Genomic DNA, 72089 nt, shown 5'->3' on the forward strand with positions numbered 1-72089 from the left:
TGCAAAGCTGGTAGAGACATCCCCAAAAAGACTTGCAGCTGTAATTGCAGTGAAAGGCGGTTCTACAAAGTATTGACTCAGGGGGGCTGAATACAAAAGTACACCACACTTTTCACATATTTATTTGTAAAAAAAATTGAAAACCATTTATAATTTTCCTTCCACTTCACAATTATGTGTCACTTTGTGTTGGTCTATCACATAAAATACATTTACGTTTTGGATGTAACATGACAAAATGTGGAAAATGTCAAGGGGTAGGAAAACTTTTTCAAGGTACTGTATACAATATATAAAAATATTGTATCTATATATATCTGTCTATTAGACTTGTGCACAATGGAAAATTTTGTTTAGTTTCGGTTCGTTGCCGTTCGTAAAATACATCATTTCGTTCTGTTATATTCGTTATGTTACGTTAATACGTTTTCGGATAATTCGTTATTATTCGTAGAGTGTAGAATTCATTCGTTCGTATTCGTTGAAATTCGCTATTTATGTATGTATAGACATTCATGATAATGATTCGTAGTTTGGAAAGTCGTTTGTTTATTGAATCTTTTAACACACACAATGACAACGTCTCTTCTCCTCGGCTCAAATACAATACAACACCCTTTTAACTCAGTTCTCAGGAATGCACTTTGCCAGTAATCCATCCTCCGGCACAAAATTAATTAGCTGATTGGACTATAAGATTTACTTTGAGCTGACCTTTTGTTTCATTAGATCTTTAAGGAATTACTGAATCATGTCAAATTAATTCAAATTAATTTGTTATATTTCTTTCGTATTCGTTGTTATTCGTTATTTTTTATTCGGACATTCGGATGCATCCGAATGTCCAAAAGATGCAAAATTCGGCCAAATTTCGATTTGTTACGAAACAAATTGCACAAGCCTACTGTCTATCTATCTATCTATCTGTTTATCTATCTATGGCATTGCTGCAATCCCAGTTGGGAGATGACAGTATGACATGGCTACACATATAATTTTACTATGACTAGAGGAAAGCCATTGTTATGGAATGAATCATTATCCATTACCTATTTTCCCCTTTTGCACCAATTATTGCTCTTCTTATACAGGGCCGTCTTTAGCGCAGGGCAAACGGGGCACCTGCCCTGGGCCCAATGTTTGTAAGGGGGCCCGCACTGCTACCTGTGAATTGGGGCCCCCCGATGATGGTTTTGCAGAGTGCACAGAGGACATGGGAGGCTGTATTGCCCTGCTAGCCATCTGAGAGGGGGCGGGGCCCGGGGGCTCCACTAACGCTCGGTACCCACCCCGTGCAGCCTGTATGTGTATTAATGTGCCCCTTTACTTGCTCAATTATTTAGGATTGCTCCACTGCTCAGTGAGAGGTAATGATGTGCATTAACCTGTAGCAACCAATCAGCGAACAGTAGTGATCTGCTTTAATCTCTAGCAGCCAATCAGTAAGTGGTAATGATGTGCATTAACCTCTAGCAACCAATTGGCAAGCAGAAATTGTATGTTGTAACCTCTAGCAATCAGCCAGTGAGCAGTAAGGATAGGCTGTAACCTCTGGCAAACAATTGCAATCACTGCGTGATCTGCGGCAGTAAACAGATTTTGAGTCTACCTGCTATTTTTTGTATGTCTCAGAATGGAGGGGGGGGGGGGGGCAAGCAAATGTTTGCCCAGGGCCCAATCAAAATAAAAGATGGCCCTGTTCTTATAACATTCCCTAATTGAATCAATTGATAGCCTGATTTTGGGAGCATCAGAAAAGCAGGTGCGTTCCTTTGAAGAGACCTACATATGTTTATGTATCCAATAGTTAGAGGATCATGCATTCCATAATCATTTTTCTCTAGGTTACACACATGCTTGTCTGTTTTCTTCTGAGAAAAACCCAACTGAGATTTCTCTTATGGGAAGATCTCCACCCAAAGGTCTCTTTTTACTTCTAGACATAATTAGCCTTCGGCTAGAGAATTTAGAACGTCAGCGTAGTATTTGCAGTCACAAGAGTCGGATGTCAAAAAGTGTGCTAGTGACCTTTTCACTGAAGCTTTCTACTGATCACTGGTCACTGGTGAGCATCTCAAGAGGCTCCATCCGCCGTGCTAATTAGCGCTCCCTACGTTAGGGTAATCTCGCCTCTTTTCAGTTTTGTGACTTTAATAGATGTTATCATCCAAGGCAGGTCTTTTGGGCATACCTGTTTTCTGGAGCAAGGTTAAAGGTCACCCTTGTCCATACACCTGGGGTTAGGGAAGGACAGGTCTCGCAGACCCACCATCCTTGAGGATGTCTCGGTCTTTTCATGATTTATTGCCGAAGCATGGAGACACATTGTATTATGCTCTGTCATTTATCATTTGTTTCTATAGATCGCCGTGAAGGAAATATCTTTGGACCAGAGAAGGACACGTCCCTTTCTGGGCATCTAATGGAACGTGATATTTTTGCCTGTAATTCCTAAACGACCTTGCTTCCTAGCGACATACTTCCAGTAATTTTACAGGTTAGAGATCTCATTTTCTTTTCAGGCTGTATTAATCTTCTGAAGGCTGAAGCTACATGGAACATGTACATCACTGCATTAGATGTTCTTTTAAGAAAGCGACAGAGAACCAATAAATACTCAGCAGAAGGCAAAAAGGCAAACACGTCATTAGCTTGGAAAACCATTAAAAGAAATGTATAGTGTTTTTGTATATATGTTTTTTTTTCTATTTATTAAAGCTGAGCTCTATGCAGATACAAATACACAAAATAATACATTCATAAATGTATTTTTTTAGTCTGACTGGTGTATATACCTGAATTTTGTTTGGTATCAGCTTCTTTCTCCTAAGTGATAGAAGCAGTCAAGACTACAGTCTAGTAATTTGAATGATTAGAGGGATGACCTCATCAGACTTCTGCTGCTGTTTCACTGTACAGTCATAAAGTTAGGGATGCAGAAAGAACAACACTGTATTCCTTAACCCCATTACGCCAACGTAACACATATATGCGGCCTTGCTGTACTGGGCTTTTTTACGTGGGACCCCATTGTAGCAGTACCCCCCGGTAGGGGCTGCTGAGTGTTGTGGCCCACCTGTCACCCTGTTCAGCCCGGCAAGACAATGAACAGTCCGTCAGCTTTGTTTTTTTGTTTAATTAATGGATTAGAACTTGGATGGGGTTAAGGAATTCATGGGATGCCCAGTAAGATTTGCAAAGTGTGGGACAAATTAGACTCTCTCTCTCTTCCTACAGCACAACTCTTGCTGCAGACTATTCCTTCCTCTTCCTCCAGCACAACTCTTTAGGCAGAGTTAGCACTTGTTTAGGTCTGACTCAGACTTCAGCCAGGCCCCAGCAACAGCCCTTTGCGGGAAGGGACTGCGGGCCTCTCTAGTGTAGCAAAAAAAAATAGGAAGTTCAGGTGCTAGCTGCACTTGGTGGACTACTGATCCCAGTCAGTCCTCTCCCGATCCTGCCACCCATCCCGGCTGCAGCTGCCTGTCTTCACTGCCCATGGCATCACAGCCTCTTCCACTGGCTCCGCATCCATTTCAGACTGCACACTCCCAGTCCACTCGGCATGATTCTCAGCTCTCACGACTGTGCCTGCCACTCACCGACACCTGGTGGATCCCTCCTGGAGACTTTGCCTGGCAGTAGCTTCCATTGTCCTCTCCTGCTCCTGGTTCGGGACACCCCTGTGGTTTATACAAGGGTCCCTTCCACTCCCAAGCTCTAGGCTCAAGGTCACTCCCCCCCCCCCCCAACTGGGGAGCTTCCCCAAGGCTATGACAGCTAGTGCTCTATCTCCCAGTTCTTTCACTTGACAACTCCTCTCCAGCTGGGCTGACTCTAAGTATTTAAGGAGGCCTGTGATCTGCCAATCCAGGTTGGGGATTGGTCAGGGCTCCTCAGAACACCACAGACAGCTCCACCTTCCTTCACCACCTTCCTTCTAGAAGACTCTATAAGCAGAAGGGAGGTAACTAAAAGATGAGGCTAGCTGTGAGTCACCCGCCTACTCTAGGCCACCCCCGCTGTGATACTGTGGACATTCAGACATTAACTGACACCGTTGACACTTTTTGGGGACCAGTGGTACTAATACAGTGATCAGTGCTAAACATGTGCACTGTCACTGTACTAATGACACTGGCTGGTTAGGGTTAACTTCAGGGGTGTTCAAAGGGTTAACTGTGTGCATAACCATACCTAACTATCTATGGGAGGTGCTTTTATTAGGGGAAGACATGGATCCATGTTTCTGCTTTGCAGAGACACAGGATCCATTCATTCCCTCCTATCAGAATGGTGATTTGCCTAGTTTACAGTCCACCATACCCGCCGATCGCCTCTCACTGTGTGTCATTCAGTGCATAGTAAAACTACTATAGGATGGCCCTTAAATGGTTAAAGCTGAACTACACTGCATCTGACTACTACAGACCAAAAACACAATGTCATTCATTTTTATTATTGAAAGCAAACTCCCCCATCCATCCATGTGTCTATGCTTTATTTTGCTGAGAAAGCACTTTGAAAAACATGCCCCTAGGCTATCTGGCCACGGCCATCTTGAGTAAGGGCAGATGATTCATGTAACATTTGCTTCCTAGAATCCATCTACCCTAAGATCAGGTATGCAGGCAGGAGGGTGTTCTTAGCCAAGAAAACTCCCCCTCCTCTCCTGAAAACTCCTGGGATGCATGACATCATTTGCTTAGGCCTGAAAGCCAGGAAGTAACTGAAGAAATGTAAAAAAAAAAAAAAAAAAGTTTAAAACAAGTAAATAGGATATAATTTTCTACTTATTTACTAATGCTAGCAGCACAAGGATTAAAAATAGTCAATGTTGCTTGAGAGAGTGAAATTCCGCATTAATCTTTCATCCACCTGGCTGTGCTGTGTGATTTGCTGTGTACATTTCAGGACTAGATGGACAGAAATACAAATCCTTTTGCAGGTAAAACAGCTTGTTCTTTTTTTATTTCATGTGGGTATTTAGCTGTTTTTCTATAAGGTAAGTGTTGCTTTGGAGTGATAAAATAGCTCCTCCTCTCTTTTTCTTTAAATCTGTATACTTGAGTGAGCTGAGAGAACTGCCAATGGGAAGCTGACACGTCAATGGGCAGCAAAATGGGCAACTGGAAATGGACCCTCCCTCTTTGCAGATTAGAAGATTAAGGACTCCAGATCTGGTATATCACTTGGCCATTAAGGCTGAGCAGACCGCAAATTTAGTACCAAACCCCATTGAAATCCATAAAAAGTGAAGCTAGCTATATTTTCTGTCTTTTTTTCAAGGCTAATACCCTATGATATGGTTAAAAAGAGCATGGGAACTGGGCAGTGCCAATTCCAACTAGGCCCTCCAAGCATGTGGTCTGGGTGGCCAGGAAAAGACAGTGAGTGTGGCTTCCCATCCTAAACCAGACAAGTCCACAAGGCTTTCAGCATTGAGGGGATAACTTGCAAGGTTACCACCAAACCTTCAACTCATTGTCCTAATGTTGAGGGACAAGCTTCTTTTCCCCACATACTGTTCCCCAAAAAGAATGTGGGGGTTTGTAGGAGGGTCTTATAGTAATATGGAACCTCTTTGTAATAATGCAATGCACTATTCCGAACAAACACGTTCCTGTAGAAATGGCTGTGTATGTAAGTGGGTGCTGCAGTAACCACGGACTGGAACTGTAGATAGTCAGAATGAGAGAATGTCACCAGCACACCATGGAACTCCAGAATGGATCCCAGGACTCCTTCATCAGGCACACACATTTCTGCTGTAACAATGTGATCGCTGAAGAAAGTTTTGGACCTGTTCTGGGGATCTGTGGTGTGCTGGTGACATTATCTCACTCTTTGCAATAGTGGACCCCAGATATCCACGTCCTTCTAGAGGAATGGTTATAGCGGTAGTCCTGCCACTAAATGACAGAACTCTGGGGTGTTGCTGTAATGTAAACAACAGAGCCAGGTATCCTGAGTGACATCATTGACCAAATTTTTCCTAAATGACATCTCTCAGGATCTCCAGAAGGCATACTGAAGATTTGGGCCCAATACTTTTCCTGGTTCACAAACAGTGGACAGTCTGGGTTTGACCTAGACTCAGCCCATTTTTGTGGGTGGACCGGCATCCCAATACTAGTATCCACAAATTTAGGTGAGTAATTGAGATTACTAGTAATTTTGGGTGTTTTTTTCAGCTATGTATGTATTAGCTATGGGGTGAAATATATTTGAAAGAAAGCCAGAAGATCAGTTTTAATGCAAACCTGTAAGTTCAGAAATATGGAAGCTGCTATTGCCAGCTTTGATGACTTTGGTCACCTTTTTGAGTTCCCAGGCATTTTAGCATGCATTCTACAATTAAGATATGCTCATGTATAGTCAGCACATGCATTGCTTCTCATAGGCACATGGCTAACTTATGGCAGCAGTCTAACGCACTAGGTTCCTAAAAACCACAAAGAGATTTCTTCAGGAAATTTGATCCAACTCACACCATGTAAATGTAATCACACTTTGATGGATCTTGACAGCAATGCTGATGATACTGCCTCTTCATAACCCAAACAGAAACATAAGCTGGTTGGCTATCTCTCCTTACACCTCAGCTACCTCATAGTTTGAACTTTTATTTCAGATGGGCAGATGAACACGGTGTCTATTCCATTTTTGAATGTGCTGCTCTCCAATAAAGAAGACCATATCGTTTCTGGTCTATATAGGAAACCCCCTCTTTGGTAACATACTGCTTCATGCTAGTTCTTGACACCCCAAACATGTCATACAGGGCATACTTTTGGGGCAGTTCATTCGATCGCGGAGAATATGCAGCGAGTACCCCAACTATGAGGAGGAGAAAATATTAAGGAGAAAATATTAATGGATAAGAGATTCTCTTCACGAGGATATAGGTCAGGCACTATTCAGAGAACAGTTGGTATCGTTGATACCATGGAAAAACGTAGGAGACAAAAGTTTGGAACACCAGTTTTTTCAATCCCTTATAGCTTGGAATTTGATAGAATTAGGAGAATCATTGAGAGACTCATCCCCATTTTATATGAGCATGATGTATATGCTAAAATTCTATCAAAGAGAGTAAAAACGGCGACTCGACGGGCCGCATCTTTGAGCAATACATTATCACTAAGTGATATTTGCTCTTGTACCTCAAGAAGGACAGGACTTGACGGTGTTGGAAACTACAGATGTGGAGCCAACATGTGTCCGTTTTGTCCACGCACCATTAAGGGAGATTTTCTTCCACCATTAGTGACAGATCCTATAGTGCAAAAGAGTGTAACATCCAATATGTAAGTCGCGCTGCAAGAAGGTTGAGACCAATTAAATGATCATGACACTGAAAAGGAGCGGGCCACTAATATAGCTAGACTTTTTAATGATGCCCAATATGGAAACACCTCATTGATACAGATAGAGGGCATAGAGAAAATCATAACACCTAGAAGAAGGGGTGATAGTTTTGGAATTCTATGTAAACGTGTCGTTTTTTGGATATTCAGTTTGCAGACTAGAATATCAAAAGGTCCAAACTTTGAGTGGGACCTCACCCATTTTTAAAATTAATATGGAGGATTATATACAATATATTCTATTTTGTCTGTTCTGTGTTTATATAGGTGTTTTTCTTGGGTCTGTAATGCCCTTTTGAGAGACACAGACACAGTGGGGGGTATGGTTATTTACTGTGTCCACATGTGCTATGTATTCATGTGTACTGTGTGTGGTCATGCCCATATATTTATGTGGGGGTGGACCCATGCAGATATATTTATACAATTCTTACAGTGATTACGATGAGAGCCATGTGTTGTGGCCCCAGTGCTGTCTGTATATCTCTCTTCTTTATGGATGTGCATCTCTGTGTCCCCATTGTGTTATCTAACCCATTTTTTATTAAACATATATATGTATATATGTATATATATATATATATATATATATATATATATATATACAATTTTTTTATTTTTTTTTGTTAAGTTATTTGATAAATTGTGGAGCTATGGATAATAACACTTGGATATGGATACATATTTACAGATCCATCCTTTACAGTTTTAACTTGGATTTATGTATGATCTATTTATACGTTTATTGGTGGAAACCTTATATAAGAAAGGGATATGCATCTTCAGACGCACATATATATTTATGTATGTGGTGTCTGTATGATGAAGATCTCCGAATCTATCTGTTGCTGTGCTACTTTTGTTTTTAAAGTTTTTTCAAGTCTATTTAGAATTTTGGGATGATGATTGGTATTATGTTATATGTTTTTTTTTTCTTCTATTTTTGTATATATACTTTTGTATCACTTGAACTAATCTATTGAGGATTTGATAGACTTTGAACATTCATTATGAGACGAAAAACAGGAAATGTAATTAAGAAAGTGGACACATCTGTGTTCCTTGAAAGTCATCCCCATATATATTGGGAGATTAATTACATTTCCATGTGGTTTTGGCAAAGCACGATCTTCGTGTGAAACGCGTTAACCTTTTTGTCTCCTCTGCCCATGTTTGTATGATTTTACTACTTTTGATTCAATAAAGCCGACATTGCATTGTGTAGGAGTGCAGCAGTTTGTCCTCTTTTGTTCTATAAGCACATGGCTACATTTTTGGCAGCAGTCACTCTAGGTTCCTTAAAAACCACAAAGAGATTTCTTCAGGAACTTTGATCCAACTCACACTATGTAAATGTGATCACACTTTGATGGATCTTGACAGCAGTGCTGATGATACCTCATCTTCATAACCCAAACAGAACATAAGCTGGTTGTCTATTTCTCCTTACACCTCAGCTACAGTATCTTTCTGTTCATAATTACCCGAGAAAGAAAAACAATGCAAGGGGGATTTATCTGCATAATGAAGACTCATTGATATTCATCTCAGATATCTAAATATTGGAATTATGTTAATCCCCTTACATGAAAATAACTCTGTTAATCAGTTTTTAATATGCTGTCAGCATTAAAGGGTACCTGTCATGAATACCCAGTAGTCTCAATCTTGTAGAGTAAATATTTCTTTTCACTTACTTTTTCTATACTTGCCCACAACTGCAAATCATCAATAGTACCATGCTTGGAACACCTGCCAATCAACTGTTTAAGACTTGAGAAGGTCAAATGAGCAGTTCATTTTGGCATACTTGATTTTACAAGTTAAGTGACCACAATTGCATTAAGCATAGTTTCACCAGAATGGTTCTCTAATTTCTAACAAAGCAATATCAGACCCTTAAGCCTCGTACACACGAATGGACTTTCCGACAACAAAACCATGGAATTTTGTCCGAAGGGTGTTGGCTCAAACTTGTCTTGCATACACACGGTCACATAAATGTTGGCCAACAATTACGAACTTAGTGACATACTAGACGTACTACGTGGTTTTTCAGCTCTTCAGTGCCACCCTTTGGGCTCCTTCTGCTAATTTCGTGTTAGTAGAAGTTTTCTGAGTGTTGATTTGCGCTTTTCTTTTCGCATTTTTCATATCGTGCTTTTCAGTTACTGTAGTTTCTGAATGGCTGTTCGTCAACCAGATATGTTGCGGAATCGGAGGAGATAACGTGTTATTTATTATTGGCCTTGAAGTTATTGCTTTGACATTATTTTTTTAGTTGAATAATGATTTGATTTGGTATATTTTCTATATTTTTGGATGCATAGAATGCACTTTTTCGATAAGTTCTATTGGCAGATAGCATTTCTAATTTTTATTTTTATTTTTTTAATGCACAAATAAAAAATAAATAAAAAAAAACATAATAATATTATTCTTGATTTCAGTAGAAAAAAAAAGCCTTTGAAAATTTGTTTGCAATAACTCCATCAGTATCACCAGCAACGCAGCTTCATTACTATCCCACTAAAGAAGAAGAGAATTGTGCGCTGCATTTTGAGATTTCATAATTTGTCACATCACGAATGTTAATTCTCCATTACAAATGCTAGTTTACAAAACCAACCGCTTCTGCTTCCTAGCATGCGTGTTTGTACTTTGGACTTTTGTCCGACAGACTTGTGTGCACGCGATCTGAAAGTCCGACAAGACACATTTGTTGGCAGAAAATTTGAGAACATGCTAGCCAACATTTGTTGGTGGAAAATTTGAGAACATGCTAGCCAACTTTTGTTGGCGGAAAGTCTGACAACAAATGTCCGATGGAGTACAGCAAGTACCATCGATATTGTGTTTCCAGCACAATGGGATTGCACTGGAAATCCCCACTGCGAGCTGAGCTTCTCACACTCACCGTCCCCATGAGATGGCGCGCATCCATAGGAATGTATTGGGGCGGCTCGCGGGAGGAACGGCATAGCTCGGCGCTGGCTCCCACGACAAGGCTAGCGGGTGTCAATCTCGCGCGCTAACAGCCACGAGATTGACACAATATCGGCAGCACCCATTGTATACACACGGTCGGACTTTCTGCCAACAAGCTCACATCCAACATTTCCCATTGTAAAATCCAAATGTGCGTACGTGGCATAACGCTTTGCAATGTGCAATATAGTGTGAGGAAAAGGAAGGAAGGAATGAGCTTACAGGTTTTACTGTCAAAGCTTAAATGAACAAGTTGAAGATAGAAGCTGATTGGCTACCATACAAAGCTGAGCCAGATTCTGAGGGCTTCAGTTTAAGAAAATGCCCCCCTATTTATATATCATGTTATCAACCCATATTATACAATTGTTTCATTTTTTTTTTGAGAAGTATACAGTATAGTATATAATTTTTTCAGCTGCAGCATTTGGGTGCTTCCATTAACCCTACTTACCATAAGAAGCACTTATTAGATCTATCAAGCTTGTTAAAATCTATTGTAAGTCAAAGGGAATATTGGAAGATAATTGTCTGTGCCTTGGAAATCATTCTATCTGATACATATCCCACTGTTTATTTGTACAAGAGATTCTCTAGAAGAAACATTTTGGTAAGTCACGGAAAGGACCTTCCTTGCTGTCAGCCATGATGGATGAGAGCATTTCCAGTGAGCAAACGGCCACGCTTCACAGCACTATTAAGGTTTTTTGGGAAGTAAACACAAAAGATCAAATCATTTAAAAAAAAGAAAATGGTGATAGGACTGTCCGAAAACATCACATGATATTGATATAGTGGCTTTGTGTGCCCTTCCTGAAGTAAAGCTTTTATCATCAGAAAATCTGAAGCATGCTATTAAATATGCAGTTTTATGATATTCTCTAGTTTTAAAGGGCCTCCTTACAATGTTGCCATTCTGGCTTTGATCACTAGAGATGAGAAAAAAAAAGAAAAGAAAAGTCCTAGCCTGTGACCGAACCTTGACCAAGCTGTATTGCTTTATGTGCAATAAGGAAAAATTAGGGTCAAATGATGGACATACTGGCAGAAGCATCTGCATCAAATTTAGCATTTTGCACTCACTTCCAGTTTTATTTTGTCAAAGCTTAATTTAACAAGCTGAAGTTAGAAGCTGATTGGCTACCATGCACAGCTGCACCATATTTTTCACTCTCAAGTAAAGTAAATCAACCCCCATATTTCCACTCTGTCAGCTAAACATTAAAGCAGTTTTAATTTAAAAAAAACTCACCTAAATTTCCATGGTCCATAGTTATACGACTCGCAAGGTCTTTAATGTACTTTCAGTCCTAAATGTTCTTTCAGTGATGATATGGAAACTTCCTATCGCAGCCTTTCTTAACTTTTTTAACATGAAAGAACCCTTGAAATAACTTTCTGATCCCAGGGAACCTCTGCTAATAAAATTATATTATATTAATAAAACCAATGGACAGCTCACTGTCCATTGGTGTAATGGTCAGATGCACCTTATGCCGCGTACACACGACCAGACTTAGGTCTGACAGAGTTCTGACAGAGTTCTGACGGACTTTCCGAATGAACGGACTTGGCTACACACAATCACACCAAAGTCCGACGGATTCGAACGTGATGACATACGACTGGACTAGAATAAGGAAGTTCATAGCCAGTAGCCAATAGCTGCCCTAGCGTCGGTTTTAGTCCGTCAGACTAGCACACACACGAGCGGATTTCTCAGTAGGAACTGGGTCCGGCAGAGTTCTGTCGGAAAAATTTGAAACATGTTCCATTTCTAAAGTCTGTCAGACTTTTGCAAATCAAAAGTCCGCTGCAGCCCACACACGATCGAATAGTCTGCCGGAATCATTCCGTCAGACTTTTGATGTTGAAAAGTCTGGTCGTGTGTACGGGGCATAACTTGTTACCATTGGGAATAATCCCTCCCCTATAGATGCCTACAATGATCATTGTTGTCAGTGATTACTAAACTGAGGGGCATACATTACTCACAGACCATGGAGCCCCACAGAACCCTGGTTGATAAAGGTTGTCTTATTGGGTCAATCACAGGTCTTCACAAGTCCCTGAAGACTCAATCAATGTTGATGTCATGATGAATGAGGTTGACAAGACCGGCAAAGGTCCTCATTTGCAACAATGGATCACTTGTCTTCCATAATAGAGAGAGCTCCTAGGAGGGTCATGTGAATAAATAACCTTATTAGAGGGGTAAAAAATACATTGTGAATGGGTGGGAGGAATCGGTGGGACACATTCGAGGGTAATGTAAAGGAGCTAAAGCAACCCAATGCCCACATTCTTCTTCTTTTAAAAATGAATGGAAGAAATGGCTAAACTGTAGATCTTTATACAGCATACAGTATGTTTGGATATAAGTGTGAATATCACATTATTCTCTGTACGTAAATGATCCACCCATCTCCGTTACAGTCTAGTTTGCTCATCACTAGACGACATGCATGTGTCAATCAATGCCTTGTTTCACATTGAGTGACAGCTCCCCTTTCCCAGGCCATTCTTCAACAAACACTGTCTCAGTATTGTTTTCTCTTGCACAATGTTTAACCTGAGCGATTTTCTCGAATTACTAGACTATTGTCCCAAGCTGGGAAGAAGAATAAACACACTCTTTCATAAAAGGAGATCTCTTCAAACCGGCAATATTATCTCAGTCCCAGGGGCAGACTTTACCTTGCCGACCATGACAGCTTCATCACAGTTCTCAAATTGCATTTTTTTTTCTTGTGCCGCAGTTACTGCCTGCCTCTAATTGGAATGCGGATACCTTCGGCTCAGCACTGGAGAACTATCGCTGAAAAAGTTTACGCACCTGACCCCTCTAGAGAAAGTTTTTATTTTGGAAAGCCTTTGTTTTCATAGGGAGAATATGATGGTAAGCCAGGGAAGTACATGGCAGCTTGTGCAGAACAACTGTGTCTACCCTCTGCCCTTATTAGTTTCAAGAAAAGAGACAAACAAAAACTACCATCTATAGCTAAAACTCTTTTTTTTTTTTATTATTATATCAGCTAACAATAGATAAAAAGTGACTGTGTCTGCTTCTGATAAAGTGGTTAGCTGGAATACATAGACAAATTCTTTCTACACCCCCATTTTCCCTCCATAATGTGAACCTAAACTCAAAAAGTAAAGATTTGCTGTCATACAGAGAACATCTACAAATGTTAATTATGTCTAAGTAGCACTCTGATAATTTACTTTTTGTCTTTATTTACTTCAAAAAAATAACAGTGCTCTTCGTGTGTCTAGACACTGCGCTGCCTTGAGCCCTAAGGCAGTATGGGATTATGAAAGTCAGTGCCATGACTTACAGTCAGGCCATGGTCTCCCTTCTTCTGGGCCAGCTGTAGATCCCTTCTGCCCCCAGTGCCTCCTGGATCCTATAGTGCTCCCCAGTCTCCTATAGTGGCCCACAATGCCCCCAGGCCACCTGAGAGCCTTCAGCCTCAACAGTGCTCCCAAACATCTTACAGTGCTGCCAGCCGCCCAAAGTGCTCCCCAGCCTGCTACAGAGCCTCTATCTCTCCATAGTGTTCCCAACCTCCAACAGGGTCCAACAGTGCCGCCCCCCAACAATCTCCTAAAGTGGTCCCCAGGCTTCTCCAGAAAAGTACAGATAGTAAGACCAAGTCTTTGTAAACCCCACCCCCTATTTTTCCTCCATAATATCAATCTGAACACAAAATGTGAAGATTTTCTGCCATATAGAGAACATGTTATTTATGACTAAGTGGTACCCTTATAATTTACCTTTTGTCTTTAATTCCTCCTAAAAAATAACAGAGTTCCACCAGTGCCTAGACACTCCTGTGCCTTGGGACTCATGGATGGATATCTGCAGCTTCAGATCATCTAAGGCATTGTTAAGCCAGCTTCAGAAGGTTAGAATCTTGGCCGCTTTAGCAGGGACCTGCTGAGATTCGAAACATCTATGGGCAGGATGATCGATCGACTTGGGTGCAACCAGAGTGTCAGATTTGTACATGATTATTGCCAGTGGCTATAACCACTATCAATAATCACTGTGTTCTCCCAGCAGGGATGGCTCCCTGCACCCCCCACCCCTCCCCGACTGGGAGAACACAGTAGCTCAGAGGGAGGGATTCTCCCATCAATTCTGACTCTGTTGATCGAAAAATCACATCATCTATGGCCTGTCTTACTTCTGCTACCTGACTGGCTCCCCAGATTTGGCCTGAGACTTGGTGATGTCACTACTGTGCTGCTTACTCTTCTCCTTGCTGGAGAGGAGGCTATATCTGAGGACCTGCAATGCAAGGATTTCTCTGCTTCTGCTTCATCAATTCTGTGGATTTACAGGGTGCCCCCCCATCTATACGCCCGGCACCTAATTTACATGCAGGGCGTCGGACGCATGGATTCCAATGGGAAGTTGTTGTTTTTTTTTTTTTTATTGTTTTTTTAAAAGCACATGATTAGAGTATGAGCCTCTAATTGGCTTAAAAAAAGGGTTGGCTTGGGGCGCAGAGCACTGTGCCCCAAGCCGACCCACTTGTGTGACAATAGCGAATGAATATTCACTATTGTCTTCCTGTTTCTCCTCCCGGCCAATCCCAGCTCAGGAAGCAGGTCCTGAGACCTGATTGGCTGAGAGGAGAAGCGATCCTATTAGCTGCCAAGGAGGAGGAGGGAGGAGATGCAGGGGAAGCCATGCCGTGGTGAAGCCAGGGAAGGAGGAGACACAGAGACCTGCTGCCCAAAGGAAGCCCGCTACCTAGATGGGGTAATTTCGGGGACCGATCAACCATCCAGGGGCGTTTGGCAGCATTTTTGGGGGGCATTTGGCAGCACATGGATTGTGGCCCCCCCCAAAAAAATATACCACGAGTCAATACTGCTTTCTACAGATTGGGGCAGATTGTTAGAAATCTTGTTTCCTCATTCAGCAATGGGTGTGGAGTCTGGGCTTACACTGTATGAAAGCTGATTGGAGGGAAGGGACTTACCTCCTCCTCTACATAGCCAGAGGAATGAAGGAACATGCAGAGCTGTACTGTGAATAGACAAGCTCTGTGCTTATCTACCTCTAAGCTCCCTCCACCAACACAAATTTTCAGCTTCTGTTATCTCGTGTGTTGGAGAGCTTGTCAGAATGCTGATAACAGAGGAATGGAGCACCAGAAAGACATGGCATCTAGAGCTTTGGAGAGAGATAAGTAAACAGTATATATGTGCCTAAGCCAGATTTCCAACCCCTTTAAGGTATTTAGTTCTTATTTCAACTATTGTTCTTAAAATTCAAAACTGTGTGGATACTGCAAGAAAAAGAACCTCAAACACCATAATAGCAAAACGGCAGGATGGAGCATTCTCTATTTATCGATGCATGCTATAAAAGCCCCTGTACACACGGTCGGAGATTTCGACAACCAAATCCATCGGATTTTGTTTGTCGGATTTTGTCCGAAACTGTTGCATACACACGGTCGGACTAAGTTGTCGAAAAATCAGATCATTCAGAACGTGATGATGTAATTTCGTTACAATGGGACTACGTTCAGGCTAGTAGCCAATAGCTTTGATGTAGGAATTTGATCTGAGCATGCGTGGCACTTGGTCCGATCAAAATTTTCTACACATGATCGGAGTATGTCCGATTGAACCAGTTGGTCGGAAAATATTTCCAACAAGTTGGAAAATTAAGTCCGACGGATATTCTGACGGAATCAGTCCGATGCATACCACACACAGTCGGATTATCCGACAACACGGTCCGATAGGACACATTCCGACGGATTCTCCGACCGCGTGTACAAGGGCTTAGACAGAACTGACCCAGTCAAGATATCCTGACTTGTTTTTAGGGTTCTCATCTCTAATCTATTGAATTACTGAAGCTATAATTTGTGTTTCCCTACTGAACTGACCAATTTTGTCCAGAAAAGAGAGTTACTAATTACGGTATTACTGCCAATGTGTGACAGGTACTCCGTCCAGCATTCACTAAATGGATCGAATACTGATCTGCAGAAATACGTTTTAGCTTCTATGTGTTCTTTGCACCTTGTTTTTAAACAAGCCTAAACCTCTCAGACCGTAGGGCATGAAGTGTGGACAGAGGTTAATAATTTTCTCTTCTTGTTCCAATCTGAACTCTGTCACTTCCATAACATCTCTGTCATTGAACAGTGAAATGGAGTGACCTATCAAGCCAATGGGTCCTTATTGAAAAATCTAGCAGTTCAGGTGGTTCTCAAAGCTGATTCAGTCCCACGTTCCTTCTTTAGTTCATTACTAAGAAACTGAAATGTGTGGCCAGGAAATTATTGGAGAAGGTGATTATAAGATGCTGGGGTAATTTTATACTTACACCATTCAGTCCGGTGGTATCACTCTCATTGATATACGTTTTGTTACAGATTTTTATACCCTTTAATATTGTCACACTAGCCTGCCCAGACATTGACAGATGGTTTGGTGGCCTGGGAAAAAAAAAATTGTAAAGTATATTAGGGGAAAGGTTGTATTAACTTTTTCTCATTTGTTGCTCTTTTTTATTTATTTTTTGGATGCTATACTATTTGCTGATAGCACAAATTATGTAGAATTATTATAACTCAACTTTCTTTGTGACATAAAGCATAAGGATCTCAGCAAAATGACAACATGAGTAAATGGTGGAAGAAATTTAAAGGAGGTCTCCAGACAAAACAGCTAAGCACACAAAATAAATACATATATCTGTTTTAACTACAAAATGTTTAGTATTTCTGTTCATCCAGTATTGCAATTTACACAATTCCACCACAAAATACAGTCCTGTCTGCCAGTATAACGGGTCAAATTCAGATACTTACACTCAGCGACGGCCCTTCCAAATGGGAAGCAGGGGCACCGCCCCCTTAATCCAATGCGCCTGGCACCTAATTTACATGCAGGGCGCCGGACGCATGGATTCCAATAAGAAGATTTTTTTTTTTTTTTAGAAGCACATGTTTAGAGCCTGAGGCTCTAATTGGCTTCAAAAAAGGGTGGGCAAAGCACTAAGCCCATCCACTTGTATGACATTAACAAATTAATATTCGCTACTGTCTTTCTGGTTCTCATATTATATATGGTTATATATTAATTAATAAAGAACTGCATTTTGTGTCTTGTATATGTCTGCCTGGGGCTCATCCTAAATGGGTATTCATGTAGGGTTGTCAGCCATGATGATTTACTTTCTGTTCTTGACAGTTATTTCCCCCCCCCCCCCCCCATCTGTTACAGTGTCTCTGTACCCTTTGTATCTCCCAAAAATACATTTACATTTTATATTACATTTATGATGCTTTTACTCTCTTTTTACTCCGTACCGTTATTATGGAGATTTTCACACATTCGAATCCATTTATCACACCCTTACCAACAATTTGATTCTCCCCCATGGGACTTCAACAGCAAATAAGAATAATTATATAAAGCAGTATATATTTTATTTATACAAACAATATTTAAAGGATAAGTTCAATTTTTTGGGCAGAATTTCACTTTTCATAATAAATAGAAGTGTTTTCCATTGCCATTCCTAACCCAGCCCTCCCAATGTGCTTTTCTCTCACTTGCCTCATTCACATGATATTTAGAATCTTGTCAGTCTTGTTGAATCTTTGAATGGATTTTCAGATTTTAGCACATCCTGTAGCTTGTATCAGCATTTACTTCCTGTTAGGTCATCTCCCAGAAGTGCTAAAATGTGCACAAACCTAGATGTGCAAAAAAGTGCTTGCTAGTAACACATAAGGTAAAGAGAAACAATATAAACTACATTGATACTAGTGCAAACAAATTGATGTGCATTAGGGGGGGGGGCGTGGCTACCATGCTGCTGCATGGATGCTTGAATCCTCTGCTCTGCTCCAGCGACGGAAATCCACACAATCTGGGGTAGCTACAACTGACTACACACCCACCATCACCTGCTTGAGAGATCTACCTCCCAGGGTGACCCACAAGAGGAACTAAACATGCCAGCTGTAGAAACTCTCGGATTTATTCCCTACGGCGGCCCGCGATACAAACCAAAATGGATCTCCACCATCATTTGGCGGCTCTCTCTCAGTGATGCCGAGCCCGAGCTCACAAGGAGGATCCATCCAGCATTCCCCTGGTACCTCCACTCTCTCATAGCCCAGCAACGTCCAAACCACACATGGCTGGAGAAAACCAGCAATTGAGCACTTGTCAGGACTCCATGGAGGACACGAAGGAGCTTGTAGATCCCATTAATGAGTTCCCTGCTACCAATCAGCCTGTATCAAACACCACTTTAAAAGACATGCTTGTCTCCCTCAGCAGTTCCCTGCATGCGGACATGATGCAATGTATGAGCAATTTCAAAACCGAAGTAGGAGAGCTGGGAGAGCGGATAGATCATATAGAAAAGAAAATGGGCGACTTTGCAGCTTCCCATAATCAGCTGGTGGATGCCCACAATGGCTTAAAGCTAAGGTGGCTGATCTCGAGGACAGGTCAAGAAGGAACAACGTAAAGATCCGTGGGGTCCCATTGGCTATACAACCTGCACAACTACAGCAGTATGCCTGAAACCTCATGAAAGCGTTCCTACCTTCAACACCTGAGCCAGATCTGGTTATTGATCGAATCCATCGACTACCTAAGTCATCCCACCTTCCAGACAACATCCCCAGGGATGTTCTAATGCAGGTAAATTTTCATCATGCAAAGGAATGGCTCATGATGGTCTTTCGTAAAAATTTGCAACATCCAGAAAGATTCTCAAACATTCAGCTATATGCAGACCTTTCACAATACACAATGCAAAAACGCAAATCGATACTGCCTGTGACAAAAACATTACGCAACCATAGTATTCATTACCGCTGGGGATATCCAAAAAAACGAACAATCACCCATGATGGAAACACCACAGTGATTACAAGTTTGGCAGAAGTTTCAAGGTCTAGCTTTACTCCGCTCTTTAGACATCATACCTGACCAAGCCGCTGAAAGCTCATCTCTTCCTGCCAGGTTGAACACCCAAGGTGATTGGCAAATAATGTCACGTAAGAAGAAAAACAAAAAGCATAACACTTAAATACCCTACTTACAAAATAACCAACAGCATATCAGATTCCTGAAGCAATATGTAGCACATAGTGTGCACAATTTCACCTCCTGAGCAATTTGTAGTTACTCTGCCTACAGATTTACGTTCAATTCTACCTTTTTACTGAACTGTTTATTTTCACGTTGCTTGACTTTATTTTCCCTTTTTATCATATTTTGTCTGCTTTCTCACGGATCTGACCTTCATGAGATGAACTTCCCCGCCACCAGAATTAATCTATACAATTTTTCCTCCACTCTCAACCTCCTGGGTTTGACCCCACAAGGACCCATTGAAGCCTCCATAAGGTACTATCAGCATCTTTACCTATCCTCTATCTATGGTACTGCTATCCTTCAATGTATATGGCCTACACCACCTGGCTAAGAGGGCCTCAGTTTGGAGAGAAGCACTCAAGCTCCAGGCTGATGTTCTCTGTATACAGGAGACCCATTTCTCAGCCTTTAACACTCCCTACTTTCATCACAAAAAGTCCCCCCACATCTTTTTGGCCTCTGCACCTACGAAACAAAAAGGCGTTCTCATTCCTATTAAGGACTCCATGGCCTTTACTCTACAAGAGACCGAGGTTGATCTGGAAGGACGATATCTAGTCCTACTAGGAGAACTTAACAACAAACCCTACACTAATGTGAACCTTTAAGCGCATAATTCCATTAAAATCTGCTTCCTGTAGAAAGTGTTTTGCAATCCAAAAAGGTTCCCTGGTAATGTGTGGAGACTACAACCTTACAACAGATTACACAATAGAATAGACACTACCTCTAAATCCAAATGTCCCCTATCCATGCTACAACCTCTGCTCCTCACCGAGGATGTGTATAATGTCTGGAGATGCCAACATTCAAACGAATGAGATTACACCTACCACTCATCCAGACATAACTCATATTCAAGGATCGATTAAATTTAGTTGATAAAATGCTGTTGCAAGCAATGTCCTCCTCCACCATACATGACATTTTGTGGTCCAACCATGCACCTGTCTCTATAACAGTGATGGAAGGGCACACTCCAAGCCCTGCATATGTATGGCGTGCTTACTCCCGTATACTTCAAAAGCCTTCTCATGCTGCCACCATTACCAAAAACCGAACTGAATTTTTTTCATTGAACACTCACTCTGTATCTGACGCTACTACATTGTGGTGTGCACACAAAGCTTTTATTAGAGGGATTATTTTACAACTCTGTTCACGGTGGAAAGAGGCAGAGGACACAGAAATTAGACTGACTCCTTGGTGATATTAAGACTTTAGAGTCCCAGAACAAAAATATTGCTGACAAACACATAGCAGATAAACTCCCCCAACATTGCTCTGATCTCAGGCTCCTGCTCATTGAGCAGTATGACAAGGATATTAACTCCCTCAAACTATCCCACTACTCATTTGGTAACCGAGCAGGTAAATTTCTTGCTCAAAGACTCAAAGAATGTAAAACTCAAACAAAAATCCCATAGTTAATTAATTCCTCAGACAATAAAAAATATATTCAATCTAAAAGATATAGTAAATTCATTTGCTGAATACTACTCTTCATTGTACAATCTTGAGAAAGACCCTAATACCCCACAATCTACAGATGAAACTATACAAGCTTTCTTGACAGGTATCAACCTCCCTTCTCTCTCACAGGCACAAATAGTGTCTCCCAATACTCCCATTATGGAATTATAAAAGAGATAAAAACTCTAACCTCTGGCAAATCGTCAGGGCCTGACGAATTAACAAATGACTATTATAACATTTTCCAAAACACTCTATGCCCAACACTACAGTCGGTCTGCGCTGATGCAATGTCCTCTGCCTCATTTTCCTCTGAAATTTTGTTATCATTCCTAAACCATGTAATGAACCCACTACCCCCCACCCTTCTCTGCTCCTCTTTCTGGACGCGGAGAAAGCATGCGACAGGATACACTGGGGCTACATGACACACACCCTCCAAAAGTTTGGCTTCACAGAACCCATCCTCTCTGCCATCCTGGCCCTTTACTTATCCCCCTGTGCACAGGTCTACACATCAAATATACTCTCAATCTTCTTTGCCATATCTAATGGTACAAGACAGGGATGTCCCCTATCCCCCTTGATTTTCAATCTTCTTATAGAACCAATGGCTGAGAGGATTAGATCCCATCCCAATATAACAGGTTTCGCCCTCCGTGACAGACCCCATGACATAAATTTCTTTGCAGGTGACATCATTTTGTTTCTAACCTCCCTGGCTACATCACTACCTCAAGAGCATACTATCCTCAATGAGTTTAGTCAGATCTCCTTCTATAAAGTCAACTTTACAAAATCACTCATTTTGGAATTAGGTATCTCAATGTCCCTCCGTTCTCATCTACAATCAGCCTTCCCTTACACATGGAGTAAGTTAAACATATCATATTTGGGACTACATTTAACGGCAGACCCCCAGAAATTAGCGGATGCCAACTACTTACCCTTGATAGATAGAATAACTAAAGAAACAAAAAAGTTAGCTAGAGTAGAAATGTTTTGGTCTGGCTGTTTGGCCTCATTTAAAATGCTCCTACTGCCTCAAATATTGCACGTTTTCCGAACACTTCCCATCCCACTGCGTAGTAACCATTTTAGATCTTTAAATTCCCTTCTTACACAACTCACCTGGTGCTCAAAATGACCACGATGCTCCAAAGCTCTCCTGGCCAAACACAGACTTGCGGGGGGTAGGGGATTAATAGATATTCAGGATTATTTTTTAGCCTCCATTCTCACCCAACTTAAAAACTGGTTTAATCCCTCCTCTGATATTCTTTGGCATAGCATTGAGCAGGCTTTAAGCCCAGCTAAAAACTTATAATCTCTCTTGCTCCTGGATACATGGCAACAATTTCCCATACAAGACCTCCCACCCACTATGCAAGCCTCCCTGCTAGCTTGGAGGGACCTTCGCAAACGACCACTTCCAACCTCTAGTAATTCAGATATCCCCATACCCTTCACTATCCTTGCAAATGTGATTCTGAACTTCACAGTCACAGATTGGCAGAATAAAGGCATAAAGTGGATTGCCGATCTATACCACAACGACACCCTTAAACCACTCACCACACTCCAAAAACAATTCAATTTAACACCCACAGACTGCTATAAATATAACCAAGTTTCCCATATCCTGAAATCCATCAAAACACACCATATATATATATATATATATATATATATATATATATATATATATATATATATATATATATATATCCCAGAAGGAATATGGCGGTTCTATACTACAGCCCTCACACCTCTTAAGGGTATATCCTTCATTTACAATTTCTTACAATAAAAACTCAACTTCACCAGATCCCACCCTTAATGAAAATGGGAATCTGACCTAGGCATACCCATCACAACCTCACAATTGCAATGCGCACTTAAATCAACCCACAAAGCATCTAATATGTAAACCACTTGGAACTATCACAAAAAATACCCCCTATATCTTGTCTTACACCTTAAAGACTGTCCAAATTCTGCCAAACAAACTCCCCATTATGCTGGAGGAATTGTGGCGCAGTAGACAACCTTCTCCATATGTTCCGGACCTGCAAATATTTGAATAGCTTTTGGAATAGCATATTTCACTCCATCTCAAGCATTACAGGGATCCTGACACCCCCCAATCCAAGAAAATTTCCCCCCTGACTTTCGCGTTACAAAGATTCTTCTGGTCACTAGAACATTGATAGCGAAACACTGGAAACGCTTCTGAAGTATTTGAGACTACTCATTCCCATTATGTTTATGAATCCTTACAGGCTAGTAGATGCGGTACTAGTAAAAAGTTTGATACACAATAGAAAATATGGAAAAATTGGTTTAAAATAAAATAATGGCTCACCCATTGATCATAATATTTTCACCCTATGTTTCATTTATATAAATTTGTTTTTCTTTTAAACATTTCATTTCTAAATATACTCAGCTATTGACACTCTGAGATTATCCTTCTTTAGTATAGATCCCCTCTCGACCATTGGTCACCTACTCTCAGGTTAATTTATCTTCTGCAACTATTTGGTTCTAGAAGTAGGTAATCCAATGGCTGTTGAATATTCATATATTTGTGCCTTATGAGGATACCTTTACTATTATTTATATTAATTTATATCTTCATACTTTTGTACTACTTGTACTCTATGTTGTATTATGAAAATTTTTCAATAAAAAAACAATGATAAAAAAAATTGAAGTGCGTAAAAGTTAATTAATCTGAAACAATAAAATTGTATAGTTGAACAGTTTTTAAACCATATGTGAACATATGGCCAAACATTTGTCCAAATGTGACAAACAAAGTTCCCAAAAGAGAAAACTTGTATTTTTGTGCAACAGAAGTACATTACTAGTATATTGGTACATAGGGGAGCTGCATTTTAGAAAAAATAAAAATGTGAACTTACGGTAGCCTTTAAAACAAGAAAATCTTTATATTGAAAGACAATTGTTCTGATGACAGGGTACTTTTTTTTTTTTGGACAAAGGTGACATTGAATTATCACAATACCCATATAACCATCAGCCTAACCTTTGGCTTGTTTACTAACTACTTCTCTGCTTGTGCTATACCTGCTATATATGCTGGTGGGGTGATCCTAAAGACCGCAACCTGGTAATAACATGCAGAAAAATATATTCATACATATTCATAATCTCCCCTGCCATCACAGTAGGAGGTTCAAGCCACTAGGGCATGATGGGGAAGGATATACATATTTGGGGAGGCCCTGTGCTAACTCTCTTGCCTTAAGCTGAGGCCTGAGAAGTTGCTGCTGGACTGTCGATGCTGCTAGGCCTGGAAACCTTTTAGGGGCCTAGCATATGCTGGTCTACAGCTCTACACATCTGGCGTAGGAGATTCACCAGCTGGTAAAGCTGACATCTCTGAAGGCCTTGATGCTGATCTACATTGATACTCATCAGGGTCCCAGCTGTGGCAGAGCCACCCCTGAGACTATCCTTGAAGATCCAGTCTACTAACACTTCACTAGAAGGCAAGAGGAAGCTAAGCCTAGAGAGCTATTTGGTGGCCTTTTTTTTTTGTATATTAACAGTTCAATTGTGTTAAAAAGACAAATGGCAACTCACATTGTAACAGTTAAAATCAGGCTCATCACATAGTAAGGGCTTACAATCTTACAACAACAGGGAACCTCAGACCAAGATAGGAGTAATGGGTAGATGGATACACGGGAAGAAGAGATGGCACTTTTTGTATTTAATCCGTGAGCGATTGGCTCACACATCTGGGAAGGGAAGCTTCTCCCTACAAACTGCAGCCTGGAAAGTCCGAGCTCAGGCTGGATGACAGCTTAGATGAGGAAGTGGAAGCCAACAAGATGGCGGAGAGCTTCTTGTGGGATGCAGAGCAGACTGGAAGTGATATCATCTGGATGTCGGAGGGTAGAGCTATGCATTTCAAGACTGTCCAAGCCTCTTTCTCAAGCTTGCCTTAGGGTTAACCTCAAGGTGGATCCATGGCCACAGTGAAAGCGTTACAAGACAAGGAAGGGAGCCAGTCACTTTAGTCCTTTTGAAGTTTTATTGCTCCAGCTTCACAGTGAGAGCGGACTAGGGTTAGGTCTCCATTGGCAACAAGGGCTTCCGAACAACAATAGGTGCAAGGGAGAGCCAGGATCCTCTGAGAGGGGAAAACCAATCTCCTCCAGCAGACATTAATTGGCCTCTCCCAATTTGGAAAGCACAACCTCGTTGACCAGGCAGGGCAGTTTAAAAAATCCTGTGCTAGGCCCCAAAGGATTCAGGCCTACACAGCACAAACACTTTGCTGATTCAGGTGATGTAGGTGCTGTAAGGATATAAGGGCCAGTGTAGCTTTACAGGGCACAGCCTTTACAGTATCTTTGATTTGGTCATTCCTTCTAGTCTCAGGGATTAAGAATATCTGCAGGACAGTGAAGTTATTGTCTCCCTTTTTGGAACTCTGCTGCTCAGGTTATTTATGAGCTCTCTCAGCACCTTCTGGGCACACTTCCCCTGGAGTCCCATAAAAATTCAGGCCGCATGCCCTGTTCTTCCTCCCACTTTAATTTCAAAGAGTTTATTTGTTTTCAAAAGAGTACAAACATATAATAAGAGCAGATACAAGTTCAAATGAAACATCCGAAACTAGTCGGCCAATTGAATGTTACACATACAATTGAAACAAAACGAACCCTGGGTCCTCTAGAGGCAAATGATCTGCTATATAAAAATATAAACCTGAGAAGCGGCAGGACTCCGAGTATCTAAGAGAATGAGAAGGCTCATAGGCCCCGGGGAACCAGCCCAGCACCCCTAATGGGAACTCGCTGTGCTAGGCTAGCTCCACTCAGGCCCCCAGGAACCCTCCGCTCCCATTGTGGATCTAGGGAGAACCAACAGTACAGAGGGCATGTGTAACAAAAGCTAGAGCTTCAGAGGGGAGACCCTTAAATCGACTGAACAGTCTAGTTGAGAAGCAATCAGCCCCCTCTGGTGGAATTATAAGACCGAATAACGAATATGCCAACACAAACAACTGAAAAGTCAAAAAATAAATAAATAAATAAATAAAAAGAGGGGGGGATACGAGGGGGGAAGAGACACCCTAGGGAGGGAAAGAGCGGATAAGTGAAACGAGGGGGGACAGAAGGACACAGAACAGACAAGAGACGATAGAGCCTGCGATTTAGGACTCACTGTAGGGGGTGCTCGGCTTACAGGCAGGCAGGGAGATAGGGAAGGAGAGGAAAGAACCAGTCGATCGAAACGAACCCGGACACCGAATGCCGAACCAAATCAATTTGGCGGAACGCCTGTGACGAGAGAAATGCCCAGGTGTTTGGCCCAAGGCTCCCAAATAGATTCAAACTTATCTCTGTAGTCTAATAAAACGCTTGTCTCTTCCTCCCACTTTAATCTAGAATCCTCTAGAACAGTGGTCATCAACCCTGTCCTCAGGGCCCAAAGGCCAGGGTTGCAAGATAACTGAAATACATCACAGGTGATATCATTTGCTGCTCAGTGATTGCAGTATTATAGTCTGCATCTCCCCAAGGTATTTCATAAAACCTGGCCTGTTAGTGGGTCCTGAGCACCCCTAAAAGTTTAAACCCCTGCTCCACTGATTACAGTGGAGTTAAATCGGGAGTCCGCCGGGACTCCGCGTTTTTTTTTTTTTTTTAAAGTCAGCAGCTACAAATACTGCAGCTGCTGACTTTTAAAATGGTGACACTTACCTGTCCAGCGCGCCCGCGATGTCGGCACCTGAAGCCGATCTCTAGATCGACACTCGGGTGCTGCCGCCGCCATCTTGGGTATGGGAATCAGGAAATGGAGCCTTTCGGCTTCATTTCCCGGTTCCCTACTGCGCATGCGCGAGCCGCGCGGCGCAATCCGGACGGTCCCCGCTGCCTCTGGGAACTGTGTGTTTCCCAGCAGGCAGCGGGGCACTTGCGCAAAGGGGCGGGCAGTTGCGGAAAGGGGCGTAATCTACGCCACTTTCTGCAGACAGCTATCCCGGAAGTGGGTGCAGTTACCTGGATTATCCAGGTAACTGCACCCCCCTCCCCCCTGAAAGGTGCCAATTGTGGCGCCGGAGGGGGGGGGGGGGATTCCGATGAGCAGAGGTCCATTTTAGGGTGGACCTCCGCTTTAACTTCATTTACCTAGCAGCCTACTCTACAGTAGAAGGGTGCTACAGATGCTTAATCATCATCGATCAGTGGCCCTATTGGGGGCACTGCTACAATTAAAAATTCAAAAGTAGACAGCTAAACATACCATATAAACCCTATAATAAATCTGTGTAAAAAAAAAAAACGCTGTATATAAATAATTATTATTTAAAATTTATTTATTTGGAATTTATTTTTCAACAAGAACAACCCTTAAGCCCTGGTTCACGTTAACGCTACTTTGAAATCATGCTACTTCACTTGAAGTAGCGTGATTTCAAAGTAGCAAGGTCAGCGCGATTTCAGATGCTACTTGATAGACATCTGTGTGGCTTCAGGCACAGATGTCTATTGAAGTCGCACATGAAATCACCAAAAGTAGTGCAGGAACTACTTTTGCAAATCGGTGCGGCGCCACTGATTAGAACAGTGTTACTGGCTCCAATAGGCTGCGACTTGTCATGCGATTTGATCTCTAAAATCCCATGACAAATCGCTCCAATGTAAACCTAGGTTATAAAAATGTTTTTGGTTTTTTTCCTACCTGCAGCAGGATTCCATTAATACCAAATTTTTCCAACAGAAAAATATAAAAACAAAATAATAACAATTAATTTTATCTCATGTTCATAAGACGCTAAACATAATTGCAGTTATAAAAATCCACAAATTATAGTGAATACCAATAAAAACTAATGCAGAGTGAAATAATAAAAATAAATGACGGACATTGCAAAACAATGTACCGTATTATTACCAAATTATGTGAAGATAAACACATAGCTTCTTTAGAGAATGAAAAAAATAAAATAAAATAAAAGGAAGAAACCATGTTAATTGTTCATAAATTACTATCTTGTGGATTAGATTTTTCTTTGTCGATAAAATTAAAGAAATCCAGGTAAAAAAAAAATGTCAATAGATAAGTAAATAAAATGAAAAAACAAAACAAAAAAAAAAACAAACATGAAATGTGTATGGAGATAATTCAGGATTCTCAAATTGTGAAGATTTCTACTATTGCCCAACCCTCCTGTTTCTGAAGGGAGTCCTTCTGGGGTTGATTTACTAAAATTGTAGAGTGCAAAATCTGGTGCAGCTGTGCATGGTAGCCAATCAGCTTCTAACTTCAGCTTGTTTAATCAAGCAGTGACAAAAAAAAAAAAAAAGGAAGCTGATAGGTTTCAATTCAGAGCTGTACAAGATTTTGCACATTACAGTTTTAGCAAGTCCATCCCATTGTGACCTTTGAGGAAGCATAGTAAGTAAATTACTTTTACTATAGCGTCAGCAGTTGCACATACATATGTCCTCTTTGCACCTTCACCCTTGTGTTTAGCCTCCACGGGCAAAGGGTGGAAGACCTATGTGAGTTTTAGGTTGGGACTTGAAGCTTACCCAGGTCTATGGTCTCTCCCACCCTTACGTAACAGTGCTAGGTGCCTGTGAGGCCAATCTCCACACAATGAAATTGTCAAACGGCAAGGAAGCCACTCAGTGTACAAACCCTTAAAGGATTAAAGAAAAACTCCAGGTATGGATATTTTCACATAGTTACTTTGGTCCAGCTTGGACCAATGTAACCATGCATGCACCATTCTTGTGGGATCCCCTAGAAGTTGAAAATCACTGTAGTAGACACTATACTCCTCTAGCTTCTGGGTCCCTTGCCTAGAGGGTGCCCTGCAGCATTATAAGCACAAGAGGTTGACCACTTGACAAGGGTGCCATTCACAGTAAGCTTTGCATTTTTTCAATGAATAAAAAGCATTCTCTGATTGTACTAAGTGGAGCATGTGACATCACAACTCCACCTTGTCCATTCCGAGAACAATTTGCATTTATAAAAAAAAAAAAATGCAAAGTGATCTCCGAATAGTGCCCATGCCAAACAGGTGACATCCTATGTTCAGAATGCAGCAAGGCAACTGCTCAGCACAGGACATGGAAGCTAGTTGAGATCACGGTAGTGACAGTGTCTTCTACAGTGATTTCCAAATTCTAGAAGGATCTCACAGGTATATGCATAACAGCTGGACCAATGTTACTATGTAAAAATATCCATATCTGGAATTCTTCTCTTAAAGGCTATTTCAGAGCGCATGCTTGAGCCCCTTAGAGAAGATTTTGACTGTCTTCTGCTGGGGACAGGTTAAAAAAAAAGTGTGCCAGTCCTGAAACTGCTTCAGATACTTAAAGCCAAGACTTTGTCATCACAAGGCACCAGAGCTATCTGGTAGGGAATTTATTCCAGGTCATGCTGACAAGTGGTATGTGATTGCTAAAGCCGCGTACACAGGGGCGGACTGTATGGCCTACTTAGTCCGTCATACAATCCGACGGACAGTCCGTCATACTTTCGAATGAACGGACTTGACCACACACACCACTTTTTGAGCGGACTAATACGGCGTGCTAAGTCCGCCATACTATCCGCCCTACTTTTGAAATGAACGGACTCGCCCACACACGCGGAGGAAAGTCCGCTCATTTCGAGTGCGTCTCCAGGTAGGCGGGGTCCGCGAAGGAGACGTCGCTGACCCCGCCGCCTGGTGTGGACTTAAAGGGGAACCCCAACACCGAAAAAAATCGGCGTGGGGGTCCCCCCAAGTCCACAACAGACCCTTGTCCGAGCACGCTACCCGGCCGGCCAGGAAAGGGGGGCGAGCGAGCGCCCCCCCTCCTGAGCCGTACCAGGCCGCGTGCCCTCAACATGGGGGGGTGCCTTGGGGAAGGGGGGGCGCGCGGCCCCCCACCCCAAAGCACCTTGTCCCCATGTTGATGAGGACAAGGGCCTCTTCCCGACAAGCCTGGCCGTTGGTTGTCGGGGTCTGCGGGCGGGGGGGCTTACATTCACCTGTAAAATAAAAGTACAAAAAAAAACACAACACACGAGATAAAATACTTTATTGCACAGCTCCGGGGGTCTTCCGTCTTCGGGGGTCTTCTTGCCGGACTCCTCCGCTATCTTCTTGTAGCTCATTTGCTAGCGGAGGAGTCCGGCTTTCTTCCTCGCCGCCGGCCTCTTCTCCCGACTTCGGGGGTCTTGTCCCCCTCTTCGGGTTCTTCTGCCGGGCCACCGTGCCTTCTTATAGCTCTTTTACAGGCGGTGGCCCGGTCTTCTGTCGCCGCCGCCGCCGCCTTCCATTCTTCTTCTTCTTCTTCTTCTTCTTCTTCTTCTTCTCCAGGAGATGTTGCCTCGACGATCTCTCCGGCCGGAATGCCAGGGACGCACTGCGCGGCCACTTATATAGGGACAAGGGGCGGTGTCACATGGCTTTATGTCACATGGGTTGGTGTCACATGGTGACCCCGCCCCCTTACGATGTCATAGTCCCCATGTGACATCAACCCATGTGACCAACCCATGTGACATAAAGCCATGTGACACCGCCCCTTGTCCCTATATAAGTGGCCGTGCAGTGCGTCCCTGGCATTCCGGCCGGAGAGATCCTCGAGGCAACATCTCCTGGAGAAGAAGAAGAAGAAGAAGAAGAAGAACGGAAGGCGGCGGCGGCGGCGGCGGCGACAGAAGACCGGGCCACCGCCTGTAAAAGATATATAAGGAGGCGCGGTGGCCCGGCAGAAGAACCGAAGAGGGGGACAAGACCCCCGAAGTCGGGAGAAAAGGCCGGCGGCGAGGAAGAAAGCCGGACTCCTCTGCTAGCAAAAGAGCTACAAAAAGATAGCGGAGGAGTCCGGCGAGAAGACCCCCGAAGACGGAAGACCCCCGGAGCTGTGCAATAAAGTATTTTATCTTGTGTGTTGTGTTTTTTTTTGTACTTTTATTTTACAGGTGAATGGGTAGGGGTACATTGTACCTCATACTCATTCACATAGGGTGGGGGGCCGGTATCCGGGGGCCCCCTTATTAAAGGGGGCTCCCGGATTCCGATAAGCCCCCCGCCCGCAGACCCCGACAACCAACGGCCAGGGTTGTCGGGAAGAGGCCCTTGTCCTCATCAACATGGGGACAAGGTGCTTTGGGGTGGGGGGGCCGCGCGGCCCCCCCTTCCCCAAGGCACCACCCCATGTTGAGGGCACGCGGCCTGGTACGGCTCAGGAGGGGGGGGCGCTCGCTCGCCCCCCTTTCCTGGCCGGTCGGGTAGCGTGCTCGGACAAGGGTCTGTTGTGGACTTGGGGGGGAACCCCACGCCAATTTTTTTCGGCGTTAGGGTTCCCCTTTAGGTCCATACCAGGCGGCGGGGCCAGCGACGTCTCCTTCGCAGGCCCCGCCTACCTGGATACCCGCTCGAAATGAGCTGACTTTTCTCCGGGCGGGAAAAGTCCGCTCATTTCAAAAGTACGGCGGACTGGCATACACACGGGCGGATTGTCCGCCGAAATGCGAGTACGACGGACAGTATTTCGAAAAATCCGAAATACTTAGTACGCCGGACTGCACGCTGAAAAAGTCCGCTGAAGCCCACACACGAGCGGACTGTCCGCTGAAATGTGTTTCGGCGGACTAAGTAGGCCATACAGTCCGCCCGTGTGTACGCGGCATAAGGCATGTGTATGCGTGGGAGGTGGTGATAAAGAGCCTCAATGTGCCTAGAAGCAAGTGGGGTATATGTAGCACTGTGTGGAGACATCTGCTGGTGGAAGCACAGACTGATTAACTTGCAGAGTGCCACCAACAGGTAAAACATGGCAGGACAGGTTAACCTTAATATAATATAAAATAACATAATGTAATGTATATAATATAATAATAGAAGTGTCTTTTTTTGTGTGTGTGTTATTACTGCTGCTTTTATTTTGCTTTTCAATTACGGTACCTTGCACAGTGCCACCAACAGGTAAACCCTAATATAATCTAAAAAATATATAACATAATGTAATATATATAATATTTTTTTGTATTATTATTATTAATAATAATAATAATAATAATAATAATAATAATAACAATAATAATAATCATAAAATAATAATAATAATTCTTGATTTTAGATTACCTTGCAAAGTGTCACCAACAGGTAGAACATTACAGGACAGGTTGATCCTAATATAATATAAAATAACATAATGTAATGTATATAATATAATAACATATTTTTTTTTTTCTGTTATTACTGCTGCTTTTATTTTTGCTTTTCGATTACCTTGCACAGTGCCACGAACAGGTAAAAAAGGGGAGGACAGGTTAACCCAAATGCAAAAAAAAAAATATATAATATAACATAATGTATTGCAGGGCTCAAAATTTCAAGTCCCGAGCTACTAGTCACAGTGCAACCTACATGTGTCCATCAATGCTGCTTCATCTGTGTCCATCAAGGCAGCCTCACCTGTGCCCAACAATGCAGCCTACCTGTGTCCATCAATGCTACGTCACCTGTGCCCATCAATGTAGCCTACCTGTGTCCATCAATGCAGCCTTCCTGTTTCCATCAATGCAGCCTCACCTGTGCCCAACGATCCAGCCTACCTGTGCCCATCAATGCAGCCTCACCTGTGCCCAACAATGCAGGCTTCCTGTGCCCATCAATGCAGCCTACCTGTGTCCATCAATGCAGCCTACCTGTGTCCATCAATGCAGCCTACCTGTGTCCATCAATGCAGCCTACCTGGGTCTATCAATGCAGCCTCACCTGTGCCCAACAATGCAACCTACCTGTTCCCATCAATGCTGCTTCACCTGTGTCCATCAATGCAGCCTACCTGTGTCCATCAATGGAGCATCACCTGTGCCCAACAATGAAGCCTACCTGTGTTCATCAATGCAGCCTACCTGTATCCATCAATGAAGCCTCACCTGTGCTCAACAAAGCAGCCTACCTATGTCCATTAATTACGCTTCACCTGTACCCAACAATGCAGCCTACCTGTGTCCATCGATGCCGCTTCACCTGTGCCCAACAATGCAGCCTACCTGTGTCCATCAATGCTGCTTCACTTGTGTCAATCAATGCAGCCTACCTGTGTCCATCAGTTCAGCCACACCTGTGCCCAACAATGCAGCCTACCTGTGTCCATCTATGCTGCTTCACCTGTTCCCATCAATGCAGCCTACCTGTGTCCATCAATGCAGCCTACCCATGTCCATTAATGCAGCCTCACCTGTCCCCAACAATTCAGCCATCCTGTGCCTATCAATAGCGTTTCACCTGTGCCCAAAAATGCAGCCTACCTTCTGCAAAAAGGGTATCAGAATTTGCTACTCTTTCTTGTAAAGAGCCATATTTTCTTATTCACAAGAATAAAGTAGTATTGCGCCCTCATTCTAACTTTCTACCAAAGGTAATGTCAAGTTTTCATTTAAACCAGGATATTGTTTCACCTTAATGTTTTCCAGAACCCAGTTCTACAGAAGAAAAGTCACTACATTCTCTTGATGTGAGTGAGAGCAGTCAAAGTCTACTTGAAGGCGACTGCTCAGATTTGAGAAATGGATGTTTTGTTTGTATTGCCTGAAAGTTCTAAAAGAGAACAGGCAGCATCGAAATCTACTATTTCTAAATGGATTTGACAAGTAATTGTTCAAGGTTATGGTTTAAAGAGGAAGATTCCACCTTTTCAAATGAAAACACACACCACAAGGGCTGTTAGTGCTTCCTGGTGCATGGTGGGTGCATCACCAAGCCTCCATGACTCAAATCTGCAAGGCCGCAACGTGGTCTTCAGTCCATACATTTACCAGATTCTATCAGGTGGATATAAAAAGCCACAAAGATATCGCCTTTGGGCGCAGTGTGCTGCAGGCAGCAGTATAAGTCCTCTGATCTCATGGTGCCCTACTTTTGTTGTGTCTCCCTCCCTTCAGTTGGCATTGCTCTGGGACATCCCACATAGTAATTACTATGGCTTTGTGTCCCGTGATGTATGATTAAGAAAATAGGATTTTTATAACAGCTTACCTGTAAAATCCTTTTCTTTGAAGTACATCACGGGACACAGAGGTCCCTCCCCTCTTTCTGGTATACACGTGTATTGCTTTGCTACAAAAACGGAGGCACTCCCAGTAGTGGGAGGGGTTATATAGGGAGTGGACTTCCTGTCTTAGGGTGTGCCAGTGTCCATCACCTGAAGGTGGCCTATAACCCACATAGTAATCACTATGGCTCTGTGTCCTGTGATGTACTTCATAGAAAAGGTTTTTACAGGTAAGCTGTTCTAAGAATCCTATTTTTCCACTTGCAAAATGTGAGTAGGCGAGGAGAAAATTTGAGGGCTGAATTTATTTTTGCTGTAACTATATTTATTACTAGGGTCAATTCTAAAATAATAATAATAATAATAATAATAATAATAATAATAATAATATTCATAATAATAATAATATTTTTTGCTTTTAGATTACCTTGCACTTGTGCCACCAACAGGTAAAAAAATTGGAGGAACATCTAAAATAACAAAAATAATATATAATCAGATTATGTAAACAGTATAATTTAGAGTTTTCTTTTTTTTGTGCTATTATTGCTGCTTTTATTTTTATTGCACTGTTTTTATTAATTGGGTCACAATAATAATAATAATAATAATAATAATAATAATAACTATTCTTATTCCTATTATTATTATTATTATTATTATTATTATTATTAGTAGTAGTAGTAGTAGTAATAGTAGTATATTTTTTAAAGAGGACTTACTATTTCACAGGTTAGATGTGCCACTGCCCATTACAAATGGGAACATTGCAATACAATATAATATAATGGTATATGAAAGTGGAAGGGCTTCTTTTCCCTTTTATTGTGTTACTACTGCTTTTATTATTGTTGCAGCTGTTTTTTTTACTAGGAGCAGTGCTAACAGGTATACCATTTTAAAATGCATCTTGATATTTCACTGGCTGAATGAAACCCATTACAAATTGCTGGTTCAGCCTGGAATGTGCAGAAATATCATCCATTATCCTACAAGATATAATCCTGAACCACTATGAAGTGTCACCCCTCCTGTTTTCAGATGAATGGATGTCTCTTGTAAATTGCTGTCCAGATTGATCGGAGAGGCTCAGTGCTGCTGGAGGCCTGGGGTGGGCTTCATGAGAGATGGCTGAACATTTCCACTGGATAGTGATTGCTTTTTACATGACAGCTCCACTCATCTCATGAAAGAATGGAACACTGCACCCTGGAAAGCCTGCACCGCTCCGCCATGTCATCAAGGAGCAATGGCAGTGGACATGTGTACATACTTATTACACACATATTTAAAACTGAACGCCATGCAAAGCTGAACTACATACAATAGCTGTATCCAAGAATAGGAAAAAAGGGGGGGGCCAGGGGATTTTTTTACGGTACACTATATAAAGAGACAGAGATTTCTTATAAAAGAATTCATAGCTTTAATATTTGAAAATATGTTAAAATTATTTTGGAAGAACCAAAATAGCAAAAAAATAACAAATACACTCTTTATACAAAACATTACATGACATAGAGTATAGGGGATCCTGAAAATGTTAGTTGCTGAGAATGATCATGTATCCTCCCGACATGTTTCGCGTTTTTGCTTCTTCAGGGGAGTATGCAACTAACATGAACGTAAACACAAGAAAAAGAGGGTTTAAGAATACAGAAAGTACATTTATGCCATACAATTAGATACACATAAATTTCAGAACATTAAATATGAAATTGGTCTCAATTCGCTCAGTCCAAAGAGGTACAATGCTTACCCAGGTATTGTCATTCCCGGCATCGCAACCCACAAGCCAATAGATGGTGAGATAGGTGGCAAGAATTAGGTGACAGGATCAAATGCTAAAAACAACCCAGCCCCATGCAGGGCATAGATGGAGGTAGACAAGCGCTACAAAAATCAAAAACAAAATCCAGAAATAAGTACCAAGTTTACAAATTCAGCACAGGTATTGAAAAATGTTACTTTGTAACAGAAAGGGTAAACGATATCAATCCCTCAATTATAGGAGGGAATTGGGGCTGAAAAACATGCCTCCATAGTAGAACATGAGATACTCATTATCAGAGGAATAGAACAATTGATTTTAATTACGCCTAATTAGTATAAAGGTTGTAAGAGGTAGCTGTTGGGGATGTACAACTGGTATACTGTTAAAGAGAGTAAAAGAAATAAAAATTATTTTTACCTGCAGTTAGAGTCAGAGATGAAAGAATTAATTCCATGTGATAATATTGGTGCAATACAGATGCAACAGATCACAAAGAAAGAATCAATTGATTCATTGTAGTGTTTTGTAAATTACAGAGTGCAGCGGTATGCTGCCACTCCAGGCTTGCTGAACCTACAAGCAAATAAAAGGAAGGATAAATAGGTATAGGTATAGAAAGATGAGGAACGATGTTGTAACAGTATAAAGTTCAACTAAGAAAATATATTTACCAGACAGAAAGAGTCAGCGTGGCGGCAGTATCTGTGCTGAACCTGCACTACAGATGAAGTGACAGCGCTGCCTTTTATATCCCCCATCCATCGAGCCGGCGTCTGACGTCACCGGCTCGATGCGGACAGCCATAGGTGGAAGCAGTGAGCATGTGCAAAGCCTTTCGAGTCGGCATTTGAACTACCAACCCCATAATGCCTCAGTGCTGACACGAGGTTCATTTGAATGAATGCTGATGGAGATGGGGCTACGCTAACTCACCGCCCTTAAAGGGGCGGGAAGACACAAGCCAGCATAGAGGGCAGATGAAACGACGATTGTCATGGCTTCTAACCCAAGAGGGGATTACATGCCCCCTTCCACCTCAAATCGGGAGCCGCCTGGGGATATAACCCAGCGGCGCCCTTGGGTGTCCATATGCCCTTGCATACTTGGAGCCAGGGAAGATAAAAAACAGAGGATCCAGTCCCAAACCACAAAATAGTAAGGCTTAGGAATGCGGTGTAGGGAAGGAGGGAAAGAGCAAAGCTCCTCAATGTGGGTGGGATTCATAGAGAGCAACAGAGATCCCTAAGTGTGCAAACCATGAAACCCACCTTGGGCCAAGCAAAGCGAGACAATAAAAGGTATATATTACCTGTACAGCGTTAGTAGTAATTAGAAATGACATTTGTTGATATACATAAATATTTTTAAATATGACATAAACATGGCAATAAAGAAAATAAAAATAAATATAAAATAAAAATAAAAAGAAAACCAAATAAATTGGGGAGGGGGTAGGAGGAAAAAAGGGGAGGGGGAAAGATAAACAAAAAGGGGAAAAAGGATATCACTTCTCTCTCTTCATGCCAGGCTCCACGGGGGCTCACAGCTGAGGTAGGAGGGTTCATGAAACAAACAAACAAAAGTTAGCTATAGAAAAGATCTGTAGCTTATATTTTCATTGAAACCAGGGTATTTTGTGGCTTTTAGGATAAAGATCCACTTGGCTTCAGTTTGTAAGAGAAGCTTATCCACTGAGCCACCTCTTGAGTTTAGAGGTATATGGGCCAGGGCTGAAAATCGTATCCAGTTGGGGTCAAAGGCATGATGGATGCCTATGTGCCTACTTATGGCTGTAATAATTTTTTTATTGAGAATGGGTTTGATGTGGTCTTTTATGCGGATAGAAAATAGTCTTTTAGTTTTACCAACGTAAAATCCTCCACAACGGCATTGGGCCAAATATACAACGCCTGGAGTGGAGCATGTAACGTGACATTTCGAAACAAACAGACTGCCATTTGGCAGTCTGATCTTTCGAGAATTGTATATATAGGGACACATGTCACATTGCCCGCATGAATAAGTACCAGGATGTTTAGGTTTAGTTTCCCCTGAGGAGTCCTGAAAGTGACTTCTAACTAGGCTGTCCTTGAGTGATTGAGGTCTCATATAGGTGATTGATGGTACATCGTTTATGTACTGATTAACAATGGAATCAGCTTTTAGAAGAGGCCAAAACTTTTTGATTATAGCACGGAAAGAATGATGTTGGTTAGAGTACTTGGTAATGATACGTACTTTATTATCCAAATTTTTTTGTTTATTGGAGAAGAGAAGGGAAGTCCTATCTTTATTTTTTACTCTATTATATGATTTTTTCAAAGATACATGACTGTATCCACGTGCTCTGAGTCTGTTATATAAGTCATTGGCTGCGATCTTAAAGTCCGAGTCAGTACTGCAGTTACGTTTGGCCCTTAGATACTGGCTATAAGGGATGCTCTTAAGGAGAGGTTTTGGATGAAAGCTTGTCGCATGCAAGACCGTATTGCCAGCAGTGGGCTTTCTGTATAAGGCAGAATATACATGTCCAGTGGCATCAATTTTAATGGTTAAGTCCAAAAATTCAATAGAATTTTGACTGTAGTTTAACGTAAACTTTAGATTGAATGGATTCACAGAAAGTAAATTAAAAAAGAGCAACAAATCTGATTCTGATCCTGACCAAAAAAATAAAATATCATCAATATACCTGTACCAGGCTGTGATGTTACTTAGAAAAGGGACGAGGTCTTCACGCGCGAAGGTATCTTTTTCCCACCCCCCCAGGTACAGGTTGGCATATGATGGGGCACATTTGGTCCCCATCGCAACCCCCTGCACCTGGAGGTAGTGGGATTGGTTAAATTGGAATACGTTGTGCTTTAAAATAAAATCCAATAGCTTCATAACAAATTTGTTGTAAGCAAAGAAATTTGAGCCTCTTTCTTGCAAATAGGAGCGTATTATTTGTAAACCTTTGGTATGTGGTATAGCATTATACAAACATTCCACGTCGATGGAAACCAACCAGGAATGTTTGTATAATGCTATACCACATACCAAAGGTTTACAAATAATACGCTCCTATTTGCAAGAAAGAGGCTCAAATTTCTTTGCTTACAACAAATTTGTTATGAAGCTATTGGATTTTATTTTAAAGCACAACGTATTCCAATTTAACCAATCCCACTACCTCCAGGTGCAGGGGGTTGCGATGGGGACCAAATGTGCCCCATCATATGCCAACCTGTACCTGGGGGGGTGGGAAAAAGATACCTTCGCGCGTGAAGACCTCGTCCCTTTTCTAAGTAACATCACAGCCTGGTACAGGTATATTGATGATATTTTATTTTTTTGGTCAGGATCAGAATCAGATTTGTTGCTCTTTTTTAATTTACTTTCTGTGAATCCATTCAATCTAAAGTTTACGTTAAACTACAGTCAAAATTCTATTGAATTTTTGGACTTAACCATTAAAATTGATGCCACTGGACATGTATATTCTGCCTTATACAGAAAGCCCACTGCTGGCAATACGGTCTTGCATGCGACAAGCTTTCATCCAAAACCTCTCCTTAAGAGCATCCCTTATAGCCAGTATCTAAGGGCCAAACGTAACTGCAGTACTGACTCGGACTTTAAGATCGCAGCCAATGACTTATATAACAGACTCAGAGCACGTGGATACAGTCATGTATCTTTGAAAAAATCATATAATAGAGTAAAAAATAAAGATAGGACTTCCCTTCTCTTCTCCAATAAACAAAAAAATTTGGATAATAAAGTACGTATCATTACCAAGTACTCTAACCAACATCATTCTTTCCGTGCTATAATCAAAAAGTTTTGGCCTCTTCTAAAAGCTGATTCCATTGTTAATCAGTACATAAACGATGTACCATCAATCACCTATATGAGACCTCAATCACTCAAGGACAGCCTAGTTAGAAGTCACTTTCAGGACTCCTCAGGGGAAACTAAACCTAAACATCCTGGTACTTATTCATGCGGGCAATGTGACATGTGTCCCTATATATACAATTCTCGAAAGATCAGACTGCCAAATGGCAGTCTGTTTGTTTCGAAATGTCACGTTACATGCTCCACTCCAGGCGTTGTATATTTGGCCCAATGCCGTTGTGGAGGATTTTACGTTGGTAAAACTAAAAGACTATTTTCTATCCGCATAAAAGACCACATCAAACCCATTCTCAATAAAAAAATTATTACAGCCATAAGTAGGCACATAGGCATCCATCATGCCTTTGACCCCAACTGGATACGATTTTCAGCCCTGGCCCATATACCTCTAAACTCAAGAGGTGGCTCAGTGGATAAGCTTCTCTTACAAACTGAAGCCAAGTGGATCTTTATCCTAAAAGCCACAAAATACCCTGGTTTCAATGAAAATATAAGCTACAGATCTTTTCTATAGCTAACTTTTGTTTGTTTGTTTCATGAACCCTCCTACCTCAGCTGTGAGCCCCCGTGGAGCCTGGCATGAAGAGAGAGAAGTGATATCCTTTTTCCCCTTTTTGTTTATCTTTCCCCCTCCCCTTTTTTCCTCCTACCCCCTCCCCAATTTATTTGGTTTTCTTTTTATTTTTATTTTATATTTATTTTTATTTTCTTTATTGCCATGTTTATGTCATATTTAAAAATATTTATGTATATCAACAAATGTCATTTCTAATTACTACTAACGCTGTACAGGTAATATATACCTTTTATTGTCTCGCTTTGCTTGGCCCAAGGTGGGTTTCATGGTTTGCACACTTAGGGATCTCTGTTGCTCTCTATGAATCCCACCCACATTGAGGAGCTTTGCTCTTTCCCTCCTTCCCTACACCGCATTCCTAAGCCTTACTATTTTGTGGTTTGGGACTGGATCCTCTGTTTTTTATCTTCCCTGGCTCCAAGTATGCAAGGGCATATGGACACCCAAGGGCGCCGCTGGGTCATATCCCCAGGCGGCTCCCGATTTGAGGTGGAAGGGGGCATGTAATCCCCTCTTGGGTTAGAAGCCATGACAATCGTCGTTTCATCTGCCCTCTATGCTGGCTTGTGTCTTCCCGCCCCTTTAAGGGCGGTGAGTTAGCGTAGCCCCATCTCCATCAGCATTCATTCAAATGAACCTCGTGTCAGCACTGAGGCATTATGGGGTTGGTAGTTCAAATGCCGACTCGAAAGGCTTTGCACATGCTCACTGCTTCCACCTATGGCTGTCCGCATCGAGCCGGTGACGTCAGACGCCGGCTCGATGGATGGGGGATATAAAAGGCAGCGCTGTCACTTCATCTGTAGTGCAGGTTCAGCACAGATACTGCCGCCACGCTGACTCTTTCTGTCTGGTAAATATATTTTCTTAGTTGAACTTTATACTGTTACAACATCGTTCCTCATCTTTCTATACCTATACCTATTTATCCTTCCTTTTATTTGCTTGTAGGTTCAGCAAGCCTGGAGTGGCAGCATACCGCTGCACTCTGTAATTTACAAAACACTACAATGAATCAATTGATTCTTTCTTTGTGATCTGTTGCATCTGTATTGCACCAATATTATCACATGGAATTAATTCTTTCATCTCTGACTCTAACTGCAGGTAAAAATAATTTTTATTTCTTTTACTCTCTTTAACAGTATACCAGTTGTACATCCCCAACAGCTACCTCTTACAACCTTTATACTAATTAGGCGTAATTAAAATCAATTGTTCTATTCCTCTGATAATGAGTATCTCATGTTCTACTATGGAGGCATGTTTTTCAGCCCCAATTCCCTCCTATAATTGAGGGATTGATATCGTTTACCCTTTCTGTTACAAAGTAACATTTTTCAATACCTGTGCTGAATTTGTAAACTTGGTACTTATTTCTGGATTTTGTTTTTGATTTTTGTAGCGCTTGTCTACCTCCATCTATGCCCTGCATGGGGCTGGGTTGTTTTTAGCATTTGATCCTGTCACCTAATTCTTGCCACCTATCTCACCATCTATTGGCTTGTGGGTTGCGATGCCGGGAATGACAATACCTGGGTAAGCATTGTACCTCTTTGGACTGAGCGAATTGAGACCAATTTCATATTTAATGTTCTGAAATTTATGTGTATCTAATTGTATGGCATAAATGTACTTTCTGTATTCTTAAACCCTCTTTTTCTTGTGTTTACGTTCATGTTAGTTGCATACTCCCCTGAAGAAGCAAAAACGCGAAACATGTCGGGAGGATACATGATCATTCTCAGCAACTAACATTTTCAGGATCCCCTATACTCTATGTCATGTAATGTTTTGTATAAAGAGTGTATTTGTTATTTTTTTGCTATTTTGGTTCTTCCAAAATAATTTTAACATATTTTCAAATATTAAAGCTATGAATTCTTTTATAAGAAATCTCTGTCTCTTTATATAGTGTACCGTAAAAAAATCCCCTGGCCCCCCCCTTTTTTCCTTTTTTCCTATTCTTGGATACAATATTTATAGAATTATTAGGGGATGAGGTACCTTTAACAGTAATGTGTCTCTGGGATAGTGTGGACCAACTTTTTTCTACATACAATAGCTGTTTTGCCCCGATAACAGGTTTCTGCTTATGTGCATCCATATTTGAGATTTACACAGCTCTGCTATATAGCACATCCATGCACATGACCTGATTTTTCTCATCTACAGATAAGTAATACTTATGCCGCGTACTTAGTCCGGCAAACAATCCGGCGGATAGTCCGGCGGACTTTCTACCGAACGGACTTGGCCACACACGGACACACAGAAAGTCCGGCGTTTGCTAGCGCGATGACGTACAGCACGTACGACGGGACTAGAAAAAGGAAGTTCATTAGCCAGTAGACAATAGCTTCCTTTTCGTACTTGCTTCTGAGCATGCGTCATTCTTAGTCCGCTAAACTAGCATACTGACGAACGTATTGTCCGCTGAAACCCAAGTCCGGCGGAAAGATTGGACTGCAAAAATACTTTCTAAGTCTGCCGGACTTTACGCTGAGAAAGTCCGCTGAAGCCCACACAACAATTTGATCGTGTGTTCACGGCATTACAGGTCTTGTCCCTCCTCTGGCCTGTGAATGGACAGTGAAAGAAGAATTTGTAGATGGAACTCTCCTATCACTTAGCCTTCTCCTGCTATCAGCACGCCCATTGAGCTCTGCTGTACAGTGGACTGAAAAAAGGCTTATACAGTAAAACCTTTGATTGTGAGCATAATTCGTTCCAGAAACATGCTTGTAATCCAAAGCACTCATATATGAAAGCAAATTCCCCCATAAGAAATAATGCAAACTCAAATGATTAGTTCCACAACCATTTATTCATAGGTCCTTCTGTTTATAGTTCATATAAAAATATTATAGCAATGTGACCAGGTTGTATAACCATAAAATGTCCGTCCACAAATGGAAGCCTCCATAAGGGGATTAGAAGCAAAATCCAGCAGGAGCTCCAGAGTATAAAAGAGAATAGCGGCGCCTCTAATGCCGTGTACACATGTTCGGACTTTCTGGCAGAAAAAGTCAGACGGAATCATTTCATTGGAAAAAAAAAAAAAAAAACAACATATTTGCTTGCATATGATTGGGTAATGGAAGTCAGCACAGCTTGACCCTTGTTTACTAAGCTCTGGAGCAATTTCACTTGCAAAGTACACAGTATTTTTGCCTTTAGTAAATCAACCCATGTAGTACATTGAGTGCATTGACGTGCCATTCAAAATGAATGGCAACACAACGCAGCAACATATGAAATGCAATAGTATAAATGTCTCCTTAATGATGTATTAATGAATACAGAGCTGTGTTCAATTGGTGCCTTTAAATCTGCCCTAGAGGTCAGCTTTAATGAAGAACTCTTAACTATTTTAAAAGATATGTATTATTTATTAGTTATTATTACTTCATTTTCCTTCTTTCCTTGAATTTGGACAGCAGCTAATATGCTGGCAAGTTTCTTTCACCTTCTCCTAATTTGGGACCAAATTATAAACAGGACAAATGATGATGTGGTTTTAGAGATTGTGTACTCCATAGTGAAGAGTTATTGAACTGTTATGTTCTCAGCTTTAAGAAAGAAAGAAAGAGAAATAGAAAGAAAGACAAAAGACAAAAAGATAGAAAGAAAGAAAGGAAAAAAAGAAAAGAAAGAAAGTGAGAAATAAAAAGAACTTTAGAAGAAATTGAAGAAAGGAAGAAAAGGAATAAATGAAGGAAGGAAAGGAAAAAAAGGAAAAGATTTAAAGAAGGAAATGAAGATAAGTAATGAAAAAAATAAGTAAACAAGTAAAGTTGAAAGAAAAGAAAAATAAAAGAACAGGGAGAAAAGAGGCAAGGAAAAGAATGAAAGAAAGGAAGGAAATTAAATGAAAAAAAAGGAAAGGACAGAAAAAGGAAAGGAAAGAGAGAAGGAAATGAAGAAAAGATAGGAAAGGAAAAAGAAAGAAAAGGAAAAGAATGAGAGAAGGAAAGGAAGAAAGGAAAAGCAAGGATAAGAAAGGAAGCGAAGGGAAAGGAAAGGAACAAATGAGAGAAGGAAGGAAAGGAAAGGAAAGAAGGGAAGGGAAGGGAAGGGAAGGGAAGGGAAAGGAAAGAATGAGAGAAGGAAAGGAAGAAAAGAAAAGAAAAGGAAGGATTGAGAGAAGGAACGGGAAGGAAAGGAAAGCGAAGGGAAGGGAGGGGAAAGGAAACAAAAGGAATGAATGAGAGAAGGAAAGGAAGAAAGGGAAGGGAAAAGGAAAGGAAAGCAAGGGAAAGGAAAGGAAAGGAAAGGAAAAGGAAGAAAAGTAAAGGAAAGGAAGACCAGAAAGAAAGCAAGATAAGGAAGGAAAAAGTAAAGAAAGAAAAACGATGAAAGCAAGTAAAACAGAATGAAAGGGAAGAAAATAAAGAAAAGGAAGCAAGGAAAAAAGAAAGAAAGAAAGAAAAAATAAATAAAAGGGAGAGGAGAAAGAAAGAAAAGGTATAAAGAATAGGGCAAAAAGAAGGAAGGAAAAGAATGAAAGAAAGGAAAGAGCGGAAAGGAGGAAAGGAAAGGAAAATAAAAAAAATTAGAGAAGGAAAGGAAAGGAAATGAAAAGAAAGGAAAGGAAAGAAAGAAGATGGGTTTGAGTGCAGCAATGCTCATATCTATTTTCAGAACACCAATGCTAATTAGTTAATGTGGTGGAGATATTGATGATCTGGTTAATCATTATCACACAAGGCTGTTAAAGTAATCAGGTAATTTGATGTACAGTATTGGGGGTTAGGTTGTTCAGTACCATGCACTGCAATGTGCTTCTAGGGTTAATATCACGCAACTGTCGGATCTATGAACACTATTTAATACGAAACTGGATGGAACATTGTCTGTGTTTGTATAATTAATGTTTTCTAGTGAATTACCAAGAGTGCATTAATAACAGAGCATCAATGGCCGTCAAGTACAAATCCCTCATGTCTACCATCATATGAATGGAGCTGATTCATAACAGTCAATAAGAAATAATTTTGTCTGGTTCGGAACTGTGACCCAGCATGGTCACTAAGTGGTTTGTACTCTTGTTTTCCTGTGTCGGGTTCCTGAGTGCAGCCGCCGTCAGCATGGAGTTTGCATGCTGTGTGGGTTGATGCTCTCAATAATAATAGAGTAAGCACACCATACATCTTTTAGTATTTTTGCAGGATTTATTTTAGTAGAAGATGAATGCTATTCATTTCTGACATGTATGACATATACACAGTGTCCCAATGCAGTCTAAATGTCATCTTCACTATTAAGCTCATCTTAAGCCATCAGCAAAATGAATCCAGATTTATTATATGGATGCACAGTTGCAGGATCAGGTTATACACAGAAAGCCCAGAATAAGTTCATATATCGATGTCTTTCCAAATGTCTCTTCCTCAGTCCTTACACAACTCACTAAATTGTTTAATGATCAAGAAAGAGAAATAAGGAAGGTTCCTAAAGCTTGCATTTATTTTGACTTAAAGCAGAAATTCAGCCAAAAAAGAAAATGAATACCATTAAAAAATAAAATAAAACAATATTTTGCTGCAATTTTCCTGCAATCCAGAGATTTCCTTTGCAATACTTTCTTATTACATTAGATGTCCTCAGTCTGATGGTCATCCCAGACGCACCCCCAACATGTGACTATACAGTGAAATGAGAGGCAGCACAATGATGAGCCCATCCCTCTATCAATTTGCGCTCTTATCCTATCAGCATGGCAGTTCCCCTCACGGTGTGGACCCTTTGATTGTAGAGGGTCGAATGCACGATCCCACTAAGGGTTTGTATCAGCAAGCAGATCCAAGATACTCCCTTCACATGATTGTTTTTTTCAATCGGCAATCTCAGCTTCCAAGCCACATAAGTTATGCAAATAAAAAAGCAATACATAGTGCTCTCCGTAGAAAATGGCATTTAATAATAATAAAACAAATTCAAAACTTACAAAAAAGGCACTTAAAACCAAGTGCCTGGTATGAACAGCATGTGTAACAAGGTCAACGATGGCCGTCCGTATCGTCGACCTTGTTACACACGCTGGCCATCGTTGACCTTGTTACACACGCATGCCATCATTGACATTGTTACACACGTATGCAATCGTTGACCTTGTTACAGGTGCTGGCCATCGTTGACCTTGTTACACGCGCATGCCATCGTTGACCTTGTTACACGCGCATGCCATCGTTGACCTTGTTACAGGCGCTGGCCATCGTTGACCTTGTTACACGCGCATGCCATCATTGACCTTGTTACAGGCGCTGGCCATCGTTGACCTTGTTACACACACATGCCATCGTTGACCTTGTCACACGCGCATGCCATCGTTGACCTTGTTACACACGCTGGCCATCGTTGACCTTGTTACACACGCTGGCCATCGTTGACCTTGTTACACGCGCTGGCCATCGTTGACCTTGTTACACGCGCTAGCCATCGTTGACCTTCTTACACACGCTGGCCATCGTTGACCTTGTTACACGCGCTGGCCATCGTTGACCTTGTTACACGCGCTAGCCATCGTTGACCTTCTTACACATGCTGGCCATCGTTGACCTTGTTACACATGCTGGCCATCGTTGACCTTGTTACACATGCTGTTCATACCAGGCACTTGGTTTTAAGTGCCTTTTTTTAAGTTTTGAATTTGTTTTATTATTAATAAATGACATTTTCTTTGGGGAGTACTATGTATTGCTATTTTTTATTTGCATAACTTATGTGGCTTGGGAGCTGTGATTGCTGATTGCAAAACCGATCATATGAAGAGAGTATCTTGGATCTGCTTGCTGATACAAACCCTGAGTGGGAAAGTGCATTTGACCCTCTATAATCAAAGGGTCCACACCATGAGGTGAGCTACCATTCTTACTATTGGTGGAGGTTTGTTTTTCCACAAAGTCACTTGCATAATTGTATTTGTTAGTCCATCACTGAAGACCTCACAGATTGTTTTACATGTGATATATGGACTTTTATATTTGATTTATGGACTGCTTAGCACTGCACTGTCTTTTTTATATTTTATCTTAGGAATTTGAATATTGACCCTTAGTGTTCAGCAGTTCTTATATTTGAGTCATTTTATTGCGCTGATTTGCCTTCTATTTATATCCTATCAGCATGCTACTTTTTTTTCAGCTTTTAAGGCTGGATTCACACCTGTGCATCTTTAGTGCTTTTTGCATTTTGCAGATTTGCACTACAGTCCATTTACCATGATTTCCTATGGAACACGTTCTGTAGTGCAAATCTGCAAAATGAAAAAAGCATTAAAAATGCATAGGTGTGAATCCAGCCTTAGAGTGAGAAAATGTTATTTGAAACAACTTAAACCTGCATCTAAATACAGATAAAATCATACAAAAAGTGGGAAATGAAAGCAAGATGTGGTCCAATCTGCTCTGGTAGTTCGATCATGATGTTCAAATGTCCTTTATAACTTCTTCTAGCTCCTCTTTACAGTACGTATGAAATTTCTTTCCAGGCTCTATTGCTGCAAGCTCAATGTTTGTGGCATTAAATTTTTCTTCCATCACCTGTTTTAGGATAGTGATTGATGATTTAATGGCTTCTTTCAGAGTCATTGACTTATGATAAACCTCCTGTAGACAGCTCTGAGCCCCTTCAGAAGCAAAGCCAATGGCCAAAGCATCACACTGAACAAAAGTTCCAGAAGGATCCATGTGAAAAAGCTGAGGCCCTTGCTCATCTGCACCACCAAAAAGAAGAGCAACTCCAAATGGACAACTCATGGCTCCAGGGTCAGCATTCTCCTCTCCAAATGGTAGCGCTAAATTAGAGACTGCCCGTGTGACATTTTCTACGGTCGTTGTTTCATTATAAGTAAACCAGTGATTGTGTGTTTCAACTCGAGCTTTAACAATTAAGGTCTTTGCATCTGCAATTAAGCCACTTATAGCACAGCCTATACGAGCATTTATCTCTACAATCTTCTCAATGCTATTGGGCTCCATTAAAGGAGATGTAATCCTCTTCTCGACTGCAAGATGTAGGCCTCGTACACACAATCGAATTGTTGGCCAACAAATCCATGGAATTTTGTTCGAAGGGCGTTGGCCCAAACTTGTCTTGCATACACACAGCCGCACAATTGTTGGGCAAAAATTACAAACATAGTGGCATACTACATTGCTTTTCAGCTCTTTAACGCTGCCCTTTGGGCTCCTTCTGCTAATTTTGTGTTAATAGAAGTTTGGTGAGTGTTGATTCACATTTTTCATTTCGCGCTTTTCGGTTTGTTTCTAAATGGCCGTTCGCCAACCAGACATGTTGCAAAATCAGAGGAGATAACGTAGTGATGTACTACGTGATTTTTCAGCTCTTTAGTGACACCTTTTGGGCTCCTTCTGCTAATTTTGTGTTAATAAAAGTTTGGTGAGTGTTGATTCACGCTTTTCTTTTCACGTTTTTCATTTCGCGCTTTTCATTTTGTGCTTTTCAGTTCGTTTCTGAATGGCCGTTCGTCAATCAGACATGTTGCGGAATCAGAGGAGATAACATGTTATTTATTATTGGCCTTGGAGTTATTCCTTTGACATTATTCTTTTGGTTGAATAATAATGATTTGATTTGTTATATTTTCTATATTTCTGGATGCATAGAATGCACTTTTTGGCTAAGTTCTATTGGCAGATAGCATGTCAAATTTTTTTTTTTAATGCATAATAAAAAAATTGTGTAGAATAATACTTGGCTACGTGTTTTACTTCAAATGACAGTTTGGGAGTAGGCAGTTACATTTAAAAAAATACAATGTAAAACTGACAAGGGACACTTGTATCTTTGATCTTAAAAACTACGGGATAATGGTGTTGTGGTAACTTGCCCAAATAATAATAATAAAAAAATAATATTATTCTTGATATCACTAGAAAAAAAAGCCTTTGAAAATTAGTTTGCAATAACTTCATCAGTATCACCAGCAGCTTCATTATAATCCCATTAAAAAAGAAGAGCATTGTGCGCTGCATTTTGAGATTTCATAATTTGCAGAATATTAATTCTCCATTACGAACGCTAGTTTACAAGACCGACCGCTTCTGAGCATGTGTGTTTGCAGTTTGGACTTTTGTCCGACGTACTTGTGTACATACGATCGGAAAAGTCCGACAACACACATTTTTTGGTGAAAAATTTGAAAACATGCTAGCCAACATTTGTTGGCGGAAAGTCCAACAACAATTGTCCGATGGAGCGTACACATGGTTGGATTGTCCTCCAACAGCCTGACATCCAACATTTCCCGTTGGAAAAGTGCGATCGTGTGTACAAGGCTTTACTCCTTCTGAGGTTTGGATACCAATGGCTGCAGTGTCGAGCTGTCATAATCGGAGCCTGTGAGAAACATCCCGCTACACCACTTCAAACCCGACCACAGATACACGGCCTATGAGCATGCTTCTTGTCAGAACATTAACTGATTGGCTTTTTTCTGCTTCTTTTTTGCACAATCCAGGTTTGCTATACAGGGGCTTCAGAAAGCAGGAAAAATGTACTTACACCATTGACATAAAAAAAAAAATGAATGACTATTACAGAGTTGTATTATTTGTGTTTTTATATGTCCCTGTAGTTCAGCTTTAAAGTGGAAGATTTACCCCCCTTCATAACCAGGCTATTTTTTGCAACTCGGCACGGCGTTACTTTAACTGACAATTGCGCAGTTGTGCGATGATGTACCCAAGTAATATGTACCATATGTATTGGCGTATAACACGCACCCCAAGTTTAGGAGGGAATTTAAAAGAAAAAAACTTTTAGGAGGGAAGTTTAAGGAAAAAAACTTACATTTAAATGCCCATCAATGCAGCCTTATCAGTGTCATTTGCAGCCTTGCATTGCAGCCTTGTCAGTCATTTGCAGCCTTACATTTGCAGCCTTGTCAGTCATTTGCAGCCTTACATTTGCAGCCTTGTCAGTCGTTTGCAGCCTTGTCAGTCATTTGCAGCCTTGCATTTACAGCCTTGTCAGTCATTTGCCGTTTAAAAATGGCACCGGTAGTTCTCGGCCGTTCTCGGTGGCTTTCGGGTATTTTCGGCCGCACTCGGCCATTCTCGGTTATTTGCGGCCACACTCGGCCGTTCCTCTGGGACTGTGACATCATACGAGGGCGGGGTCAACATGTGACATCGCCCGGTGACCCCGCCCATTGTCCCTATATAAGTCGCTGCACAACGCGTCCCTGTCATTGCGGCCAGAGACAGCGTTGAGTCAACATCTCAAGGAAGAAGAGAAGAAGAAGAAGAGAAGGCGGCGGCGTCGATGACGACAGAAGACCGGGCCACCGCTAATAAAAGAGCTGGAAGAAGGAAGCGGAGGCCCGGGAAGAAGAACCGAAGAGGGGGACAAGACCCCCGAAGTCAGAAGAAGAGGCGGCGGCGACAGAAAACCGGGCCACCGCTAATAAAAGAGCTGGGAGAAGAAAGCGGAGGCCCAGCAAGAAGAACCGAAGAGGGGGGCAAGACCATCGAAGAGACAGACAATACCCCCGAAGTCGGAAGAAGACCCTCGGGCGGTGATGAAGAAGAAAGCCGGGCTCCTCCGCTAGTAAAAGAGCTAGCAGAAGATAGCGGAGGAGTCCGGTGAGAAGACCCCCAAGACGGAAGAAGACCCCTGGAGCTGTGCAATAAATTATTTTAAAACTTTGTGTTGTGTTTTATTTACATTTTTTTCACCAGGTGAATGGATAGGGGTACATTGTACCCCATACTCATTCACATAGGGTGGGGGGCCGGTATCTGGGGGCCACCTTATTAAAGGGGGCTCCCGGATTATGATAAGCCCCCTCGCCCGCAGACGCCAACAACCAACGGCCAGGGTTGTCGGGAAGAGGCCCTTGTCCTCACCAACATGGAGACAAGGGCCCCCCCCTTTCCCAAAGCACCCCCCCCATGTTGAGGGCATGAGGCCTGGTATGGCTCAGGAGGGGGGGGGTTCGCTCGTCCCCACCCCCTTTCCTGACCGGCCGGGCTGCGTGCTCGGATAAGGGTCTGATATGGACCTTGGGGGGGACACCACGGCATTTTTTTGGCGTAGGGCTTCCCCTTTAAGTCCATACCAGGTGACGGGGCCGGCGAGGTGTCAATCTCGCCGAGGCGGCAACATTGACTTCCTTCGCTAGTCCCGTCTACCTGGAGCCGCGTTCAAAATGAACGGACTTTCCTCCATGTGTGGACAAGTCCGTTCATTTCAAAAGTCTGGCCATAGTCCAGCGGTTTGTCCACCGCACCTAGTCCGCTGGAAAAGTCCGGTCGTGTGTGGGCAGATCCGCACGTTTGGAAAGTCCGGCGGACCTCCGCTTCAAAGTCCGGAGGTTTGGCTGCTGGACTAAGTCCACCGGATAGTCCGATCGTGTGTACACGGCAAAAGAATTGGCAAACTCTGCAACAGAGATAGTCAGGGGGATTGAAACCAGATCACAATTTTTTAACGATTAATTCTGCAGCTCTGTTTCCTAACCATCAGAACACAATAAATACAGTGATTAACCGATTCAGTCCCGGAAGATTCTACCCCCTTCCTGACCACTGCACTTTTTTGCAATTTGGCACTGCGTCGCTTTAACTGACAATTGCACAGTCATGCAACGTTACACCCGAACACAATTGATGTCCTTTTTTTCCCTACAAATAGAGCTTTCTTTTGGTGGTATTTGATCACCTCTGCATTTTTAATTTTTTGTGCTATAAACAAAAAAAGAGCAACAAAAGCATCTTCCCAATGTTGAGGGCATCTGGCCTGGTACGGTTCAGGAGGGGGGGGGCGCTCTCTCGTCCCCCCTCTTTTCCTGCGGCCTGCCAGGTTGCATGCTCGGATAAAGGGTCTGGTATGGATTTTTAGGGGGAACTCGTCATTTTTTTTTTTTTATTTGGCGTGGAGTTCCCACGCTTTTTTTACATTTTTATCAATGACTTTCAATGACTGTATTACGGGGAGCTGACAATTCATTATAGCCGCGAGTGATTTTAAATTACTTTTTTTCCTGCAGAAATGACACTTTGCAGGCATACTATACACACCCCCCAGGTATGACATTTAAAGGAATATTACACTTTTATTGTTTCACTTTAAGCATTATTAAAATCACTGCTCCCAAAAAAATTTTAGTTTTTAAAACTTTTTTTTGCATTGATATATGTCCCGTGGGGCAGGGCTCATGTCCCCAAACACTTTTTATGACAATAACTTGCATATTAGCCTTAAAATGAGCACTTTAGATTTCTCCCATAGACTTGTACAGGGTGTTCCGCGGCTTTTCGAAGCCGCGAACACCCCAAATTGTTCGGTGAACAGGCAATGTTCGAGTCGAACATGAGTTTGACTCGAACTCAAAGCTCATCCCTAGTTTTTCACACACATTTCCGGGTTCTCCTTGTCTCAGCGGCCATCGCAGGAGCCCGGCGCTGATCAAGACCACCGGACACTCGCAACGGCTCGGGGGGGGGGGGGGGGGGGTGAGCAGAGGGCGCGTGGGCACCCCCTAGTGGCCACAGGGCGAAGCGATGTTACATAACATTGTTTCGCCCTGCCATACCATTCTGCCGCAGTACAACTGGTCAGCATGTGGTTAATATTGCAGCCCGCAGTGATCACACGAAAAAACTCGAAAGGCTGATTGCACTTAAGTTGATCGATGGATCTACTTCATTACAACCAGTCTGCCCATAGACAGATCAATATTCAACCGGTTCCTACTAAACCAGACAAATTTCTATCCATCTATGGTCAAAGATGGAACTACAGCCACAGAAGTCTAGGCCGCTGCTATGGAGCCCAGGGGCAAGAAAGGACCCTATCCACATCAGTTAAAAGATCTAATTTTTTCTCTTTTTGGAGCTTAACAAAAAAAAAAAGTTGTGGTTTGAAGATGAAATCCAGGTATAGATATTTTTACATGATTTAATTGGTCCAGTTTGGACCAATGTAACGATGCATTTACCATAACTGGCTGATCCTTCTTGAAGCTGAAAATGACTGTAGTAGGCAGCTCTACTCCAGTGATCTCCATTAGCTTCCAGGTTCCCTGCTGAGTGGCTGCCCTGCTGCTTACTAAACACAGGAGGTTTGCCCACTCAGCATGGGTGCCATTCAAAGAATCCAAACATTCTCTGATTAGATGTGGGGGAGAGTGTGACGTCACCATCTTGTCTCTCCACCTCATCCAAACAGAGAGTGCTTTGCATAAAGTATGAAAATGCTAAGTGATCTCTGAATGGATGTGGTGCACATGCAGTAGTGAAACTGCTCGACATGGGAACCGGAAGCTAGTGGAGATCACTGTAGTAGTGGTGTCTACTACAGTGATTTCTGGCTTCCACCGGGATCCCACAGGTATGGTACAGTATATACAAGCTGGACAAATGTAACTATGTAAAAATATCCATAGCTGCAATTCTTCATTGAGCATAGTGAAAATATTTTTTTTACGTTTCCAGGTTTTGTTCCATGACAATATATTGTGTAAGCTCCAGTCATCTGGATGGTTCCTTCTCAAGATCCCTTGTTATCTGTACAGGCAGAAACAAATTAATCATGGTGACAGTGACACCACACAGCAAAAGGCAACTAAAAACAGCCCAGGAGTCGTTGTCATTCACCGAGCACCTGGGGACATCTTGAATGACTTCACCACCTAGACGTCATGCTCGGGATGTCAAGATGCACACAGGTTTTACGATTGTCCAATGCTGCGGGTTTGATTTATCGTAAACAGTGGCTAGCATCAAGATCGAATTTACAAGCTATGTCATCAAATGATATACAAAGCAAACCGAGCGCAAAGACAAAGCGCCTGTAGTTGCTGCTTTGCTTAGTAGATCAGCATATAAGGTGACAGAAAAATTATGTCAATGATACATTTTCGGGCCTTTTTAGAAAGTTTGACATATTATTATGCTCACAAAACTTCCTTACTATGCAGAGAAAATCAGGGAGCATCGGAGACAAAATGCTTATGCCCCGTACAGGCAGAATTGGACTCAGCCAGCCCTTGGGTGATATTTTATAATGACTTTGAATAACATTTTTCCTTTATGAATCCTCATAAGCCTACTAGAGGTTATGACAGCAGATAAGAAAAGGCAAAAATGGAATGAGATAACATGAAAAATAACCTTACTTTTTACAGAACGAAGGTAGAGAAGATTGGTGAATACATAGGAGAAGGCGTCACGGTGAGGCCCCTCAATCCCATGAGCTCAGAAGCAGTAAACCACCCTGACTCTGCTGTAAGTACATCCTAGAGGTTCATATATAAAAAAGCAGGGTCATAGTAATGTGTAGGTGGTCAAGGTCAGGCAGGATTTAGCCAAGTTTGTTTGATATCTACAAGTTCCTGAACATAGAAGAAGCCACGGTTCCAACTTTTCAGAGCTCCAACTTTGATGCCCTGCTGGTTCCCCATAACTTACAAAACACTAATTCTAAAATTCAGACCATAGTTCTGTGTAGAAGTACTAAGCACACTTTACTGAAAAGGTATCTTCTCATTCTTCTGTTCCTGTGGCTTCCGGCTATGTTATATTTGTTGGTTCAGAAAAGGATATGTGGTTTATGTGGTAGTGCAAGGCCCTGTCACTGTGAAAATGTAGGAAAATATGCATACTTTAAGGGTTAATGTAAAGTTCCAAACTATCATTTCTGAGTGGAGACAACTATGCTTTTTTTGGATTATGTAATTCTGGATCAGGGACTAGAGCTTGAAGGTTCCAAAGTGTATTGGGCAGGATGGAAACTTCAATCCTATGTCTGGATTTTACTGGATGCTGGCACAGGTATGCACAGGTATGCAGGATTGTTGTACACTCAAGCCTGAGGATAGTTCAGGGCTCCTGGTTTGGAGACAGCTCCCATATAGACAGAAGGTCTCACCCAGGGGTTAGAGCAGCCCCAGGCAGGTGTTGGTAGACAGAAGGTTTCACCCAGGGTCAGAGGTGTCCCAGCTAGGAATCAGAAGACAGAAGGTCTCACCCAGGATCAGAGGTGTCCCAACCAGGAGCCACAAGACAAAAAGTCTCACCCATGGGTCAGAGAAGCCCCAGGCAGGAGACAGGAGGATTTGTTCCATGAGTCCCTGGGCTCCTATCAGGGTGTTAGGAGAACCCCTATCCAGAGACCAGGAGTGGGCCATGCAGCAGGGTGGTGTGACTAAAGACTAAGTGAGCCAAGTGAACAAGGGCAACACAGTCAGAGGGACTGGTAAGAAGAGCAGCAATGCTGCTTACAAGGGAGCCAGGTGGCTCTGCATTTTCACTTGACCATTTATGTTGATAGTGGAAACCCCTACATGGGCAACTGATGTGTATGCAAACTTTCCATTTGTTCAATAAAAGTGGGCTGCCATGCCCTAAAAGACAGTTAGGACTGCTGTGACTCATTGGAAAAAGCATCTGCCACATTAGTATAATAACCCTATGTAGTGGGGACATAATTGTGTATTAATGTAGTTAATGTGAATACAATGTAAACTTATGGACAATGTTATTTGTTAGTATTTGGCACCGTCTAGTGACCAAAACTGGAAATGGACTTTAGTTATTTTCCTTTTCATGGTGCTGGAAAGATAACAGGAAGTGACTGTGTTTACTTTGGTTATTTGACCTTATCTACCCAGGAGTCTGGGTGACCTACCCATGAACACTCTGATATGCAGTGTATGCTGGGTAGGGTATAAAAGGGACTGTAGCGGCCATATTTGGTCTCTTGGGACCACGCTGCCTGCCTGTGCGGAACTGTGTTGAAGGTTCTCAGACACATTGGCAGACAGTCACCGCGGAGTGCAAACCGGACTGTTTGCGAGGTGACTTGACGGAGCCTGAGAGCTGGTGATCGGATTGACGAGGTTCAGAGATGCTTGTCGGAGTAGCAGAGGACTGGATCCAGTCGGTGGTGCAACACAGAGCATCTGGCCCAGCCTGAGCAAAAGCAAGCTGCAGTTATCAGACTGAAGTCATCACCCCGAACTCTGATCCAGTTGGTGAGCGGGTTACGACCCATTGTTTAATACTACTGCACACAGACTTACTCACAGGCCTCGCTGGAACCTGTTGTTCCATGGAAGTAAGACTTAACAACTGACACTTAGTAGGCTTGAGGCCCGGTTCACTTTAGCGCCCAAGTATGATTACAAGTTCTTGGAGTTATACCTGGAGTATTTTCAGTTAACTTTCTCCACTTACTCCTTTGGATTACAATTACCCGAGGAATCATTTAAGCTAGCGAAGAAAGAAGATAAAGGAGGGAAATACTTTATGTGAGGCCTCACGTAGACTTTAAGTAAGGGGAGCTCCCAGGTCTAGATAATAATATACTTGCATATTGTTTATTGTATTTGAATGTTGATTCATGCTGTGCTGACGTTCTATGTTGGGACAACAGTGCATTTCCTGTAATCATTTATTCATTATACTTTCAGTAAAAGTATTTCTGGTTAAGAGTACAAGTGTGGTCTACTGTCTTTCCCCACCAGGTGGAGCCAGAGGATCCTGAGGGATCGATACAGGTACCTTATACTGTCTATATTGTACTGTATTATTATTGCACCACAGCTGTGCCAAGGGGATAGAGTTACACAGAAAGGGGGTTTCTCAGAAGAGTGCAGGCCCAACTCAAATTAGCAGCTCCTTCGGGAGTCAGTGCTACACCTAATACCCACAGCTTGCTATGGGAGCACCCGAACCGAGCGACTGCTCTGTATGTCCATTCAGAGCTGGAGACAATGGCATCTGCTGTGTATCTCAGCCAATCCGGAGAGAGCATCCCAGATAGCTGAGTTTCTAGTGTAACATCGCTGGATCGAGATGGGGCTCAGGTAAGTATTAGGGGGCTTAGGGGGCTGTTGCACAGAGAAGGGTTTTATCTTAAAGTCATTGTAAAGGTAAAAGGTTTTTTTTTTTTATCGTAATGCATTTTTCTCAATGACCTACAATCATTGTGAGGTCGATTTTTTGGATTTGAGCATTCTAAAGGATGAAAATGGTAGAGTCACAAGTAAGTTATTTAAGAAGGAAACCATTGGCAACACTTTCTTGCATGCCAGCAGTTTCCATCCGAAGTCCTTGAAAATATCTATACCTTTTAGTCAATTCTTGCACATTAAGTGCAATTGTACTACAGACATTAACTTCCAGTTTAAAGAGGGCATTTAATCAGGTAAAAAAAGAACAAAAGACGGGATCTCATTTTTAAACAAAAAGGGAAAAATAAAGAGGACAGTACTACCAGAATTATTTTGTGATACTCTATTGAACATGACAAAATTATAAAGATTCTCACAAAATACTGGTAAATTCTTACTGAGGATCCTATTTTGGGGAACTTAGTAACTAAAAAATCCACAGACTACCTATAGAAAAGCTGGATAGATTGGTGGGAGACTTCTTCAAAGTGAATATAGAGGGGACTCCAGGGGGGATCCTTACAAGATCTGGGGTACCTTTCCATGTGGGTCATGTTCTCAATGTCCTGTGATTGGAAGGACGACACACTTCACATTGCCCAATGGTGATCACTTTCGGGTAAAGCATTTTGCCAATTGCAAAACGTGAGGTGTGGTGTATCTTATGCAGTGCCAATTTGGGTCCTTCTATGTAGGGGAAACCAAACAAGAACTAAGTCAATGGGTTATTAAAGAGGAAGTAAACCCTGAAAGGGTTTACTTCCTCTTTCATTCCCTGCAAAAGGTAAAGCATAATGAACTACTATGCATCACATAGTAGTCCATTATATGTCACTTACCTGACACAGGAGCCAGCGAAGTCACCGCTGTCCCCTGTAGTACGGCGCATCCATCTTCTCGGTGGGTCTCGCCGCTCCGCCACTGTCATTCAGCGAAGCCGCGATGATGTCACACACGCGCATGCGCACGGGAGCCGCCATTCACAGCATATCGCCATTGACCGCGGCGCGCAGCGCACAGCGGTGCCTGTCTTTCGGCAAATATCTCCTAAACCGTGTAGGTTTAGGAGATATTTCTTGGACCTACAGGTAAGCCTTAATCTAGGCTTACCTGTAGGTCAAAATTGGTTGTAAGGGTTTACAACCACTTTAAAGTGGTTGTAAACCCTTGCAAACCACTTTGACCTACAGGTAAGCCTAGATTAAGGCTTACCTGTAGGTCCAAGAAATATCTCCTAAACATATATGGTTTAGGAGATATTTACCTGAAGACAGCCACTGCTGTCTACGGCGCATGCGCCATAGACAGCGGCGCGCAGTCGCACTGGATAAGCCGCAGATCGCGGCGATGTGCGGCGAGTGTCCGCTCCGTGCGCATGTGCGGGAGTGACGTCATCGCTGCTCCGGCGAATCACAGCGCCGGAGCAGCGAGACCCACCAAGAAGGTGGACGCTCGGAACTACAGGGGACAGCGGTGACATCGCTGGCTCCTGTGTCAGGTAAGTGACACATAATGGACTACTATGCGATGTATAGTAGTTCATTATGCTTTACCTTTGCAGGGAATGAAAGAGGAAGTAAACTCATCAGGGTTTACTTCCTCTTGAAGGCCCCACTACCAGTTTCCTTTAGTATGAAAATGGTGGCGTCTGCACCCGAGACAGTGGACAAATCGCTCAGTTGCTGGCATCTCGGGCTCCCTGGACAGGCAAGTGTCCTTATTAAAAGTCAGCAGCTACAGTACATGCTGCTGACTTTTTTTTTTAAAAACTTTTTTGCGGCTGGAACTCCGCTTTAGGTCAATATTTAGATTTTGCTTTCACAAACATCACTGAATACGAACTTTTGTCTTCTGACTATTTTTTTACTATTTAACTACTTCAATACCAGGCACTTAAACACCTTCCTGCCCAGACCAATTTTTGCATTTTGAAAGACAATTGCGCGGTCATGCTACATTGTACCCAAATGAAATTTTTATCATTTTTTTCCCTACAAATAGAGCTTTCTTTTGGTGGTATTTGATCACCTCTACGGTTTTTATTTTTTGCTAAACAAATAAAAAAAGACTGAACATTTTGAAAAAAAATATGTTTTTTTTTTTTGGTTGAAGAGGCACTGATGAGGTGGCATTGATGGGCACTATGTGGCACTGATAGGCGGCACTGATGGGTACTGATAGGTGGCATTGCTGGGTGACACGGATGGGCACTGATAGGTGGCACAAATTGGCACTGATAGCTGGCATGGATTGGCATGGATAGGCAGCATGGATGGGCATGGATAGGCGGCACAGATGGGCATGGATAGGTGGCACAGATGAGCATGGGTGGGCACTGATAGGGGGCATGGATGGGCACTGATAGGTGGCACGGATGGGCACTGATAGGCAGCATTGTATTATATTGTACTAATGGATGCCAATCAGTGCCAAACAATAATGCATGTCAATCAGTGATGCCCATTGTGGGCACTGATTGGCATCTATTGTGGACATTGACTGGCATCACTGGTGGTCTAGGGTGGCATACCTGGTGCTGGGCACCCCTGGTGGTCTGGTGGCATCCCTGGTGGTCCAGTGTGGGCATCCTCGGGGGGGGCTGCGCTGATAATCGATCAGCACAGACCCCCCCTGTCAGAGGAGCAGCCGATCGGCTCTCCTCTACTAGCATCTGACAGTCACGAGTGAGGAAAAGCCGATCACTGGCTCATCCTATTTACACTCTGATCAGCCGTGATTGGACATGGCTGATCACATGGTAATAAGTCTCCGTCGGAGACTCTTTACCGAGATCGTAGTTGCGGTGTGTCAGACTGACACCCCGCAACAACGATTGCCGCAATGCGCGCCCCCGGGGGTGTGCAGCGGCTAAAAATCCTGAGGACGTCATATGACGCCCGGTCAGGATTTTGAAACCACTTTGCCGCCGTCATTTTGCTATAGGGCGGGCAGCAAGTGGTTAAGCTCTTCAGCCCCAGAAGATTTTCCTGCTTAATGACCGGGTCATTTTTTGCAATTTGGCACTGCGTCGCTTTAACTGACAATTGCGCGGTTGTGCAACGTTGTACCCACACAAAATTTTGAAAAATATAATCAATATTTTTTACTTTTTGTTATAATAAATATTCCCCAAATTAAAAAAAAAAAAAAAATTTCTTCATCAGTTTAGGCCAATGTGTATTCTTCTACATATTTCTCGTAAAAAAAAAAAATTACAATAAGCATATATTGATTGGTTTGCGCAAAAGTTATAGCGTCTACAAAATAGGAAATAGATTTATGGCCTATTTATGGCATATTTTTTTTTTTTACTAGTAATGGCGGTGATCTGCGTTTTTTAGCGGGACTGCGACATTACGGCGGAAAGACACTTTTGACACCTTTTTGGGACCATTGAGATCTATACAGCGATCAGTGTTATAAAAAATGCACTGATTACTGTGTAAAGGTCACTGGCAGGGAAGGGGTTAACACTAGGGTTGATCAAGGGGTTAAATGTGTTCCCTCGTGAGTGTTTCTTACTCTGGGGGGATGGGACGGACTGGGGGAGGAGACATATCCCTGTTCGTATTTACTACGAATAACAGATCTGTCTCTTCTATCCTGTCAGAACGAGGATTTGTATGTTCACACAAATCGCCGTTCTGGCTCTCGTGCCCGCGATCGCGGTTGGCCGGGGGTGATCACGCCCCCCGGCCACGCGCATCGGGTCCACCTGTGGTGCAGTGGGCGTGCGTGTCTGCTATGGCTCTTAAAGGAGCTGACGTACCCATACAGCGATTCGCAGGAACGTGCCAGGGGTCAGTTATTGCAGACTACAGGGGTCAGTAATAAGAATTGCGAAGTGTAGGGGTCAATAATAGGTATTGCAGAGTGCAGGGGTCAGTATTAAGAATTGCAGAGTGCAGGGGTCAGAAGCAAGTATTGCAGAGTACAGGGGTCAGTAATTAGAATTGCAGAGTGCAGGGGTCAGTAATAAGTATTGCAGACTGCAGGGGTCAGTAATAGGTATTGCAGAGTAAAGGGGTCAGTAATAAGAATTGCAGAGGAGTGTAGGGGTCAGTAATAAGTATTGCAGAGTGCAGGGGTCAGTAATAGGTATTGCAGAGTGCAGGGGTCAGTAATAAGAATTGCAGAGGAGTGCAGGGATCAGTATTAAGAATTGCAGAGTGCAGGGGTCAGTAATAAGTATTGCAGAGTGCAGTGGTCAGTAATACGTATTGTAGAGTGCAGGGGTCAGTAATACGTATTGCAGAGTGCAGTGGTCAGTAATACGTATTGCAGAGTGCAGGGGTCAGTAATAAGTATTGCAGAGTGCAGTGGTCAGTAATACGTATTGAAGAGTACAGTGGTCAGTAATACGTATTGCAGAGTGCAGGGGTCAGTAATATGTATTGCAGAGTGCAGGGGTCAGTAATACGTACTGCAGAGTGCAGGGGTCAGTAATAAGAATTGCAGAGTGCAATATTTTCTACTTTGCAGACTAGAGACTACCTAAGTACTGGAGCTTTGCCAGTCAGAATGGACCAGCACTCAGGACTTGGGGGCTGTTTCTGAATGATGGTACCTCAGCTTTATACCTTACCACATTATTTTTTTTTGCTTTTCGTGTTCTCTATGACAAAGCATAAAAAAATAAAAAAATACAATGATGTAGCGAAAGCAAATGGATTCACATTGAGTCTCTTCAATCCTTATGGCTGCAGTACTTTGCAGCCCGCTTAATGTATTAATGTTTCTTATGGACCCTCTGGCCATGCCTGATGTAATAGACTAAATAATTACAAGTCACAAGCATGAATTATAGTCGTATTAATGAGCCATCAGTTCAATGGTGTTAATTAACTAAAATGTGCCTATCCTTAATGGCGGCTGTAGATTATTTGTGGTGAGATTTTACGGCTGTCCATTGATAGGGAGCTGGTTGTAGCAGGTACTAACCCAGAGACACTGCAATCCTTTCCTTTCATCTAGAGAGCCGATAATGAACCATTTTATATTTTTGCTATTATTTGACTTATAAAGATGTACAGTTTAAAGTGTACCTATCATCTTGGTGTAAAGGCTATTGCAACAAAAGGTTTAGTAGGGAAGGTAGGACCTCTCCTTATTTTTCCAAGGTTCGGCGTGGCAAGGAGGCGATCAGCCTGTGGGACAGCTCAGGTGTTATGGACGCTCAGGTTGCTTTGATAGCGGCCTTCAGCTTGTCTGCATTGTTGGGTCTGGTGTTTCTCATCTTCCTTTTGACAACACCCCACATATTCTCTATGGGATTTAGCTTTTTTTCAGCAGGAACGAGGGGGAACTCAGTTCCACCACCTCTGGTTCAGGTCTTCTGCTCCCTGCTCACCCCTTTTTGGGGATGTCTCTACCAGCTTTGCACATCTAGAGAGTGACATTTTTGGCCATTCTTCTTTGCAAAATATCTCAAGCTCTGTCAGTAATGCTTTGATAAACCATTCCATTGTAGCTCTGGCTGTATGTTTAGGGTTCTTATCCTGCTGGAAGGTGAACCTCCGCCCCAGACTCAAGTCTTTTGCAGACTCTAAGCCCTTGTACACACGGTCGGAGATTCCGACGGAATGTGTCCGATCGGACCATTTTGTCGGATATTCCGACTGTGTGTGGTCTCCATCGGACTGTTTCCGTCGGAGTATCCGACGGACCAAGTTTTCCAACTTGTTGGTAAAATTTTCAGACAAAATGCTCCGATCGGACATACTCCGATCATGTGTAGAGAATTCTGTTCGGACAAAGTGCCACGCATGCTCAGATCAAATTCCTACATCAAAGCTATTGGCTACTAGCCTGAACATAGTCCCATCGTAACGAAATAACGTCATCACGTTCTGAACGATCGGATTTTCCAACAACTTTGTCCGATCGTGTGTATGCAACAGTTTTGGACAAAATCCGACGGATTTGGTTGTCGGGATGTCCGACCGTGTGTACAAGGGCTAACAGGTTTTCTTCTAAGTTTGCCCTGTATTTGGCTCCATCCATCTTCCCATCAACTCTGACCAGCTTCCCTGTCCCTGCTGTAGAAAAGCATCCCCACAACATGACACTGCCACCACCATGTTTCACACTGACGATGGTGTGTTTAGAGTGATGTGCAGTGTTAGTTTTCCACCACACATAGCATTTTGTTTTTAGGTCAAAACTTTAAATTTTGGTCTCATCTGACCAGAGCACCTTCTTCCCTCACATGGATTCTCGTAAACTGCAAATGGGACCTCTTATGGCTTTATTTTAACAATGGCTTTTTTTTGGCCACTCTTCCAAAAAGGCCAGATTTGTGGAGTATAGCTCCTGCATAGTTACCATGGGCCTCTTGGCTGCTTCTCTGATTAATGCTCTCTTTGTCCAGCCTTTCAATTTACGTGGGCGACCATGTCTTGGTAGGTTTACAGTTGTGCCATACTCTTACCATTTTTGGATGATGGATTGAACAGAGCTCCGTGAGATGTTCAAAGCTTGGGAAATATTTTTTAAAACCTAACCCTTTAAACTTCTCCACAACTTAATCACTGACCTGTCTGGTGTGTTCCTTGGCCTTCATGATGCTGTTTGTTCACTAAGGTTCTCTAACAAACCTATGAGGGCTTCACAGAACAGCTGTATTTTTATATTGAGATTAAATTACACACAGGTGGACTCTGTTTACTAATTAGGTGACTTCTGAAGGCAGTTGGTTCTGCTAGATTTTAGTTAGGGATATCAGAGTAAAGGGGGCTGAATACAAATGCACACCACAGTTTTTAAATTGATTTGTAAAATATTTTGAAAACCATTTATCATTTTCCTTCCACCTCACTATTATGTGCCACTTTGTGTTGGACTATCACAAAAAAAAAAATTATGTTTTTGGCTGTAACATGGCAAAATGTGGAAAATTTCAGGAAGCATGAATACTTTTCCAAGGCACTGTGTGTAAGTTTTTTTTACTAGTATTAGTATACAGTTTGAGTGCCTATCTCATTTTATTTCTGAACACTTTGGACGCATTAGTGACTGGCTCAGACTGAAAAGATGGAATGGTCGGAGGGAGACCTTAACCCCCTTTATGCTGTATGACCATCTGTCACGTAGAGGTCAATACATTCTGGTAAGAAGCTGCAATACACTTTTGGCTGGGAAGCAACGCATATTACCTTTTCAGATAGTCTTCTCGGTCTTTTCACAAGTTGTTTCTCATCACAGAGTGTGGAGAGATTTTTTTATTCAGTTTATTCTTTATTTTCAATTGTGAACTCTATTTGTGGACTCTTTTCAAATTTAGAAATGTACGCTTTATTGTCATTCAACTTGTTTTAGCTCTGCACTTTTAGGTATATATTTGCCATAATGGTGGCACCAAATGGGCAAGCCACTATAGAGAAGACTGAAGTTCCTTTTTAAACACTTGACCCTCGGAAGGTTTTACCCCCTTCATGACCAGGGCATTTTTTGCTATTCAGCGCTGTGCTACTTTAACTGGCAATTGCTTAGTCATGAAACAATGACTAATGAAATCCCAAATGAAATTGATAGCACATTTTTCATACAGATAGAGCTTTCTTTTAGTGGGTAAAAAGAACAAAAATTTAATTTCTTCATGAATAAATAAATGTATTCTGCTACATGTCTTTGTTATAATAAATTCAATAAGTGTATACAGTCATACATGGTGTGTGTGATAGTTATAGAGCCTACAAACTTTGGTATGTATACTGGATTTTACGCAGCTATAAACACTATATTGTAATGGTGGTGATCAGAGATTTAGGCTGGGTTCACACCTTTGTGAATTGGATGCGGTTTTCTCCACATCCAATTCGCAATAGCAGGAGATTTTGACCAGCTCTCTGTGGAGCCAGTTCACATATCTCCTGCAAATTTGCACAGGAGCCCTGTGTATCTTTTGGCCCGTTTCAGGTCCGAATTCAGACAAAAATTCGGGCTGAAACTGGACCTGAAACAGTGAACCAGGACTCACCGGATCCCTGCTGTGAGCTGCATGTGGTGATGGTGTGAACCCAGCATTATAATGGGACTGTGATAGGGTGGCGACCAATCTGACATTAAGTGACACTAACTGACACTGACATTGCTAGTGATACTAATACAGTAATCAGTGATAATACTGTACACTGACACTGTACTAATGACACTGGCTGGTAAGGGGTTAACATCTAGGGGCAATCAAGGGGAAAAATGTGTGCCTAACAATGTGTAAGGTATGCAATATGTGCTGCTTTTACTTTACTATCTGTCTGCTTTTTCTCCCTGCTTTTCAGGGAGGAGAAACAGCCAGATTGATATTCCTTGTACACAGAGTTCTGTGCTTTTGTAAACACAGAACTCTGAGTGTGATTGGACACCGCTGTTTGGATGACTTCGGCCAAAATCATTGGCAAAATTTAGCTGCCAAACTTGTGCTGTGTGCAATCATAGCACATGTACACCCCAAGATCGGAAGAAAGGCTGTTGCGTACCATTACGCCATCTATCCTGCAGCTGCCAACAGCCTGCAGTTTAACACCTGGCAAGTGGTTAAAGTGAGTCAAAATGCAAAAATTTTAATTGCTACCAGAATAGGTAGAGCGAAAATATTCTGTTGAGGTCACCTGTTCTGATGATCTGCTCATTTCATGTTTGTGTCTACAGCAAAAGGAAATCTCCCCAGTGACAAACAGCCAAGCAAAACTCCTGACTCCTAAATTTTCCTTATCCTATTGAAAATTAAAAGAAAACAACTTTTAGAAATATTTCAATTTTCATTAAAAAAAATGGGTTTTGTCTTCTTTCAGTGCTGACTACAGGTCTAATGGCTTAGGCTGTGGACCAGATACCTAGGTTTTCTCATACATGGCCAACGCTGATAGAAACCTGGACTAGCAATTTCTTTAGGAAACAATTTCAACCTTGCTATCTGTGAAGCTTCTCATTTATCTAGATCAGCGGCCGCCAACCAGTGCTTCGTGGACCACTGATGGACCAGGGGAACATTTTGGTGGTCCCCAGGGGTTCTGCCGCAAATCAACATTGTGGCGGATGCATACTGTCCAATGTTGTTTCCAGTGTTGTTCTCAAAGCGTGCTGACATTCAATACTGTCAGCGTGCATTGATAGCCGGTGCCTCTTCTATAGTTCTGGCTCCTGTGAACTCAGAGGGATGCATCGGGAGTAGTGCCGAGAGAGGGAGGTGAAGGAGGGGACTTCCAATGGCAGTACTGATCACAGACTGTGGTAGGGAGCATGGAGCTCGAGCACATGGCTGGATAAAGAGGTGAGATCCAAGGATGAGTCTGTGTAGGGCAGCAGTGTGATGAAGAGTGCGAGGGGGGGGAGGGGGGGCAGAGAGCCAGAGCATTGTGTGTATAAGGCAGCAGGGAGGTCCAGGGGGAGGGAGGCAGAGATTTGGAGCACTGTGTGATTAAAGCATGTAAAATTAATGTTAGTGGTCCGTAGGATTCAAAATGGTGAGTTTGGAGGTCCGTGAGGTTGGCAACAACTGATCTAGATCATTGCATAGCTAGTAATATTTAGTCACATTCAGACGGACATTTTCTGTAATGCTGACATTTTCTCAACACTCAATGGAACTGAAGCTACAAAACATCTTCAACATTACAGAACAAGTCCAGTTGAATGGGCTACTGGCTTAAACCTTTTTAGTAATTTTTTATTTATTTGTTGTTGTCTTATTTTTTTATCTATCACCGCAAGACATTTGAGTAGTCATTGACTCAGGTCACACATGAAGACACGTGGCCACTCAATGACGTTGGACGAGATTACGTTTAAAATTAAAGTGGTTGTAAAGGCAGACATTTTTTTATCCAAATGCATAGAATACAGAATACATAATTAATAATGTATGCTGAATTCTTTATTCTATGCAATAAGATAAAAAAAAAACACTTCTGTGTGCACCAGCCCCCCTACTACTTACCTGAGCCCCCTCTCGATCCAGAGATGTGCACAACTGCCTCGGCCGTCCGGGACTCTCCCTCCTGATTGGCTAAGACACAGCAACGACACCAGTGGCACCCGCTGCTGTCAATCAAAGTCAGTTAGCCATTGAGGGGAGAGAGGGGGGTAGGGCCGAACCGCAGCGCCATGTCGGAATGGACACACAGAGCTGTGGCTCGGGTGCTCCCATAGCAAGCTGCTTGTTGTGGGGGCACTTAACAGGAGGGAAGGGCCAGGAGGGCTAGCGAGGGACCTGAGAAGAGGACGATCCGAGCTGCTCTGTGCAAAACCACTGCAGAGTGCAGGTAAGTATAACATGATTTTTGAAGAAAAAAAACAAAAAAACAAGACTTTAGTATCACTTTAAACTGTGTAATGTTTTTTTGTGTTTTTTTTGTGGACGTGAAATTCCCTTCCACAATTAGTGGCTGCAGTGGGTAATGTTGCTAATTTCAAAAAAATTCTAAGCCCCTGTACACACAGTCGGAGATTTCCACAACCAAATCCGTCTGATTTTGCCCGTCGGATTTTGTCCGTCGGATCTTTTTCGAAACTGTTGCATACACACGGTCAGACAAAGTTGGTGAAAAATTCGATCTTTCAGAACATGATGACTTAATTTCGTCACGATGGGACTACGTTCAGGCTAGTAGCCAATAGCTTTGATGTAGGAATTTGATCTGAGCATGCGTGGCACTTGGTCCGATCAAAATTCTCTACACATGAACGGAGTATGTCCGACCGGCCCAGTTGGTCGGGAAATATTTCCAACATGTTGGAAAATTGGGTCCGACGTATATTAAGATGGAATCAATCCGATGCATACCACACACAGTCGGATTATCCGACGACACGGTCCGATAGGACACATTCCGACGGATTCTCCGACCGTGTGTACAAGGGCTTAGATGGACAGCTTATTGAACACAATATTCAGGGATATGGAAAATGGTAGGGACATAACCCTAACGACGTGACTCATTGGACAGAAGCGCATAGGGTTGAGCCTGAGATCTGGTGTCATGACGCTACATGCGCAGACTGCGGCCATCTTGTGGGTTGGAGGCATCTGCTTGTTCTTACCATATGACACGCTCGTTTTTAATGACACACTCGTTTTTAACATTTTTATGTGAGTATTCTGAAATTCTTTTGGACTAAAGTTCATACTGGCTTGATATACTGCACTATGAGGAGTCGTAGTCTCTTATTTTATTGTATGATACCTGTGGACTCACCACCCGTGAGGGTTCTAAAAGATCAAGTTTCATGTTGCCCTAGTGAAGATGTGACCAGCTTGCGGATAAACATTCTGCTTGTTTGACCACCTATAACTTAGTGGTCCAATCTTTGTGGTAAGAGGCCCGGTGTGTTGATGTTCAGTGGAGGATTATCATTATTCACTTCAGTCTATCTGATTATACACCTCAGCGGGTGACTTCAATAAGATATATGGACTTTTGTGCCAGTGTTTATGGACAGTTTTGAAACACATTTGTTTCGAGCTCTGCATATACCCTTTCTTATATGTAACTATGTGACTATGAGTAGAGATCTGCAATAAGATTGTATATTCAGATTCTTCTTTAGGTCCATTGGTGGCTTGTTCTCTTTAACGACCTCTTTCTTTAATACGCCTCATGTGCTCTATCTGTCAGGATTCTGCTGTCTCAGAGCCCATGAATCCATCACCTGCCTCTCTGCACTTTATAGAGCAGCTGCGAGGCAGAGGAAACGCGTGTTGCAACAAACACAATGGTTTATTCCCATCTACAAAGGGGACATTGATGTCATCGGCGATAAATGATCGCTCCTTGCACCATTAAATCCCGCACAAATGAGATCCGGTAATTAAAAAGGAAAGGAAAAAGGTTTGGTGGGGTGGGGGGGGGGGAGGGAAGACAAATATTGTTGTCCATAATTTCGTCAGCTAAATCACTCGGTCTTGCTCGGATGCGCCTTGCTCAGTGTTAAGATGAGAGGAGCAAAAGGGATTGATGTTAATACTGTGCCTACGGTCCCTCACCCAAGGGTACTAGGCTCAGAGCTGATTAATACACAGGCTTGGCAGGCAGCAGACACAGGGATACCTCCAACTGTGTCAGTTCACTTTCCCCGTCAACTGTGCCAGCAGGGTGACCGAGCAGAAAGAGAGAGAGAGAGAAGAGTGATGGGAAAGGGAGCTGAAACTCACATGGAATAGAATAATTCAGCAATCCCTTGTTTTTCCCCATCACTCCCATATATAGGGCAGAGGTCTGCTGTACAGGAGAAGGCTCAATGTCACACATACAGTACAAGCTGCAATGGGTGTATACTGTGAAAGCAACATGCTACATATATATAGACAATGCGGGGTTATTTACTAAACCTGGAGCGTGCAAAATCTGGTGCAGTCCTGCATAGAAACCAATCAGCTTCCAGGTTTCATTGCCAAAGCTTCATTGAACAATCCGATGTTAGAAGCTGATTGGCTACCATGCACAGCTGCACCAGATTCTGAGTGCTCCAGTTTTAGTGCATCTCCCCCAATGAGTGGGATTCAGCCAATAGGTTGGCTTTTTACCTTGTTTTAAGTAGGCATGCAAATGTAATTCGCTTAAAGGAAGATGTAAACGTTCGTGCTAAAAAAACAAAAACAAAAAAAAAACATGTCATTCTTACCTCCTCTGTGCAGTTGGTTTTACACAGAGTGGCCATATCCTCCTCTTCTAGGGTCCCTCAGCGGCGCCCCTGGCTCCACCTCTTCTTGAGTGCCCCGTCGGAGAAGCGCTTTCCCTCGGGGGACACCCATGTGGGTGCGCTCCCGTGTCCTGCTGCTGCGTCTATTGACACAGACAGCAGGACTCAGCTCCGCCCCCAGCTCCCACATCATTGGATGGGATTGACAGCAGTGGGAGCCAATGGCTGCGCTGCTATTAATCTATCCAACCAGGACCTGAGACACCAGTTGGAGCGGGTGTGCTCGTTCCCGGCGCAGGAATCATTGGGCTCAGCTAAGTAAAATGGGGGCTCTGGGTGGCTGGTGCACTACAAAAGGTTTTTGATATTGTGTTAAAAGACAGCCAAGCGATCCTTTGACCCTGAAACGCGTTGGGGTCTTTTATCACAATAATAATCGATTATTGTGGACTATTTTATCTTTTGGTCTGGCACACCTTCATATATGCACATCTTTTTTTTTTTTTTTGGATAGCAGTGATTTCTAGCAGTCTCATGTAATATGTTTTGCAGTCTATGACTGTCTCATGAGGTATGTCCCTAGTTTGAAACAACCCCCTATAGCTTGTTCACAGTCTCACACTATCGCTTGTATCATGTCTTCACAGTCTCTGACCATCTCCTGTATCATGTCTGCAGCCTCTGACCATCTCTTTTATCATGTCTGCAGTCTTTGACCATCTCTTGTATCATGTCTGTAGCCTCCGACCATCTCCTGTATCTTGCCTGTAGCCTCTGAGCATCTCTTGTATCATGTCTGCAGTCTCTGACCATCTCCTCTATCATGTCTGTAGCCTCTGACCATCTCCTGTATCATGTCTGCAGCCTCCGACCATCTCTTGTATCATGTCTGCAGCCTCTGACCATCTCCTGTATCATGTCTGCAGCCACCGACCATCTCCTCTATCATGTCTGTAGCCTCGGACCATCTCTTGTATCATGTCTGCAGCCTCCGACCATCTCCTATATCATGTCTGCAGCCTCCGACCATCTCTTGTATCATGTCTGCAGTCTCCGACCATCTCTTGTATCATGTCTGCAGTCTCCGACCATCTCTTGTATCATGTCTGCAGTCTCTGACCATCTCTTGTATCATGTCTGCAGCCTCTGACCATCTCTTGTATCATGTCAATAGTCTCTGACTATATCCTGTTGTTTGTTTGCTGTCTCTGACACTCAATATTCATTGAATTTTTTTGGTAATATTGAAATCCATACTTGAGGCCCCCCATATCAAAGAAGTTAAAAACCATTGATCTAAAGCATTTTATTATAACAGTTCAAAAAGAAATAAAAAAACATTAAAAAAATAAACCCTGTTGATCCTGTCAGAAATCCAGCGCAGTCCTGTGTACTCTGCAGTCCTATTTCAAACAATGTTATTATCTCTGCTTAGCTCACTTTCGTGAACAACAGAACACCTCCCCCTAGTATAAAAACAGAAGGAAAGCGTGAGGATTTACAGTACAGTGAGTGCGCATTGTCACCCTAGAATAGCAACTGAGCAACTGTGTTACAGACAGAATCACTGAGTGAACATAAAGGAGAACAAGCCTGGTGAAGTTAAAACGAATGCAGACACCAGATCTAAGAACAGGTAAACTGCAATGTATAATCTATTTTCTTGCATTTAGATACCCTTTCAGCTCAGAGTTTAAAATGATCTTTCTTAGAATGTGGTTGGAAAATACAAGTTCTTCATGCTTTAACATACCACTAGTATATCCATATTATACAATATATAATATAATAATGCATACCACTGATATCACTTGACACATAAGATCATTTGTCTCCTTGACAGGATGAAAGTTGTAGAACATAAGTGGAAGGTCTGAACCATTTCTTATGAAGGGTCACTCAAATTCCTGGAAATATATTCAGATTTCTCTGTAGCCAGCAAACAAGTGTATCCAAATGTAACCAATCGGCTGCTGACCTACCTGTACATTCTGCATAGTTTCAGCACCGCTGAGATCACCTGTAGAAATAGAGAGATACTTCAATATATAGACTGTATTATCTTTGGGGGTCAGGCCATAGATATACATTATGTATTAGGGTACGGCGATCGGAGTCACAATGCATGAATCTTATCCAGAGAGCATAGAGTTTCCATGACATTCTGTGTGCTGCATTCATCTTCTATCTATCTATCTATCTATCTATCTATCTATCTATCTAT

General features: G+C 42.3%; 2 long non-coding RNA genes and 1 pseudogene across 2 annotated transcripts; 1 reads left to right on the top strand and 2 right to left on the bottom strand.

The window, feature by feature from the left end:
- Positions 1-35450: 35450 nt before the first annotated feature.
- On the bottom strand, positions 35451-36706 carry LOC143942444 (uncharacterized). Its single transcript, XR_013264777.1, has 4 exons — positions 36494-36706; positions 36240-36395; positions 35808-35941; positions 35451-35662 (listed from the first exon to the last, which is right to left on the bottom strand). It is a non-coding gene; the product is annotated as an uncharacterized LOC143942444 (long non-coding RNA).
- A 4236-nt stretch (positions 36707-40942) lies between these two features.
- LOC143942448 (uncharacterized) lies at positions 40943-42198 on the top strand. The gene is made up of 4 exons (XR_013264779.1): positions 40943-41155; positions 41254-41409; positions 41708-41841; positions 41987-42198. It is a non-coding gene; the product is annotated as an uncharacterized LOC143942448 (long non-coding RNA).
- Positions 42199-47698: 5500 nt separating this feature from the next.
- Positions 47699-48299, bottom strand: LOC143942452 (proteasome subunit alpha type-5 pseudogene; annotated as a pseudogene).
- Between the last annotated feature and the right edge of the window lie 23790 nt (positions 48300-72089).

Source organism: Lithobates pipiens, unplaced genomic scaffold (assembly GCF_037356315.1).
Source record: "Lithobates pipiens isolate NorthernLeopardFrog02 unplaced genomic scaffold, aLitPip1_a1.2 Scaffold_10, whole genome shotgun sequence".
Lineage (NCBI taxonomy): Eukaryota > Metazoa > Chordata > Amphibia > Anura > Ranidae > Lithobates > Lithobates pipiens.